Source organism: Gymnoscopelus braueri (genome assembly GCF_963280865.1).
Source record: "Gymnoscopelus braueri genome assembly, chromosome: 23".
NCBI classification, from domain to species: domain Eukaryota; kingdom Metazoa; phylum Chordata; class Actinopteri; order Myctophiformes; family Myctophidae; genus Gymnoscopelus; species Gymnoscopelus braueri.
Window position 1 is genome coordinate 505,956 of NC_137625.1, and position 70,420 is coordinate 576,375.

General features: G+C 40.9%; 3 protein-coding genes across 4 annotated transcripts in view; 1 reads left to right on the forward strand and 2 right to left on the reverse strand.

Moving 5' to 3' along the window:
- Positions 1-17,450, reverse strand: part of msrb3 (methionine sulfoxide reductase B3) — a 46,675-nt gene extending 29,225 nt beyond the window's left edge. The window contains exon 1 of one of the 2 annotated variants that reach the window (XM_080420709.1): positions 17,328-17,450. In XM_080420709.1, the coding sequence (XP_080276835.1) occupies positions 17,328-17,406 (79 nt within the window). In that variant the 5' untranslated portion in view covers positions 17,407-17,450. The remainder of the gene's footprint in view (positions 1-17,327) is intronic. The other variant, XM_080420708.1, reaches the window with a different exon arrangement.
- A 5,914-nt stretch (positions 17,451-23,364) lies between these two features.
- Positions 23,365-60,172, reverse strand: lemd3 (LEM domain containing 3). The gene is made up of 17 exons (XM_080420581.1): positions 59,611-60,172; positions 58,377-59,559; positions 55,006-55,290; positions 50,930-51,077; positions 48,130-48,170; positions 44,865-44,934; positions 44,498-44,574; positions 42,405-42,487; positions 42,055-42,082; positions 41,643-41,760; positions 40,935-41,036; positions 39,689-39,791; positions 33,977-34,158; positions 32,641-32,722; positions 31,983-32,088; positions 28,036-28,114; positions 23,365-25,701 (listed from the first exon to the last, which is right to left on the reverse strand). The coding sequence occupies exons 1-17, from the start codon at positions 59,808-59,810 to the stop codon at positions 25,493-25,495; spliced, it is 3,096 nt and encodes a 1,031-aa protein (XP_080276707.1). The 5' UTR covers positions 59,811-60,172; the 3' UTR covers positions 23,365-25,492.
- An 8,257-nt stretch (positions 60,173-68,429) lies between these two features.
- wif1 (wnt inhibitory factor 1) overlaps positions 68,430-70,420 on the forward strand; it is a 27,874-nt gene continuing 25,883 nt past the window's right edge. The window contains exon 1 of the mRNA XM_080420705.1: positions 68,430-68,709. Coding sequence (XP_080276831.1) covers positions 68,541-68,709 — 169 coding nt within the window. The 5' untranslated portion in view covers positions 68,430-68,540. The remainder of the gene's footprint in view (positions 68,710-70,420) is intronic.

Consider the following 70,420-nt stretch of genomic DNA (forward strand, 5'->3'; position numbering starts at 1 on the left):
TTGTTACAAAGCTAACATTGGGCAAGCTCCACGTGACACGTGTCAATTTGTTGACACCAATGCCTCTGATTGGCTAGAGGGACGCGTGACGAAATAAATTTCTATAAATAGGTGTGTCACTTCAAAAAGCACCTACTTTTTGAAGTGAGGTAAAACAGGATCAATCAGACTTGATTGGAACAGTACCTTCAGTAAGTCCAAGTCACCCGTCTGTGCGTGTGTGTTTCCCTCTGAGAACACCTAACATTGGTCAAGCAAAGGCGCAGAAGGCCAAAGCTAAGAAAGCATACTCATCTACAATTGTAACGTAGAAGAGGACTAGAGTTGAAATGATCCCACAACAAAGCCGAACTCTTAATACGTGTCAATATGTTGACATCAATGTCTCTGATTGGCTAGAGGGACGCATGACGAAATACAATCCTATAATAAAAAGGTGTGTCACTTCAAAAAGCCGTTTACGTTTTTGAAGCGAGGTAAGACAGGATCAATCAGTCTTGATTGGAACAGTATCTTCTAGTCCAAATCACCCGTCCGTGCGTGTGTGTGTCCCTTTGAGAACACCTGACATTGGTCAAGCAAAGGCGCAGAAGGCCAAAGCTAAGAAAGCATACTCATCTACAACAGTAACACAGAAGAGGACTAGAGTTGAATTGATCCCACAACAAGACCGAAATCTTAATACGTATTAATATGTTGACACCAATGCCTTTGATTGGCTAGAGGAATGCATGACGAAATACAATTCTATAAATAGGTGTGTCACTTCAAAAAAACGTTTACGTTTTTGAAGCGAGGTAAGACAGGATCAATCAGTCTTGATTGGAACAGTATCTTCTAGTCCAAATCACCCGTCCGTGCGTGTGTGTGTCCCTCTGAGAACACCTAACATTGGTCAAACAAAGGCGCAGAAGGCCAAAGCTGATCAAACACACCAATCACCTGCTGAAACTGTTCAAGACAATGAAGATGAAGAAGACAGACAAGTATTTGAACAAACCAGTCAATTATGACGACTCCCATATGATAGATTGCTTCAATGTAAACAGAGCATTGCTTCAATTCAATGTGAATGTAGCGATGAAAGCGGAACAATTCGAATTATAGCATTTGGCAAAGATGCAGAGGACTTCTCCTTAAAAGTGAAGGAACATAATGTATATCGTATTTCCAATGCAACGCTAAAGATTGCTAACTCGAAGTATCACACGATAAATGTTTATGAAATTATTTTGAATAAGAACAGCAGGGTTCTACCATGTGACGGAATTATAATTAATCCTAAAATCCCATTTGAATTCATACCCATAAATGAACTACAACACAGGAAGGAGAAGACCTTTACCGATGTAATTGGAGTTTGTCTGAATATTGAAGAAGGAACAGAAATGATAGTTAAATCAGGCAAAACGTACAAGCGGAATATCAGTCTAATAGACCAGAGTTGTAAACAGATCACAGTGACGTTATGGGGTAAACAAGCAATGAACTTTATTGGCAGTTATGAATCCATTGTAGCGGTGAAGTCAGCTTATATCTCGTATTTTAACGAGATATCTTTATCTGTATCGTCCAACTCTATCATTATCGTCGACCCAAATATAAAAGAGGCATACTTGTTGAAGACATGGTATGACACCAGAAGTAAAGTCCTGGACATAGAGAATTTAACTAAAGCATCGTCTGATATATTTTTCAAAACGCGAACATTGAAGGTAAAGGCCGATTGTTACAAAAGCCGATTGTTACAAAGCTAACATTGGGCAAGCTCCACGTGACACGTGTCAATTTGTTGACACCAATGCCTCTGATTGGCTAGAGGGACGCGTGACGAAATACATTTCTATAAATAGGTGTGTCACTTCAAAAAGCACCTACTTTTTGAAGTGAGGTAAAACAGGATCAATCAGACTTGATTGGAACAGTACCTTCAGTAAGTCCAAGTCACCCGTCTGTGCGTGTGTGTTTCCCTCTGAGAACACCTAACATTGGTCAAGCAAAGGCGCAGAAGGCCAAAGCTAAGAAAGCATACTCATCTACAATTGTAACGTAGAAGAGGACTAGAGTTGAAATGATCCCACAACAAAGCCGAACTCTTAATACGTGTCAATATGTTGACATCAATGTCTCTGATTGGCTAGAGGGACGCATGACGAAATACAATCCTATAATAAAAAGGTGTGTCACTTCAAAAAGCCGTTTACGTTTTTGAAGCGAGGTAAGACAGGATCAATCAGTCTTGATTGGAACAGTATCTTCTAGTCCAAATCACCCGTCCGTGCGTGTGTGTGTCCCTTTGAGAACACCTGACATTGGTCAAGCAAAGGCGCAGAAGGCCAAAGCTAAGAAAGCATACTCATCTACAACAGTAACACAGAAGAGGACTAGAGTTGAATTGATCCCACAACAAGACCGAAATCTTAATACGTATTAATATGTTGACACCAATGCCTTTGATTGGCTAGAGGAATGCATGACGAAATACAATTCTATAAATAGGTGTGTCACTTCAAAAAAACGTTTACGTTTTTGAAGCGAGGTAAGACAGGATCAATCAGTCTTGATTGGAACAGTATCTTCTAGTCCAAATCACCCGTCCGTGCGTGTGTGTGTCCCTCTGAGAACACCTAACATTGGTCAAACAAAGGCGCAGAAGGCCAAAGCTGATCAAACACACCAATCACCTGCTGAAACTGTTCAAGACAATGAAGATGAAGAAGACAGACAAGTATTTGAACAAACCAGTCAATTATGACGACTCCCATATGATAGATTGCTTCAATGTAAACAGAGCATTGCTTCAATTCAATGTGAATGTAGCGATGAAAGCGGAACAATTCGAATTATAGCATTTGGCAAAGATGCAGAGGACTTCTCCTTAAAAGTGAAGGAACATAATGTATATCGTATTTCCAATGCAACGCTAAAGATTGCTAACTCGAAGTATCACACGATAAATGTTTATGAAATTATTTTGAATAAGAACAGCAGGGTTCTACCATGTGACGGAATTATAATTAATCCTAAAATCCCATTTGAATTCATACCCATAAATGAACTACAACACAGGAAGGAGAAGACCTTTACCGATGTAATTGGAGTTTGTCTGAATATTGAAGAAGGAACAGAAATGATAGTTAAATCAGGCAAAACGTACAAGCGGAATATCAGTCTAATAGACCAGAGTTGTAAACAGATCACAGTGACGTTATGGGGTAAACAAGCAATGAACTTTATTGGCAGTTATGAATCCATTGTAGCGGTGAAGTCAGCTTATATCTCGTATTTTAACGAGATATCTTTATCTGTATCGTCCAACTCTATCATTATCGTCGACCCAAATATAAAAGAGGCATACTTGTTGAAGACATGGTATGACACCAGAAGTAAAGTCCTGGACATAGAGAATTTAACTAAAGCATCGTCTGATATATTTTTCAAAACGCGAACATTGAAAGAAATGAAATTTCCACAAGATGAAAATATAAAATGGAGTAATTATTACAGCGTGGTGAGTACAATTCTTGACATTCAATCAGATGGCTGTTTTTATAAATCGTGTCCGAATTGTAACACAAAAATAACTGAAACACAGGATTTTTATTGTAAGAAATGCAAAGAGGTTAAAAACTATATTTATCGATTTCTTCTGAAGGTCTTAATTACTGATTATACAGACAAGCAGTGGGTCATCTGTTTCAATGACACAGCTGAAAGATTATTAGGTTACGACACGGATTCTATGATACAAAGAAGAGACAAAGATCTGTCTGCATTCAAAGACATATTTCAGAAGTTAACGTCTACAACACACATTTTTTATAATAAAGTCGGACCGAACAATTACAATAATGAAACAACATTACAGACGACTGTTATTAAGATATTACCAGAAAACCATTCAGAAGATGCGTCATAGTATATATATATTTTTGTAATATAGTAATACATTTCTGACAATTAATATTATTGTCTATTCTATTTTAAGGAATACGTAAATATTACGTAAATAAAATAATCTTTTTTTAATCTCTTTTTTCATCTTATTTTATTTTTAACATTGGAAGACAAGTATTAGAACTTTTAACTAAAAGATATATAAAAGATATATATTTTACCCTACTGTATCTCATTAGTTATTGCTATTATAATATAATTGATATATATCAGATGCGTCATAGTATATACATTTTTGTAAGAAATACATAAATAAATATTTTTTTTGATCTCTTTTTTTCATCCTATCTTTTTTTAAACATTTTTTTAAACATTTTTTTAAACATTTTTTTAAACATTTTTTTAAACATTTTTTTAAACATTTTTTTAAACATTAGAAGACAAAATATGATTTTTAAATCATTTTTTTTAAATAAATATTTCTTTAACATACACCTTTTTACTTAACTACAGTATATATCTTTTACTCTACTGTATCTCATTAGTTATTGCTATGATAATATAATTGCTATAGTCTGCTGGCGGAGACTTGTGCTCCGAGGAGCACATTTTCTAGTTTTTTAATGTATTTGGCTATTCAAAAATAACAGATCTACAAGCTTGAAAAATTGTGAAAATGTCTGCAAATCTTTGAATATATATATATATTTTTTTGAAGCAAACATTGGTAACTCAAATCTTTGCTTCTGGGGGTCCCTGGAACAAAATATTTTGAGATGGGGGTCCGCGGGCTAAAAATGTTTTCTAAATGCTAATGGTATGTTGCTATATCAGTGGTGTTCCAACTTTTCCATGTCAAGGACCCCCATAATGATATGTATTTGGCCACGGACCCCCATCTCAGAATATGTTGTTCCTGGGACCCCCAGAAGCATGGATCGGAGTTAATTATTTTGCTTTAAAATTATACATATATATATATATATATATATATATATATATATATATATATATATATATATATATATATATATATATATATATATATATATATATGTTTTAAAGTTAGGCCTGACCTCGATTAGTCGAATAGTATATAGTATATATATAATATATAATAGTATATCCAAAAATAGGATATACATCATGATTTATTTATTTTTGTGTTGCATTAGTCGCCAATCAGATTGGACTATACAAACCCTTAGTCGGGGACAGGCCTAATATATATATATTCAAAGATTTGAAGTGGAGTTGAGGGAAAAGTGATTATTTTTTTTGTTAAAGCAAAAAAGTTGTCATTAAAAAGTTAAAGATCTACATTGTCTCTCCAGCTCTTTAATAAAACACAAAATACATTTCCAGGCAGGTTGCCAATTTCAGCCAATCAGGAGAGAGTACCCATTTAATCAGCTTCCAATGTTATAGTGTTCCTGTCTGTCTGTCTGTCTGCTCATTTCTATGTGTCATCACTTCTGATTGTTTAGTCTGTATCCTGACTGAGTTCTCTCTCCTGATTGGAGGAAATTGGCATCCTGACCTGACCACCCACACACACACACACACACACACACACACACACACACACACACACACACACACACACACACACACACACACACACACACACACACACACACACACACACACACACACACACACACACACACACACACACACACACACGAGTGAGATGGCTTCGAACGAGGACGGTCGCATCTTTTATCCGCTCCTGGATTCTACCCCGCGCTCTATTCTTCAAAGACGAAAACAACATCTTCGCCTCAAAAGAATCATCACTGCCAGCAACAATCTGGTGCTGTTCTACGCTGCTATATTGCAAGGATTAATCTTTATTGAATCCCACAATGTGCAGCTTCAACGGAGAGCGAGTGAAAACGGAGATTTACCGCAAGACGCGACGGCGTTACTTTTTAAAGTGTTCGGCGCGAGTAAATCGGTACAAACACGGAAAAGGACACCAATCCAGCTCGACGGCTTTACAGTAAGAAAGATTATTTGGTTGAGTTTATTGTTGTCGGGAAACGTACATACTAATCCCGGCCCACCGACCGTGAAGAGCACGGAGACTCACTATGATCAAAACTTCAATGGCTTAAGCAACTTCACAGCTGATTTCCAACGCGACGGAAGTGCCCGAAAAGGTCCGGTCCTCAACATGCAGACAAATAACTTTGTTTGGCAACGGCCCACCTCACCTGATAAGAACGAACCCCAGCAAAGAGCTGGAGAAACAAGGATGGATTATTTGTCCCGGTTAACGTGCGTGTTGGCTCCAGGACCTACATTCTCAAGCAGACCACCGTCTGAAAGAATGTGGCCGATGATGAGTCAAGGGCTTCCCCAACAGCAGCGTCATAATGAGGATTTCCTCATGCACCACACGGGCCCAAGACAACAGCAGGATATCTCCCAGAGAGAAGCTCAAGAAAACAGTGTTTTTTCCCCTGTTTCTACCGTCTCCTGGCACCACCGCTTGACGTCGACGCGGGACAACAGCTTCCCCCCTCCCCCACCACCACCACCAGACGATACCAGGACAACCGCATAGTATCCCACCGAGAGGAATGCTGGGAAACGGAGTTCCTTTCCCTGTTTTCCAAGCGGTCACTGGACACAGGGTTTTCCCCTGTGGGATCGTGGAAACAGAGAGTTTCCCTTTTTCCCAAACAGTCCTTTGCCTGGAGGAATTTTGGCCGAGGTCGACACAAGGGTTTCCCCACACCACCCCTCCCCCCCCCTCCCCCTCCCCCACCCCCCCCTCCCCCTCCCCCTCCCCCACTCCCACCCCCACGGCAGATCTAAGGAAGGATTTGCGGCCTCAAATCACCTCCACACCCCCCCCGCGGACATCACAAAGTCCCCCCCTCCCCCACCCACACCTCCGACCCCCCCCACCGACCCCCCAGAGCCTGTGAAGGACAATGGTTACTATTCAACTGAGGACATGGATGCGCTCTTTTCGACTAGAGGTACCCACATTGTTCACTTGAATGTTAACAGTCTTAAAAACTCTGAAAAAATGTCTGAGCTGAGATCCATGTTTGGAAGTGGCAGGGTAGACATTATTTCAATCTCAGAAACTAAGTTGGATAAATCCATCAAGGACTTTGAGATTGAAATAAAGGGCTACAATGTCATCAGGAAAGACAGAAATCTCTCTGGGGGTGGGGTTTGCATCTATGTGAGATCAGACATTATTTACGATGTGATCCCAGATATGGATAACAACCCCACTGAATCGGTCTGGGTCAAAATTTTATACCCACATGCAAAACCACTGATAATTGGCGCCATCTACAGACCCCCAGAGCAAAATGCTTTTTATGACTTGATTGAGGATCATGTGGCGAGTTTAGGAAACTCTGAGACGGTACTAATTGGTGACTTTAACACCTGTGTTCTGAAGAAAGACTCAGCCACCTTTAAGTCCCTCAGAAAGTTCTGTGACCTGCACAGCTTTACCCAGCTGATAAAGCATTTTACAAGGGTAGGCACTGCTTCTCAATCAATCATAGACCTAGTGTTGACAACGGACCAATCCAGAATTTCCAGGAGCGGGGTGATTGAGTGTAGCTTAAGTGACCACAATATCATTTTCTGCCCTCGGAAGATTCACAGACCTGGAGCTTATTGTCACAGGACAATCAGCTGCAGGTCTATGAAACACTACTCAAGTGATCTTCTAACAACAGCTCTTGGAAAAATGGACTGGTCCCATGTCCTAAATTGCACCTCTGTGGAGGAGTCCTGGTCCTGTTTCAAAAAAGCTTTTTTGTGTGTACTTGATAACATCGCACCCACAAAGGTGGTGAGGGTCAAAGCTAGCACAGAACCTTGGATGAAGGGTGACATTTTGAATGCCATCAAACTCAGGTACAAAAGCTACTCAGAGTTCAGGAAAAACAAAAGTAAGTCTCTTAAATGAGAACATAGAGGCAAACAAAAGCCACCCACAAAAACTGTGGGAGGCACTAAAACAATTAGGCTGCAACGGAAAAATTCAGACAAAATCTACAAACATTTGCATTATTTCAAGTGGCTCGCTCACTACCGACAAGCAATTGGTAGCGGACTGTTTTAACAGTTTCTTCACCACAGTTGCAACCCAGTTGGTAAGCAAACTCCCTCAGCATTCAGGTCTGTTTGGCCCCGACCACATTCAAGCTCACTATGAGAAACTAGGGGCTAAAAAAGATTCCTTCTCTTTCAAACCTGTATTGACTGTTGATGTGCAAAACAAACTCCTCGCCCTAAAGCCAAACAAGGCCACCGGCCTTGACAACATCCCCACCAGATTCCTCAGAGACGCAGCGGTCTCCATTGCTCCCATAGTAGCCCACATTACAAACTTATCCATCAGTCAGTGTCACGTCCCACAAGAATTCAAGTTGGCAAGAGTAATCCCTCTATTTAAAAAAGGAAGCAAACTAGATCCTGGCAACTATAGGCCTGTTTCCATCCTTTGTTCCATCTCAAAGGTTATAGAGCGATCAATCCAAGAACAAATCAACAGCTACCTCAGTGAGCGCAAACTGTTGTTTGAATTCCAATCGGGCTTCAGAACATCCCACTCCACTGACACATGCCTACTATATTTGACCGACTACATCAAACGTGAGGTAGACTCGGGCAAATACTGTGGCATGGTCAAGCTGGACCTCCAAAAGGCGTTTGACACTGTAAACCACGCAATTCTACTTGATAAGCTGAGGGCGATTGGTTTTGATTGCACATCACTAAATTGGATGAGATCTTACTTGGAGGGTAGAGAACAAGTGGTTGACATCAACGGAACCATGTCCTCATCCCTCCCGGTGAGCTGCGGGGTTCCTCAAGGCAGCATTCTAGGGCCGTTACTGTTCCTTCTATACATTAACGACATGAATGCTGCCTGTAACTGCAAACTGTTCCTGTTCGCTGATGACTCGGCACTCCTGATCTCGGGTGAGGACAAGTTGCAAGTTGAGGAAGCTCTCAGCTCTGAACTCTCAAAAATCCGTACCTGGCTTACCGATAACAAACTGTCACTACACCTTGGGAAAACTGAATCCATCCTATTTGGGACCAAACATTCCCTCAGTAAAATGAAGGTAGATGACTTCAAGGTCATAGTCGATGACACAATCATCACTAGCAAAGAAGAGATTACCTATTTGGGATGTATTCTTGACAAATACCTGTCAGGTGTGTAAGAGCCATTATTGGTATGACCTGAATTGTTATTGGTATGACCTGTATTGGGTCACACACAGCCTGTAAGTAGGCTCTTTGATTGCACTGAGTAATTAAGCCTCAGCCTATGGGTTGCTCCCTTGTTATTTGATTAGTCACTCACATAGTCTGCTGGGGTTTTCTGTTTGTTCATTAGAGTGAAGCAGTGTGGGGAGCAACACAGTTTTTTGACCACACTTTAGAGAAATAAGTTGTACTGTTTAATTTCAAGTAAAGCACCTTTGTTGATTTTTTACTGTTTCTGAGGACTTATTTTGTGCGTCAAGCTGATTGCTAAGAACTGTTACACAGAAGGGCAATCTAACAGGGAAGAGAGAAGATTGCCACTTCATAAAGTCAAAAAACTTTGCTCAAAGTCAAAAAACTTTGCTCAAGATGGAAGAAGGAGAGAATATGGATGGTTCTGACCAAAGGAGGGCATTGAAGCTCACTGAAAGAGCAATGGAATACAGACTCAGCAGGTTTATTGGAACAAGAGGTAAATTGTCTCAACTGTCTACCATGATGAGAAATATGGAAAACTTAAAACTTGATGGCTCAAATGTGAATGTAGTGGAGGAGATGCTTAGACATAACTTTTGCAAAGCGAAGAAAGAGTTTGAAGACATTAATGCTGAGGTGATAGCCTTGCTAGATGAAGATGAGAGACAAGCTGATCAACAAAACTGGTTTGAACCCAAATCGGCGCCCATAAATGACTTTGTGGAAAATACAGAGAACTGGTGTATTGCAATGTGGATTAAAATAAGAGAAGAGAATGCTAGCGCAAGTGAATGTCCAGCAGGCACACCTCATGAAGATGATGTAAGAGTAGAGGACAGCGTGTCTCAAGTTAAGACAGTACAGAAAAGCAGTACAAGTAAATCTGCCGGCCATAATTCATCTTCATCCTCAAAGTCTTCATGGTCCACAGCAACCAAAGTGTCCTCAGCACGTATTATGGAAGAAGCAGAGCGTGCTGCACTGATTGAACGTTCAACTGCATTAAAAGTAAAACAAGCACTTGAAATTGAGGAGGCACAATTAAAAGCTAAAAAGGAACAACTGGATGTTGATACTGCTATTGCTGCATCCAGCGCAAAGCTCAGGGTGCTTCAAGAATATGACAATGTCAGTGGCGCATCAAGTAAGCGTTCACAAAAAAGAAGTGATGTTAAGCCAACTTTGAGTATTGCTGCAGGAAGACAAGTTCCAAGCAGACCGGTGCAGTCTGCACATGATCAATCCCATGACAATGGTTACAGTCAGAGACATGCTACAAGCAGACCGGTGCAGTCTGCACAAAGCACACAGCATGATCAATCCCATGATAATGGTTACAGTCAGAGACATGCAACAAGCAGACCGGTGCAGTTTGCACAAAACACACAACCTGACCAAGCTCAGGATAATGGATACAGTCTGAGACATGCTCCAAGCAGACTGGTGCAGCATGCACATGATCAATTTCACGATAATAGTCATGTTCAATCAAGAAATAACGAAAGTGAGCTGTGTCAAGTCATGCAGAGGCAAAATGTGATTACTGAAATGCTTGTCAAACAGCAGGCTATGTCTAACCTCCCTTGCAAGGACATTCCAATATTTACAGGTGACCCTCTCACTTACAAATCCTTCATCAGGGCTTTTGAGCATGCTGTGGATAGCAAAACTGACAGTTTGAAGGACAAGCTTTACTACTTGGAGCAATATACAAGTGGGGAGCCACAGGAGCTCGTTCGAAGCTGCGAGCATATGTCAGCAGATAGAGCCTACATCGAGGCCACTAAGTTACTCCAAAGGCATTATGGAGATGAGCTTAATATAGCCAATGCATACCTGGATAAGGCATTGAAATGGCCTCAAATCAAATCGGAGGACGGCAAAGCATTGAGAACCTATGCCCTTTTCCTGATTGGCTGTAGGAACACCATGGATGACATAGAATTCATGGACGAAATGGATAATCCTACGAACATGCGAGTGGTCGTTTCAAAGCTACCTTATAAACTTAAGGAAAGGTGGAGAACAACTGCATTTGAGATCCATGAGAGAGGAAGAGGACGAGCAAGGTTTTCTAACCTAGTCGATTTTATTGACCGCCAGGCCAAAGTAGCCCTGGATCCTATTTTTGGAGATGTGGTAGAGAATTATCAAGCCACAAAAGGAAAGGAGAAAGTTGCGAAGGAGAGAACCAGCGAGAGGTTTGGTAGGAGGGAGAGCAGTTTTGCTGCTGGTGTTCATGACACAACCACAGAAGAAACAGGTGTACAAGACACAACAGAAACATTCAAGAAAAGCAGTCCAGTTAAGGATGTGGCTGTAGCTTTCCACAAACCCTGTTTATACTGTCAGAAGAATCATGCTCTTGCTGTCTGTAATAAGATTAAAGATCTGACAAACAAAGAACGGATAGACTTCCTCAAGTCTAAAGGCCTGTGCTTTGGATGCCTTACATTAGGGCACCTCAGTAAAGGTTGCGAAAAGAGAATAAAGTGCCAGACCTGTTCTCAATTGCATCCAGACATACTTCATGTCATGAAAGAAGATAACAGTGCACCCAGAGAGGTTGAAGAAAGCACCACTGAGAGTGATGTAGTTTCCAGTGCCTATGTGTCATTGGGTCATGAGGCTTATGGAAGCACTGGGGCTGGAGAATGTGTCCTAGCCGTGGTACCAGTAAAAGTGAAATCCCAAAAGAGTGAAAGATATGTGGAAACATATGCCTTCGTAGACCCAGGAAGTACTGCAACCTTTTGCACTGAGGGTCTACAGAGAGCACTAAACCTTAAAGGAAAGAGCATCCGGTATCATCTAGACACAATGAGTCAAGATAGTCACAAGTTGATGAAGAGTTGTGTTCTATCAGACCTGGAGGTGTGTGGAATAGAAGGAAATACTTACATTGAACTGCCGAAGGTGTTAACACACCCCCACATCCCTGTAAAGAAAGAAAACATCCCACAACAGGAAGATGTTTTACAATGGCCTTACCTGAAGGAGGTGCGTCTGCCACGCATTGAAGCAGAGGTTGGTTTACTCATAGGTGCCAACATCCCTAAAGCCATTGAGCCATGGCAGGTCATCAATAGCGAAGGCGAGGGGCCTTACGCCGTCAAAACTGCCCTGGGATGGGTGATAAATGGACCCCTTAGAAAAGGAGATGGCATCAAGTCTGCCAGTGATAAACGGCAGAGCTTCACCGTCAATCGCATCTCAGTTACAGACATAGAAGAACTGCTAGTTAAGCAGTATAACACAGATATCCCGGAGCGAAGCTGTGAAGAGAAGGACGGGATGTCTCAAGAGGATCGTCAACTCATGCACCTAACCACAAGGCCAGCGAAACTGGTTGATGGACATTATTGCACGAGTTTGCCTCTGAGAAATGAAAACATCGGAATGCCAAATAACCGCCGCATTGCCTTGCAACGTGATGATACTCTCAAGAGAAAATTCAAGAGAAATCAAGAATTCCATGAAGGTTACAAAACCTTCACGAAAAGTGTCATTGAAAAAGGCTATGCCGAAAAAATACCTGTTGAGCAACTCAGTCGCAATGATGGCAGAGTGTGGTGCATCCCTCACCACGGGGTGTATCACCCAAAGAAAAAGAAGACAAGAGTAGTGGTTGATTGCGCTGCTACATATCAGGGAACCTTGCTAAGTGAGCAGTTGCTTCAAGGACCAGACATCATCAACCAGGAGAACAAAAAACATTGTTCTTTCCTGCTGGGAAAATCTGGAGTGACACCTCTGAAGCATGTTACAATGCCACGACTGGAACTAACAGCAGCTGTTGTTGCTGTCAAAATGGACAGAATGATCAGACAGGACCTTCCTGTCAGGAGAATGAGGAGATATCATCTTGATAATGGATGACGCTGCCCCTCGAAATCTTGGATCCTGGGCAGAGTAATAAAAACATTACCAGACTCCAGTGGTACAGTGAGACGAGTTACTGTAGTGTGCAGACCAAAACTAACATATTAGACAGACCCATAACCAAACGCTGCCTGTTGAAGCAAGCAGTGTAATCATGTGAAGATGTCAGGAAATGTGGATTATAGAAATGAAGATTACTTAACTTTTTGTGATGCATGATGAATATGTTATGGCTCTTTGTGTTTATGTGTACATTTGTAATTGTTTGAGTTATGGTAAAACAATTAGGGGCTGGAAATGTAAGAGCCATTATTGGTATGACCTGAATTGTTATTGGTATGACCTGTATTGGGTCACACACAGCCTGTAAGTAGGCTCTTTGATTGCACTGAGTAATTAAGCCTCAGCCTATGGGTTGCTCCCTTGTTATTTGATTAGTCACTCACATAGTCTGCTGGGGTTTTCTGTTTGTTCATTAGAGTGAAGCAGTGTGGATTTGTTGATTTTTTACTGTTTCTGAGGACTTATTTTGTGCGTCAAGCTGATTGCTAAGAACTGTTACACAGAAGGGCAATCTAACAGGGAAGAGAGAAGATTGCCACTTCAAGGTGAAAGCATGGCAACAAAGGTGGTCAAAGGAGTAAACCAGAGAACCAGATTTATGGGCAGAGTTTCCTCTTTTGTCAACCCTCAGGCCCTCAGGACCCTCTCGGGGGCCCTGATTCAGCCCCTTTTTGACTATGCTAGCTCCTCTTGGTACTCTAACACCTCAGTGTCACTGCAGACTAAGCTTCAAACCTCCCAAAACAAACTGATCCGACTACTTCTCGGACTGGGGCCCATGACCCACCTCTCTCCCACTCACTTTGCCAGCCTAGGCTGGCTCAGGGTGGAAGACAGGGTTAAACAACTAAAAATGGGTCTGGTCTTCAAAATTGTAAATGCAGATTTGCCCGAAATGCCCCCTATACCCGCATATCTGTATAAATACCTCGAAAAAGTTAGTGACACCCACAGCCACGAAACTAGAGGGAGCGTAAACAACAATCTGGTACCACCCACCCATAAAACAAACATGGGCAAATTCTCCTTCTATAGCACAGCCACCAAGGAATGGAATAGTCTAACCCCATCCCTCAAAAAATGCAGTTCGCTGGGCTCATTCAAAACAGCCCTAAAAACTCATCTTTCTGGAGGCCGAAAGAGGAGATAGTACCAGTTTCCCTGTAGACAGACGACCCCCCCCCCCCCTCCTCTTTTTTGTACATATTTTGTATTTCCTCATGCATTTTTTGTATATAATCGTTATTTTTCCATGCTTCACCCCCCCCCACCCTTTTTTTGTACATTTATTTTTTATTTTAATTTTTTTCATGCTCCTTTTTTGGTACATAGTTGTATTTTTTCTGTATTATCTGTATTTTCATATTGATTTTTGAACTGTTTGGTTGCTACTATATATGTCTATGAAATTAATTCAAGGACCCCAACGGAAACAAGTCCGCAAGGACTTTTTTGGCCGGACCTTTTAGACAAAAGCATTATAAATGTAACTGTGTTGTTTTACATTCTTTTGCCTAATAAAAATTTCAATCAATCAATCAATCACACACACACACACACACACACACACACACACACACACACACACACACACACACACACACACACAGCCCTGAAACATGACTGTCATATCATGACAGTCATGGTGGAACTTCGACCTGTTTTTTTGTGGGTCTTTTTCTCCATTTACAACCCATACATCTACATAAACGTTCAGATTTCAAATATAAAGTGTTGACCTCATGGCCACAGATGTTATAATTATGTACGGGTCCTCAGAAGTACCCGGGTTCCTGCACCATTTTGAAAGTAAAATTTAAGACCCTTTTAAGACCTCAACAAATGTAATTTAAGACCCAAATAAATGTCGCAACAATGTCTTCCTGTATTGAAATTGGCCAATGGGAGTGCAGGCCAGCGGGTGGTAAAACCTCTATTAACCCATTAAGACCGGGAACGCATCTGTGTGTCATTTTAAGATTTTTGGCTATTCAAAAATAGCAGATCTACAAGCTCATAGCGCGGCACCGAGTGCCGCGCTATGAGCTTGTAGATCTGCTATTTTTGACTCTGTTTAACTCTGTTACAACTTCTGGGGGGTCCCTGGAACAAAATATTTTGAGATGGGGGTCCACGGCCAAATACATATACTTTTTGAGAACCACTGATGTCATAGCAACCTGGTCCTCACGCTGGTCCTCAAAAAACTGTTTAGAATACATACGTAGAATCCCCCAGAAGCAAAGATTTGAGTTACAAAGGGGAGGGAGGGGAGGGATGCATATGTTTTGTATGAATAGTTGGAAGTTATATAATGTGAGAGTAAGTCTTTACTTGAAAATTACCTTCAAAATGTAAGTTAACCATGGAAGTATTGAGTTTGATAAACCTCTAAACTAAAGGACCATCTTTGGTGATTGACTTCTATTTAACACTGTTACTGAACAAACACTCTAGAGTAATGATTACTATCACAATATAGAGCTATTTAACACTGTTACTGAACAAACACTCTATAGTAATGATTACTATCACAATATAGAGCTATTTAACACTGTTACTGAACAAACACTCTATAGTAATGATTACTATCACAATATAGAGCTATTTAACACTGTTACTGAACAAACACTCTATAGTAATGATTACTATCACAATATAGATCTATTTAACACTGTTACTGAACAAACACTCTATAGTAATGATTACTATCACAATATAAAGCTATTTAACACTTATTTGAAGGGTTTGAAACAACCTGATGACGTCACAGGTTTAATTATAACTTATAAAACATTAGTTACTATAGCCTTAGATCAAGACTATCGTAGATGCATTTAATCGATTTTGTCATTTTTTAAAATCTCTACGAGAGTCTTAGCTCCAACCCCCCAGTTTGCCCAGGAATGTCACCAGTAATGCCCAAACATGTATAAATGCTAAATATAAGAAGATTACCCGCTTGGCCCAAATGTTATCTGGGTTTCCGGAGTGTTTGTGTAATGCATTAGTCCATATTGTTCAATAAAGAAGTGTTTTAATCCCGTCTGTGGCCGAACCTCCTCGTTTACTTCATGTTTACATTGAGTGTAATTCCGGCTTTCACCTGATGCGCCCCGTCACTACCGCCCATTGGGAACTTCTTACAGAATCGGCCACAGACGGGATTAAAACACTTCTTTATTGAAAAATATGGACTAATACATTACACAAACACACCGTATACCTAGTTAACATTTGGGTCAAGCGGGTAAACACCTTATATTTTACATTTGTACATGTTTGGAGGAATACGGGCTTTACTGGTGACATTCCAGGGTAAACTGGGGGGGTGGAGCTAAGACTTGTAGAGACTAAAGTAAAAGTCAGACTAAAATACATCTAGGATAGTCTAGAATCTAAAGGCTAGGTCTGCAACAACCTGATGACGTCACAGGTTAGTGCAACATGAGGACGTTATAAAACGTAACAGTTGCACAGATATGTGTGACCTATCGAAATGGGTGACCTCGCATGTAACATGATATAACCTCTGAGTGACAGCCTGTTAGTGTTGACACAATGTATCAGATCAGATGACACACACACACACACACACACACACACACACACACACACACACACACACACACACACACACACACACACAAAACATGACTCATGGCGGAACTTCGACCTGTTTTTTGGGGCTTTTTCTCCATTTAACCCATACATCTACATAAATGTTCAGATTTCAAATATAAAGTGTTCACCTCATGGCCACGGATGTTATAATTATGTACGGGTCCTCAGAAGTACCCGTATTTGCCGTATTGTTCAATAAAAAGCATTTTAATTCGATCGGTGGCCATTTAAAACAAAATCTCTCCATGTTTTCAACTTCGTGACCCTATCGGCTGGGAGGTGTACTGCACTCTGATTGCATTAATAACTATGAGAACATGGCCACCGATCGGAATAAAAATGATTTTTATTGAACAGTACTGAAGATAAGGGTACTTCTGAGGGCCCGTATATAATTGCAACATCCGTGACCATGAGGTCAGCACTTTATATGTGAAATGTGAACCTTTATGTAGATGTACTGGAGAAATGTAAATGTAAATGGAGAAAGCGTAAACACCAGGTACAAGTTGCGTCATGACTGCTTGTTGTGACAGACCGCTTACACACACACACAACTGATACAAACTCACAACAAACACACACAACAAACACACACAACATACAAACACACACACACATACCTGTTAGAAGTATGAGTTGTAACAGCAGCACGCAGACACTCATGTGTGTGTATCTGCAGCAGGACGGTGTGTAGTTCATTTGGTTCAGACTGACTGACAACAACACAGTTGACGAGGCCCCGCCCCCCGGCCAGGGTTGCCAGATATTGTGAGAGAAAGAAGCAGAACCCCCTAGCCAGGTCTATGAAAACAAGCCCAAAGGAGCACACACACATTTTGTTTTATTGTATTATTTTGTTTCATTTTTTAAATGTATTCATTCATTCATTGTTATTTATTACAGGTCTGCCATTAACATTTTCTGCTATGTGTTTATTTTGTTTATTATTGTGAACTTTTAGATCTGCTATTTAAAAAAATCGAATCGAATTAGAACTTTTAGAAACAAGCAACTCAACCAATAAGTGACACAGAAAAAGAAGCCCAAAGGAACTTATAATGAGCAGACCTGGCATCCCTGCTTGTGAGGTAATGCCCCAGTGCATCATGGGAGATTCCACTGGCTCTCTTTTAGATCTCCAAATATGAGCAAGAGAGAGAGAGAGAGAGAGAGAGAGAGAGAGAGAGAGAGAGAGAGAGAGAGAGAGAGAGAGAGAGAGAGAGAGAGAGAGAGAGAGAGAGAGAGAGAGAGAGAGAGAGAGAGAGAGAGAGAGAGAGAGACAGAGAGAAAGAGAGAGAGAGAGAGAGAGACAGACAGACAGACAGACAGACAGACAGACAGACAGACAGACAGACAGACACACAGATCTTGAACCATCAGGTCAGAGAGCTGGTGTTTTGAGGAAGACGTCAGAACGCTGGTGACAGCCAGCTTTATAGTGGAGCCTATCAGCAGCCTGCTTCCACCTAAACGTCATCACTCAGTCACCAAGGAAGCATTTGAAAGTAATTCATCATGCAGTCCGTTCTCTAGATCAGTGCTTCTCTAACCTTTTCACGTCAAGGACCCCAAATTGATAAATATTTGGCCGCCGACCCCCATTTGAAAATATGTTGTGCCAGAGACCCCCAAAAGCAAGGATTTGGTTTAAAATGTTCACTAATGTTCAAGATTTTTGAAAAAATATCAGATCTACAAGGTCAGACAGACAGACAGACAGGCAGGCAGGCACTGCCTACCGGTCCACTGGTCATCACATTATTGTCTTAAGCATGAGTGATCCATAGGAAAGAAAAACATTTAGGGTGAACTATCCCTTTAACATGAATGAATCCAACATATCAGTGTATGTCAAACAAGTCTATGAAGATATCTATGAAAACTATGAAAAATATTAATCTGCAACACAATGTTATACAATATGTAGTGAGTGGTCCCTGCTTCATCTCTCTCTCAGCTAAGGGGTCCCTGCTTCATCTCTCTCTCTGCTAAGGGGTCCCTGCTTCATCTGTCTCTCAGCTAAGGGGTCCCTGCTTCATCTCTCTCAGCTAAGGGGTCCCTGCTTCATCTCTCTCTCTCAGCTAAGGGGTCCCTGCTTCATCTCTCTCTCAGCTAAGGGGTCCCTGCTTCATCTCTCTCAGCTAAGGGGTCCCTGCTTCATCTCTCTCTCAGCTAAGGGGTCCCTGCTTCATCTCTCTCTCAGCTAAGGGGTCCCTGCTTCATCTCTCTCAGCTAAGGGGTCCCTGCTTCATCTCTCTCTCAGCTAAGGGGTCCCTGCTTCATCTCTCTCAGCTAAGGGGTCCCTGCTTCATCTCTCTCTCAGCTAAGGGGTCCCTGCTTCATCTCTCAGCTAAGGGGTCCCTGCTTCATCTCTCTCTCAGCTAAGGGGTCCCTGCTTCATCTCTCAGCTAAGGGGTCCTTGACCTGAAAAAACTTGAAGACCCCCGTTTTAGATTAATTCAGTAGTTCTCAAGGTGGGGGTCCGTGGAACGGCTCTCAGCCTGTGTGAGGACACTGTAAGAGGGGCCTCCAAAAATAATTGACAAAACACTATGATTTTATTGATAAAACATGGTTAGAAAAAAAGGTCTAATAAATATCAAAATGGTTTCTTTTCTTTCTTTAAAAACGTTGTTAAAGTGACTTTTAATTTTGACAGAAAGAACTTAAGTTATTGATCCAAAGCTCCACAATGGATTGATTTGATCACTAAAATACAAGTGATGATCTGAAAATGCGCTGCGTTGAGCTTGTAGATCAGGCATAACTATTATCTCTAATCCCTAAACCTAATCTCTAAATGTCTAATCCTAATCTTTTTCTAATTGTAAACGTTATCGCTAATAAATATTTTTTACAGGAAACAATTGTCCTCCGTTTTCTCATAGTCTACTATAGTTGTAGGGACAGAGGGTCCTCACAATTATATAGTAACACACACACACACACACACACACACACACACACACACACACACACACAGTGAACTACATTATCAAATCAAAATCTGTTAATTGAATGCAGATCATAGGGAGGGGGGCGTGGCTCGTTAAAGGTATTTTTTTTTATTAGATGCAAATGTTTCTTTCTGCAAAGAAGAAGTTTATCTGTGTGGTTGAAAAGAAAAAAAACAGAGGTAAATAATAATTACAACTTATTAAAAAATAATAACAATACAGAACAATGGCATAATAATAATAATAATCTGGAATATAATCTTGACAGGAGAGAGCTGGATGATGGAACATCATTGTGGCGATATTTAGAACAATAATCAGAATAATCAGAATTTAACTGCTCAAAAAATTAAGTTCGGAAAACCTTATTTCAAGCAATTATTTGTCCCGTTCAGGAACGCCAATCGCTACCGTGTTTTATATATCATTGGAAAGCATGATTATAGTTATATCCACCTTTACAATGACTCATGTGTCCTTTATGATATTGGTTCTCAAAGTGGGGTCCCGGGACCCTCAGGGGTCCTTGGGGAGCGGTACCAGGGGGTCCCCAGCGAAAGTAGTCAATCCTTTTAACCACTTTATGCATTTATATTTTGGCTATTAAAAAAACAGCAGATCTACGTGCCGCACTATGAGCTTGTAGATCTGCTATTTTTAAAAACCCACTGCAGACAAATACATGTCATTATGGGGTCCTTGACATGAAGAAGAACCACTGGTTTGTGATATGGAGTAATATTACATTTGATAACGTCCGTGTTTTGGAGAAAATCGGTTTATTTTCTTACTCTTTGTAATACATGTGTGATTATTATTAATATGAAAGAGTAAAATGTGTTTATTTGTGGAACATACTTCTTATAGAATACAGGCTTTCCAATGATATAAAATACAATATACCCATTGATATTATTGAAAGGGACTTTTATAATGACCATTAACCCATTTAGAACAGGAACGCATCTGTGTAACTATTATTTTATACTTTGGCTATTCAAACATAGCAGATCTACAAGCTCATAGCGCGGCAATGAGCTTGTAGATCTGCGATTTGTTTTTGAAAGATCATGAAGATTTGTGCAAATCTTTGAATATATACATTTTTTAAAAGCCAAACATTTTTAACTCAAATCTTTGCTTCTGGGGGGGATTCTACAAATGTCTTCTAAATCCTGACAGTTTTTTTTTTTTTTTATATGTATTTGGCCACGGACCCCCATCTCAAAATATGTTGTTCCAGGGACCCCCCAGATGCAAAGAGTTTAGTTAAAAACGTGTGTGTGTGTGTGTGTGTGTGTGTGTGTGTGTATATATATATATATATTTATATATATATATTTCATATTTTTCAAAGATTTGCACATTTTCTAGATTTTTACAAAAATAGCCAAAGAACTCTTGACACAGATGATGCGTTCATCTGTACATTTTAACCACTTTAACCATTATTTTATACTTTGGCTATTCAAAAATAGCAGATCTACAAGCTCAAACGAACCTTTTTTGAAAAAGATTTGCTATTTTTGAAAGATCGTGACAATTTGTGCAAATCTTTGAATATATATATATTTTTAAAGCCAACATTTGTAACTCAAATCTTTGCTTCTGGGGTCCCTGGAACAACATATTTTCAGATGGGGGTCCGCAGCCAAATACATATCATTTTGGGGGTCCTTGACATGAAAAAGTTTAAGAACCACTGATATTATATAATAGCAACATACGTTTAAAAAAAAAACCTGTCAGGATTTAGAAGACATTTGTAGAATCCCCCAGAAGCCAAGATAAGAGTTACAAATGTTCACTTTAATAATATATATATATATATATATATATATATATATATATATATATATATATATATATATATATATATATATATTCAAAGATTTGCACACATTTTCACATTTTTCCGGGAAAAAAATAGCAGATATACAAGCTCATAGTGCGGCAACGAGCTTGTAGATCTGCTATTTTTTAATAACCCAAATAAACGTTAAAATGACACAGATCTTGATGGTTCATTATGATTGGTTGAAAAGCACAGCAGGAGGTGATTGGTCATCAGTCCCACATCGCTGCCTTTCTATTGGACGACACCGGGTTTCTCAACAGTCCCCCCCAAAAAAAAGGAAACCAAATGGACCCCCAGTTACAACCAGAGATAAACAGGCTGTGGTTCTCAAAGCGTGGTCCGGGGACCCCCAGGGGTCCTAGGGCGTCCCCCATGTTAGTTAGGAACCAAATGGACCCTTGTGTCTGTAACTCTGAGAGTGTACATGGAACCAAATGGACCCTTACAGTAACGGGTCCATTTTGGTTCCATTTGAACACTCTCACAGTTACATTAACACTCATGATACTACTACTAGATTGGGGGGGGGGGGTCCCCAAAGATCAAAATGGCATCAAATGGGGGTCCGTAGTCTTAATGCATAATGCAATGACCCCCCACCCCCCCAAAAAAAAGAGAGGGTCCATGAAATTAAAATGGTTCAGAATCACAGCTACAGCTGTAAAATATCTTCTCTTATGGGGGTCCCTGGTGTATCTGTTGAAGTGTGAGTACATTTTGGGGGTCCCTGGTGTATCTGTTGAAGTGTGAGTACATTTTGGGGGTCCCTGGTGTATCTGTTGAAGTGTGAGTACATTTTGGGGGTCCCTGGTGTATCTGTTGAAGTGTGTGTACATTTTGGGGGTCCCTGGTGTATCTGTTGAAGTGTGTGTACATTTTGGGGGTCCCTGGTGTATCTGTTGAAGTGTGTGTACATTTTGGGGGTCCCTCGACATGAGAAGCTTTGAGAAGCACCTTTTTTTTTAAAGGAGTAGTTCACCCCGAAATAATGACTTATTTTCTATCAATTACGCATGAAACACATGGAGGTTTTTTTCTTCTGGTTTTTGTCTCATTACTGAGACGATGATTCAATCAAATGATTGACAAAGAAAAACAATCTCCATGGCCTCCCTCACACAGTTAAAACAATGGTTTCATGGCTGCCTTATGCCTTTACGTGAGGCATAAGGTGTTTCAATTCATTTCCAATGGAAGTCACATGTTTTGATGAAGCCGACTTGCCTCGCCGCTCTCTGGCTTTACCCCCCCTTCCTCCCTCCCCTCCCCCCCAGGCAAGTCAGCTTCATCAGCTTTGTGTGTAATTGATAGAAAATAAGTTATTTTTTTGGTGAACTATCCCTTTAACTCATTAAGACAGGGAACGCATACCGTGTCATTTTAAGATTGTTTTTCTGGAACCATTATCTTATACTTTGAGCTATTCAAACATTGCAGATCTACAAGCTCACAGAGCTTATAGATCTGCATTTATTTATTTATTTTAATCTTGAAGATATTTTGTGCAAATCATTGAATATATATATTAGTTTTGAAACAACATTTATAACTCAAATCTTTGCTTTTGGGAGGTCCCTTTAGGGAGGTCCTTTTTGGGAGATCCTTTTGGGAGGTCCCTTTAGGAGGTCCTTTTTGTGTTTGCTTTAAAAACATATATATATTCAAAGATTTGCACACATTTTCATGATTAAAATAAAAAATAAATAGCAGATCTACAAGCTCACAGCCCAAATAAATCTTAAAATGACAGATTCTTCCCCTGTGAAACAGCAGCCAATCAAAACACACAAAAAAAAGAAAACAGCTTATTGGTTCCTGGAAAAAAAATATGAATATAAAAAATGAACATCATTGATTTTATTATAATAATAATAATAATAATAATAATAATTCCCACCAGCGTTGCTCGTTATCACCTGTATTTACAACAGCACCCCCTACAGTTGTGTAAGTGTTAGTGCATGCCGCCCCGCCCCCAAACTGCCGTCTCAAAGTAAATATAGAAAAAATAATAAACGTTGTTATGATCGTAACCACATTAAAGGCATAGTACGTAACGTTGGCTATGATCATAACCACATTAAAGGCTATGATCTTAACCACATTAAAGGCATAGTACGTAACGTTGGCCCGTGTTAACATAATATATATATACATATATATATTTTTTTAACCCTTAATTTTCCCTCTCCAGTGGTTCTCTAACATTTTAGCTCAAGAGCTCGTTTGCCAGACTTAGTGAAAATAGCAGATCTATAAGCTCGCAACGTTTCGCTCGGCGCCACGTCGTGAGCTTGCAGATCTGCTATTTTCACTACTTCTTCAACTTTAATAAATTAATAAATTGTATTCATTTATTTTGTATTTATTTTATTTTTATTTATTAAATACTTTTGAAAAATGTTGGAATATTTTTTAGTTGATAAAAACTTCCTTTGTTCAAACTTTTTAAAATCTTTTGAAATAATACAGACCTGTAAGGGTCCATTTGGTTCCATTTACACTCTCAGAGTTACAGACCTGTAAGGGTCCATTTGGTTCCATTTACACTCTCAGAGTTACAGACCTGTAAGGGTCCATTTGGTTCCATTTACACTCTCAGAGTTACAGACCTGTAAGGGTCCATTTGGTTCCATGTGTACACTCTCAGAGTTACAGACCTGTAAGGGTCCATCCGGGGACCCTCAGGGGTCCTGGGGGGGGGTTCCCCAGCAAAATGTGTTAAAATAGCATCACAATAATTTTAAACTTTTATACTCAGAGCTTGTAGATCTGCTATTTTTTTTTAAATCATGAAAATGTGTGCAATTCTTTGAATATATATATATTAAAGCAAACATTTGTAACTCAAATCTTTGCTTCTGGGGGGTCCCTGGAACAACATGTTTTGAGATGGGGGGGGGGGGGTCTGCGGCCAAAACATATAATTTTGGGGGTCCTTCACACTGCTGGTGTAGAGGGAAATGATGGTTAAAAACATATATATATATTTGTGGTTTTGTTATGTAAATACAGCGCTAAGTTGCGTACTGTGCCTTTAAACAGAACCGTACGTTAAAGCGTAACATGGTTATAATCATAACAAAGCCTTTTGATAATCATGAAAATAAAAAAAGAGAAAGGAGAAATAATAATCAAAGGAGGGATGAAGAACTGAAGTCTCTCTCTTGGTTTGTGTTTCATTTCGTTTTAAATATTTTCCGTCAGAAACTGGAAGCCTTTTTGTTTCCTTTGTTTTTTATAAGTTTATGATTTAATGTTTTTCTGTAAATACAAAAAAAAAAAAAAGCAACGACAACGAAAAAAAAAAATGAAGAAAAATATAAACGGCGTCCGTCCGTCCGTCCGTCCGTCCGTCTTCTGTCCGACTGTCCGGCCTTTCCTCATGCAAAGCTCCGCCCCTTGGCTCCGCCCCCTCCCGCCTCCGCGTGGTCCGATGAGTTCCGTTCGTTTTTTTTCTCTTTTTTTTATCAAAATACAGATTTACAAAAAAAAACAGACGGGAAAAGATCCGAAAAGTACAAACTAAGCCACGCCTCTCCGTTCAGTTCAGAATAGGGGGGGGGGGGGGGCGGGGCTGGTTAGTCCCCACCCACACACACATAGACCACACCCATCACCATCCAGTCTCTTTTTGCACGACTTTCTCTACAAAATAAAACCGTCTAAATGCCTGATTTAGACGGTTTGTTCAGTTGCATGATGGGCTGCTTTATCGTGCAAACCCCCCCCCCCCCCAAAAAAAGTAGATCTACAAGCTCTATAACAGTATAGAGCTTGTAGATCTACAATTTGTTGGGATGGGGGGGGGGGGGGTGATGAGCAGGAGGAGGACGGCGGTCTTTTTGTCGAGACGCGGCGAAAAAAACACGAAACCCCGCCCCCCCCCCCCCCCCCGAAAAAGGTTCAAATGTCTCCCATTGGTCGGTTCGTTGGCTGTGGCCCCTCCCCCCTTCCTCCTCCCGTCCTCTCAGGAGAAGGCCAGGGAGTTGGCCCCGCCCACCGTGGTGGAGTTGTTGTTGCTGTTCCCTCCAGCGTGAGGCGCTGTGGTGGCCAGGCGCTGCAGTGTGACCATGTGGGCCATGCTGGACGGCTTGAGAGGAGAACTGAGACCCTGAGCCTGAGGGAACCTCTGGTGGTACCGGTCCAACCTTAAGTACTTTACTGTGACGAGTTTACCTATGAGAGAGAGACATAGACACACACAGAGAGAGAGAGAGAGTTATATTAGACCTGTCCAACCTTAAGTACTTTACTGTGACTAGTTTACCTATAGTATGAGAGAGAGACATAGAGACACACAGAGAGAGAGAGAGAGAGTTATATTAGACCTGTCCAACCTCAGGTACTTTACTGTGACTAGTTTACCTATGAGAGAGAGACATAGAGACACAGAGAGAGAGAGAGAGAGAGAGTTATATTAGACCTGTCCAACCTTAAGTACTTTACTGTGACTAGTTTACCTATGAGAGAGAGACATAGAGACACAGAGAGAGAGAGAGAGAGAGAGTTATATGAGACCTGTCCAACCTCAGGTACTTTACTGTGACTAGTTTACCTATGAGAGAGAGACATAGAGACACAGAGAGAGAGAGAGAGTTATATTAGACCTGTCCAACCTCAGGTACTTTACTGTGACTAGTTTACCTATGAGAGAGAGACATAGAGACACACAGAGAGAGAGAGTTATATGAGACCTGTCCAACCTCAGGTACTTTACTGTGACTAGTTTACCTATAGTATGAGAGAGAGACATAGAGACACACAGAGAGAGAGTTATATTAGACCGGTCCAACCTCAGGTACTTTACTGTGACTAGTTTACCTATGAGAGAGAGACATAGAGACACAGAGAGAGAGAGAGAGTTATATTAGACCTGTCCAACCTCAGGTACTTTACTGTGACTAGTTTACCTATGAGAGAGAGACATAGAGACACACAGAGAGAGAGAGTTATATGAGACCTGTCCAACCTCAGGTACTTTACTGTGACTAGTTTACCTATAGTATGAGAGAGAGACATAGAGACACACAGAGAGAGAGAGTTATATTAGACCTGTCCAACCTCAGGTACTTTACTGTGACTAGTTTACCTATGAGAGAGAGACATAGAGACACACAGAGAGAGAGAGAGAGTTATATTAGACCTGTCCAACCTCAGGTACTTTACTGTGACTAGTTTACCTATAGTATGAGAGAGAGACATAGAGACACACAGAGAGAGAGACTTATATGAGACCCATTGCTATCGGCCTGATCGGACCACCTCTATTTATAACCAGTAACATTGACTCAATGACTATGTTCCACGTTTTTTTAGTGTTTTAGAATGGTATAACAATTAATTGTATCTATTTCATTATGGAATTGACTTGATTGACAGACAGAGTCTGTTAGAGCCTCCTCCCATCACTGGAATATTCTCCCTACAGAAGTAAGAGAGACCAACACCTATCTAACCTTCAAATTCAACCTTAAGAGATGGCTTAAAGCTAACCAAATTTGTAATCATGGGTAATTATCAGCTCAACTAATCACTGGTGCCTCATATTTTACTGTATTGTATTGTTTTGTCTTCTGTACTATGTCTACTTGTCTTGTATTGTATTGATGATGTCTGTTTTTGTATGGATAGCTATATCACAATTTTTTAACAGCCTGCTCAGGGACTACAGATGAAAATTAGCCAACTCTGGCTAACTCTGGCTCATTTACGTGGATGTGATAAACTGACATGTTGATTAACACATTGACCGCCGGGCCCGTAGTTCTACGGGCCGTTAAATCCAACGGTTAAGCGCCGATCCCGTAGCCTATGGGCTGTGGTGCTTTTTCCTTTTTTTCGATTTTTTTTTTTTTTCAATTTTCTAGGGGGACCATTTTCAGTGTAACACCACCCGATGTCGACCGGAAGTGCGATCCCGTTTTTTGTTTCCCGTCTGTCTCCATTCTAAGTCGTACACAAAAACCCCTGTAAAAGCCCCTGTAAACATGTAGTTTTTCATCCTCGCATTTCCCATGTTAACTTAAACGGTCAGAACTCAAACATGGCGGCTCCGTTTGACACGTGGTTTGGACTGGTACACGCAGGGAGATGTCGCCGATGTAAACAGACCGTGTACGGCTCAATCTTAAGGATTTTAACAAGATCTATGGCGACGTGAAAAAAACAAAAAACAACAATAAAACGTTGGCACTGGTGAGTACATTATGAGATTAACCTCTGGCGGTCAATGTGTTAATGTGCACTGTCCCTGGTAAATACAAATAAAAAAATAAATAGATTATTAAAACGTAATCTATTTTTGCTTGATAACTGGTCATTTCAGGTTGTTTGTCGCGGAATATTAACGATAAGCTGCGGAATCTAGACTTTTTCTCCGCACTTTCCTGGGGGGACTAACTAACCTCAGGTACTTTAATGTGACTCGTTTACCTATGAGACTCTGAGGATGATTTGGATGATAGTACCTGCCTGGCACTCAATGTGTTAATGATGTATTTATTGTCTTACCGTCGAACCAGGAGCCGTGCAGAGCCTTGAAGGCTTTCCCTGAGTGTTCTGCAGACACACACTTCACATACACACAGCCCTGAGGAGAGAGAACAGACACACACCATGGCATCAGAAACACAGATCTACAAGCTCACCCTGAGGACAGAACCCAGCGTCACAGTGGAATAAAGCTGAATAAAAGATCATGATGAAGGTTTGTGTTCTGATCAAACAGCATGAAAGGAACCTTTACAGGCCCTGACCCCCAAAACAATCATATTTGAACATTTAACACATCACCCGCCAAGGTATTAAACATCGTTTGTCATCCCCTTGCCAGCGTAATTTCGATGATATTTGAAACGCCGTGGAGGCGACATTGTGTACAAAAAAAAACAAAAAAAACAGTCCCTGTGGGTAGGTGGAGGGATCTGTGTATCCATAGGAACGACAACATTCCAACCGTGATCCGCCATTTTGGGGCTTTGGCCCGTTTTCAATGCAAAAAACAGCAACTGAATTACAGCTGTTTTTCTGAAAATCCCATAGTCAGGGTTAGGGTTAGGGTTAAATCCCATAGTCAGGGTTAGGGTTAGGGTTAAATCCCATAGTCAGGGTTAGGGTTAAATCCCATAGTCAGGGTTAGGGTTAAATCCCATAGTCAGGGTTAGGGTTAGGGTTAAATCCCATAGTCAGGGTTAGGGTTAAATCCCATAGCCAGGGCGGATGGATGTGACGTTTTTTGGAATTATCTCACAATCCACATACTTCTTCTCTGAGTGACGATGGATCATCACAGAGCTGTGTTACGGTGCCTCAAACTTAACAGCGTGCCTCATTTTTTTTATAGAACGACTTTATGGGTCTTGGCGGGCAAGTGGACTATTTTTAACACATCGCGTGCCAATCGCGTAGATCTACGCAAACCTAAATAATTGCGCAGCGTGCCGGTCGCGTAGATCTACGCGAAGTGGTCTTTTTATTTTTATTTTTCTCGCAGGTTCACATTTCATTGTAGGCCTCGTTCGCCACGACACATTTCATCGTAGCACCACCGGAAACGGAAATATCCGTATCCGGAGATTTTCGTTCCCATCCGCCTCCACTCTAAAGTGGAAACTAAATCGCCATTTTCTCGGTTGTTGTTTTTCTCCTCGCTGATCGCTGTTTAACAGAAACCGCTGTAGCTTCAAAATGGACGATCGCCGATCGAAACGGTCTTCTCTGGGCGTCTCACACAGCTACCCTGTGTGTCTACAAACAGTTGAACACATTGGGTGCCAGAGGTTTATTAAAATATTATACGTTGAGTGCCTGCATTTCTTCCATCCACTTGCGTTATACGTTTCGTGCTGTAGAAGCCCCGACGCGGAAGTGCATGTAAACAAAGCGTGCGAGACGGCGGAGGGTCCCGACTAACGCCTGGAACAATAATATTTCCAACGCGATCCTCCATTGCAGCGTGATCGCCGATCGAAAACGTCTCGTTTTCACCACGTTAAAAAGAAATGGAGATATTAAGCTTTTAGTCAAGGAGATAACATTGAAAACGCCGACGGGAAGGATTTTTGACATGGAGCCACATCCAGCCTCTTCTTCTCAGAAACTCCTTGGGTGATGTCAAAGTTTCGTTTTAGCGCCCCACGTGGGCCACTCGTATAAAAATAGAATTGGGTCAAAAACGGTCCGGACCGTTTTCGGCACTCGATGTGTTAATGCGCGATTTTAAGGTATTTAGCGAGGTCTGTGGCGACGTGAAAAAAACAATACAAAAATAAATCGCTGGCACTGGTGAGTACATTATGATATGAAACTCTGGCGTGGAATGTGTTAATATAATGACTTTATGCGTGTATGGCAGGAAATTAGTTAAAATGTGTTCCATCTCAGCTAACATACATTACATCATGTTTAATGAGTTAAATGAGTTAAAATGTGTTCTATCTCAGCTAACATACATTACATCATGTTTAATGAGTTAAATGAGTTAAAATGTGTTCCATCTCAGCTAACATACATTACATCATGTTTAATGAGTTAAATGAGTTAAAATGTGTTCCATCTCATTAACATACATTACATCATGTTTAATGAGTTAAATGAGTTAAAATGTGTTCTATCTCATTAACATACATTACATCATGTTTAATGAGTTAAATGAGTTAAAATGTGTTCCATCTCATTAACATACATTACATCATGTTTAATGAGTTAAATGAGTTAAAATGTGTTCCATCTCATTAACATACATTACATCATGTTTAATGAGTTAAATGAGTTAAAATGTGTTCTATCTCATTAACATACATTACATCATGTTTAATGAGTTAAATGAGTTAAAATGTGTTCCATCTCATTAACATACATTACATCATGTTTAATGAGTTAAATGAGTTAAAATGTGTTCTATCTCATTAACATACATTACATCATGTTTAATGAGTTAAATGAGTTAAAATGTGTTCTATCTCATTAACATACATTACATCATGTTTAATGAGTTAAATGAGTTAAAATGTGTTCTATCTCATTAACATACATTACATCATGTTTAATGAGTTAAATGAGTTAAAATGTGTTCCATCTCATTAACATACATTACATCATGTTTAATGAGTTAAATGAGTTAAAATGTGTTCCATCTCATTAACATACATTACATCATGTTTAATGAGTTAAATGAGTTAAAATGTGTTCCATCTCATTAACATACATTACATCATGTTTAATGAGTTAAATGAGTTAAAATGTGTTCCATCTCATTAACATACATTACATCATGTTTAATGAGTTAAATGAGTTAAAATGTGTTCTATCTCATTAACATACATTACATCATGTTTAATGAGTTAAATGAGTTAAAATGTGTTCTATCTCATTAACATACATTACATCATGTTTAATGAGTTAAATGAGTTAAAATGTGTTCTATCTCATTAACATACATTACATCATGTTTAATGAGTTAAATGAGTTAAAATGTGTTCTATCTCATTAACATACATTACATCATGTTTAATGAGTTAAATGAGTTAAAATGTGTTCTATCTCATTAACATACATTACATCATGTTTAATGAGTTAAATGAGTTAAAATGTGTTCCATCTCATTAACATACATTACATCATGTTTAATGAGTTAAATGAGTTAAAATGTGTTCCATCTCATTAACATACATTACATCATGTTTAATGAGTTAAATGAGTTAAAATGTGTTCCATCTCATTAACATACATTACATCATGTTTAATGAGTTAAATGAGTTAAAATGTGTTCTATCTCATTAACATACATTACATCATGTTTAATGAGTTAAATGAGTTAAAATGTGTTCTATCTCATTAACATACATTACATCATGTTTAATGAGTTAAATGAGTTAAAATGTGTTCTATCTCATTAACATACATTACATCATGTTTAATGAGTTAAATGAGTTAAAATGTGTTCTATCTCATTAACATACATTACATCATGTTTAATGAGTTAAATGAGTTAAAATGTGTTCTATCTCATTAACATACATTACATCATGTTTAATGAGTTAAATGAGTTAAAATGTGTTCTATCTCATTAACATACATTACATCATGTTTAATGAGTTAAATGAGTTAAAATGTGTTCTATCTCATTAACATACATTACATCATGTTTAATGAGTTAAATGAGTTAAAATGTGTTCTATCTCATTAACATACATTACATCATGTTTCATAAATCCTTGAGTAGTGAGGAGGGGGGGGGGTGGGGGGGTCGATCATCTGTCTCTTTCTGTACATAGTTTAATAGTCATGTTTCTGTGTGTTAATAAGCATTTAATCTGGTTTGACCGTAATGTCAACCTTCTTCTGATCAGTGTTTGGATCTATCGTGTGTGTGTGTGTGTGTGTGTGTGTGTGTGTGTGTGTGTGTGTGTGTGTGTGTGTGTGTGTGTGTGTGTGTGTGTGTGAGAGAGAGTGTGTACCTCTCTAGAGTTCTTGTCCACAGCGATGTGAACGATGCCATCGTTGTCGCTGCATTTCTCCAGGATGGCTTCATGGATGGCAAGGTGCCAGTTCTCCCCCACCTCCCTACACACACACACACACACACACACACACATTTAGCATGAGAATGTAGTCATTTTGTGAAAACACTGAATCAGACAGACGTACAGACAGACAGACAGACAGACAGACGTACAGACGTACAGACGTACAGACGTACAGACGTACAGACGTACAGACGTACAGACGTACAGACGTACAGACGTACAGACAGACGTACAGACAGACGTACAGACAGACGTACAGACGTACAGACGTACAGACGTACAGACGTACAGACGTACAGACGTACAGACGTACAGACGTACAGACAGACGTACAGACAGACGTACAGACGTACAGACGTACAGACGTACAGACGTACAGACGTACAGACGTACAGACGTACAGACGTACAGACGTACAGACGTACAGACGTACAGACGTACAGACGTACAGACAGAGCTCTTACATAACAGGGTCAAACATGTTGCGTATCTTCAGACAGACAGACAGACAGACAGACAGACAGACAGACAGACAGACAGACAGACAGACAGACAGACAGACAGACGTACAGACAGACAGAGCTCTTACATAACAGGGTCAAACATGTTGCGTATCTTCAGACAGGGCGTCAGGCTGTTAGGAGGAGAGTTCCGTCTGTCCAGAGGAAAGGCTGACAACACAACAAACCACAGGACAGTGTAGAGATGGTCAATGTAATCCATATGACAATAAATCACCATATTTTAGATTAGATTTATTTCAATACCTATCACTAGTAGAGTTGTCAACTCACTGACGTCACTGGTTTTATTGAAACCATGTTATTTGGACCCATCTGTGTGCTATGTGTACAAATGATGTATTATTTATTATATTATATAGTTTAGTTTCATTTTTGGGGTGAACTATCCCTTTAATGTAGCAACAGTGTTGATTTCGTCGACTAAAACTATGACAAAAAATGTTCGACTACCTTTTTTCGCTGACAAAAACTACATAAAAACTCAATAAAAACGACATAAAAACTAAGCTATGATGACTAAAACTATGACTAAATATATTTACAATTTCGTCAACAAATAAAGTCTAGACTAAAATGTTAGTGAGGATCTAGTGGAGAAGAGATCCAGTAGAACTAAAAGACAAGTCATTATGTTTGGTTTTGATTGGGTGTTGCGCTCTGAACATAGCAGTGAGCTCTACAAGCTGTGAGCGTTGTGAGCTTGTAGATCGGCTATTTTCAGCATGCACCCAAGTGTATAATCATCCATTATGACACCATCAAGGCACCGCCGGCGCCAACATACATTTTAGTCGACTAAATCAACTGTAGATTTAGTCGACTGTAATCTTATGATATTTAGTCGACTAAAACTAGACAAAAACTAAAACATTTCAGAGACTAAAATATAACTAAATCTAAATGAACACTGCGTAGCACCACAATCATTTTAACCACTTCAGACATTCTGTTTGGAAATAAAAGAAATAGCAGATATACAAGCTCACAGCGCGTGACTTTGGGCCACACTGTGAGCTTGTAGATCAGCTATTTATTTTTTATTTTTTTAATATAAAAAAAAAATGAAAAAATGTAGAATTCTGACATTTTTTTATCTGCTAAATGCCTTTACACTGTAATGAGTCTAAATATATAATACAATAATAAATCATATAATATAATAAATACAAAGGCTAAATGCCTTTACACTGTAAAGTGCAAATCGATATATATTCGTGCCAGCCATGTGCGAATGCCATTTTGTCAAAAAATAGCAGATCTACAAGCTCACAGCGTGACTTTGGGCCACGCTGTGAGCTTGTAGATCGGCTATGTTTTGAACAGCCCAGAGACAGCATATCTCAGTGCACGTGGTCAGCGTTGGCGTGCACGTGGTCAGCGTTGGCGTGCACGTGGCTTTACCTTTCCCCTGCCACACTTTGGACGGGATGACGGACAGCTTGTCGCTCAGGCTGAGTGACGGCTGGATCCAGCGCCACACCAGGAAGTCGGCCCCGCCCATCCTCTGCGTCTCCGTGCGGATACGAGACTCGTTGGCCGACAGGAAGCTGACCGCCCGGTCCCACACACGCTTCATCTTCCTCCTGGTGGTGAGAGGAGGAACGACAACAACACCGGGTCAAATAAATATGGTTTAACCAACAGGGGTTTCCAACACGAACAGCCTTTTCCTGAGGACTTTTTACCATGGGGGGTGGAGGGGGGGGGGGGGGGGAGAGAGCCTGGCGAGCACAGTCGACGCACAGAACTCAAGGCACGGCTGTGTTGTTGACAGACAACAGATTCACGTTTATGAGAAACAACAATAAAACCTGGTGAAACAGTTAGCGCATTAGCGCAAGATGAGGATAAAGGAAACATTCAGTCTAAATGTCCAGTTTGATCATTCACAACAACTACTAGGTACTACTTTTGTATTTGAAACTTCACATTTCTCTAAATATCATACTTTCAGGTACAAATATCATTTATGAAAAGACGGGGAACGTTAGCAGATCTACAAGCTCTCAACGCCTCGCGCCGCGAGCTTGTAGATCTGCTATTTTCGGCAAATAGTAGGGGGTACTAAGTGAAAAATCGTTACGCGGCGGATAAAAGCATGAAATTTGATACAGATGTCCCTTGGGTCATCCTAAAACATCCTAGAAGGGGTGCCCAAAAAAATCTTAAACAGGAAGTGAGTTATGGACAAAATCCAAAATGGCCACCTAAACTGTTGACCGTTGACTCAAAAGACACCAAAATAATCTCCAAAAAGCATAAAATGTGGCACACATGTCCCTTGGGTCATCCTAAGACATCCTAGAAGGGGTGCCCAAAAAATTCTGAAACAGGAAGTGAGTTATTGACCAAATTGAAAATGGCCGCCTAGCGTTGTCGATTGACTCAAAAGACAACTAAAGAATCTCCAAAAAGTATAAAATGTGTCACACATGTCCCTTGGGTCATCCTAAGACATCCTAGAAGGGGTGCCCAAAAAAGTCTTCAACAGGAAGTGAGTTATTGACTAAATTGAAAATGGCCGCCTACAGTGCTGGCGATTGACTCAAAAAGTCTATAGAATCTCCAAAAAGCATACAATTTGGCACATATGTCCCTTGGGTCATCCTAACACATCCTAGAAGGGGTGCCCAAAATAATCTGAAACAGGAAGTGAGTTATTGACTAAATTGAAAATGGCCGCCTACAGTGTTGAAAGATGATGCAAGATACCTAAAGAATCTCATAAAAGCATGAAATGTGGTACAAATGTCCCTTGGGTGATCTGAACGCATCCTACAAGGGGTGCCCAAAAAGGTTTTAAACAGGAAGTGACCGCCTAAAGCAGTTGACACAAAAGAAAACATAAAGGGACGTCATAAAAGTGTATAATTTGGTACGTACATTGAGTGCTTCTTAATATATCCTAGAAGAGGTTATTTATTTGCTTGTTTATTAAACTTTTTAGGAAGGGACCATGTTGAAGAAATTCTAAATGGCTGTTTAAACAGTTGACCATGGCAGTCTGCATATTATGCAGACTCAATACGACGGCAGGTTATGCAGTGCATAACCTGCCGTATTTTGTAGTCTACCTTCTGTTTTCATTTCTACATCACTTATTCATTTTACTTTCTGCATTCTTTTTTTATTGTACTCTTTGAATCTTCTTTATTTATCTAACTCTCTGCATATTCTTATTTATTTTACTCTGCATCTTATCTTACTCTGCATATTCTTATTTTACACTCTGCATCTTATTTATTTTGCACTCTACATACTTCTTGCTTGTTTTACGCTCTATCTTCTCATGTATTTTCTTCTTGATCATTACTGTTTTTTTGTGATTAGTGTTTAGTAACTAGTACATGTATTCATGTGTGCCATTTCGCAATTACCAGCACATTGGCATAATGCTCTGCAAGGTATCAGCATCCCGGCATCTACACTTTCTTGAACAGAAGGGCTCAGCTTTGCCGCCACACTTGAGTTCTCTACAAACTTAAGCAGCCTCTGGCAAGAGTGTCCATAAAAGTGTCCACGAATCAGCGACTTTAATCCATCCATATTTGTCAGGAGATGGTAGAGATTGCATAGCTTTCAGGCTTCTGGACCAAATGCCAGATTGGCTGCTCGATTTGAATATTGTAGCAGTGCAGCCCGTGTGGGAGGAGTGTTTTCCATTGAGAGACTATTAAAACTTTTTTTGGCACCCCTTAGGATGCATTCAGATCACCCAAGGGACATTTGTACCAAATTTCATGCTTTTATATGAGATTATTTTTTATGAGTGTCTTTTGCATCGTCTGTCAACACTGTACACGGCCATTTTCAATTTAGTCAATAACTCACTTCCTGTTTCAGATAATTTCAGGCACCCCTTCTAGGATGTCTTAGGATGACCCAAGGGACATGTATGCCAAATTGTATGCTTTTATGAGATTCTTTAGTTGTCTTTTGAGTCAATCGACAACACTGTAGACGGTCATTTTCAATTTTGTCAATGACTCACTTCCTGTTTAAGATTTTTCTGGGCATCCCTTCTGGGATGTCTTGGGATGACCCAAGGGACATGTATGCCAAATTGTATGCTTTTATGAGATTCTTTAGTTGTCTTTTGAGTCAATGGATAACACTGTAGGCGGCCATTTTCAATTTTGTCAATAACTCAGTTCCTGCTTAAGATTTTTTTGGGCACCCCTTCTAGGATGTCTTAGGATGACCAAAAGGACATGTGTGCCAAATTGTATGCTTTTATGAGATTCTTTAGTTGTCTTTTGAGTCAATCGACAACACTAGGCGGCCATTTTCAATTTAGTCCATAACTCACTTCCTGTTTCAGATTCCTTTGGGCACCCCTTCTAGGATGTCTTAGGATGACCCAAGGGACATATGTGCCAAATTGTATGCTTTTTGGAGATTCTTTTGGTGTCTTTTGAGTCAACGGTCAACAGTTTAGGTGGCCATTTTGAATTTTGTCCATAACTCACTTCCTGTTTGAGATTTTTTTGGGCACCCCTTCTAGGATGTTTTAGGATGACCCAAGGGACATCTGTATCAAATTTCATGCTTTTATCCGCCGCGTAACGATTTGGCCATTTTTTGTGCTTAGTACCCCCTACTAAAAGAGGTTTAGTCAGGGATGCATTGGTCTGGGGACACGGTGACACGCCGTGAAACAAGCTTTCTGAGCAGGAGAACCTCAACCTACTTCACAAAGGCTCCTCCTCACTCACACCAGCATGAATTAACCTATTTAGACCAGGAAAGAATCTGTGTCATTTTTACATTTCTTTGGCCATTCAAAAACAGCAGATCTACAAGCTCATAGCGCGGAAGCTTTGTGCAAAACTGTTTTAAGACGAACATTTTTAACTCCGATCTGTGCTTCTGGGGGGGGGGGGGGGGGGGTCCCTGGAACAACATGTTTTGGGATGGGGGGGTCCCTGGAACAACATGTTTTGGGATTGTGGGGTCCACGGCCCAATACATATCATGTTGGGTGGTCTTTGACATGGAAAGGACGTTTCTCAGAAAACTGATTTAGAACATTTGCAGAATCCCCCAGAAGCAAAGATTTGACTTACAAATGTTTGCTTTTTTTAGATTTGCACACATTTTTAAACAAGTTCTGCCAGACCCAAAATGAAGTCCTAGTATGTAACACACCTACAAACCACTTTATAACTGAAGTTCATGATGTCATGAATAGTTCGTGACGAAAGGGGACGTCACAAACTTTTCTTTGGCTGGGGCCGGAGGACAAATGAGGACGCCATGTATGGACGAAACAGATACAAAGCCTCATGTAAGCCTGACCCTTTGGGTCTGGCAAAAATAGCAGATCTACAAGCTCATAGCACTCATGCCACGCTATGAGCTTGTAGATCTGCTATTTTTCAATAGCCAGATAAATCTTAAAATGACACACAGTCTAAATGGGTTAACATAGTTATGAGCCTATAGATGCACATCGATGCTCCATTGTGTGGCCTGTAGTCTAGCTGTTAACACATTGGGTGCCAGAGGTTTATTAAAATATTATACGTTGAGTGCCAGCATTTCTTCCATCCACTTGCGTTATACATTTCGTGCTGTGAGAAGCCCTGACGCGGAAGTGCATGTAAACAAAGCGTGCGTGCGAGACGGCGGAGGGTCCCGACTAACGCCTGGAACAATAATATTTCCAACGCGATCCTCCATTGCAGCGTGATCGCCGATCGAAAACGGCTCGTTTCCACCACGTTAAAAAGAAATGGAGATATTAAGCTTTTAGTCAAGGAGATAACATTGAAAACGCCGACCGGAAGGATTTTTGACATGGAGCCAGATCCAGCCTCTTCTTCTCAGAAACTCCTTGGTCGTTTCGTTTTAGCGCCCCACGTGGCCCACATGTATAAAAATAGAATTGGGTCAAAAACGGTCCGGACCGTTTTCGGCACTTCTCGTTTGGACCCTCAAAAACGGTCCGGACCGTTTTTGGCATTCAATGTGTTAAAGGTTTCATGACGTTCAGTTTTATCACACATTAAAAGTCTTTGTCATGGTCCTTCACATTAAAAGTCTTTGTCATGGTCCTTCAAACGTGTATACAAAGTTTTAACTAAAAATTCCACTCCATTTATCCATGGCAGGTGTTTTTCTCTCACATTTCTAAAGCCTTTTCAACTGCAATGAAAAAATAAATCTTTGCCTGCGGGTGTCGCTGGTGAGGGATTTTGACTGTCAATCATCACCTCTGCTCCGCCCCCCCCAAAGGAAAGGATAGGGGAGGGGAGGGGCGAGGAGGAGAGTGGGCGGGATTAATGGGCTGTGACTTCACTGCCGAAGGGCCAATCTCAGATTACCTTTCAGCCTAATTATTCAGAAAACCCCAGACCACAGAAAATCCACTGAATGTTCAAAGTTCAGATTTTTGGGTGTAATTGAGGTCATAAAACCCCCCAAAAAACATAAAAAATTAAAAAAGTGAAAATGAATGTCATAGAACCTTTAAGCCACGTGCGCGTCACGTCTTTAAAATAGCGTCCCACCACTAACCAACAGAGATGTCCCAATACCAATACCTGGATCGGAAATGTGTCCAATACTCCTTCATTTGGTCGTATCGTTATGGGCCAGTACGCCGGTCTATGCACCGATCCCATACAGGAGGTTCAAAGTAACGTGGCAGGTAAATAAAACGTTTGTTTTGGGCACGTTTTGAGTGAGGAGTCTGAGGGGCTCCCCGAACACGTTGGGGTCGATCAGCAGGAGGATGAGCCTCACCTCGTCGCTATAAACACAACACCAGATATCTGTCTAAACACCAGAGCGCTCCGTCTCCCTGTCACACACACACACAAGCTCGTAGCGCGGTGAGCTTGTAGATCTGCTAAAAATCGTGAAAATGTGTGCAAATCTTTGAATATATATTATTTTAAAGCAAACATTAACTCCATTCTTTGCTTCTGGGGGTCCCTGGAACAAAACATTTTGAGATAGGGGTCATTTTGGGGGTCCTTGACATGAAAAAGTTTGAAAACCACTGATTATAGAAACATTTTTCCAGAAAAGCGTTGAAGACATTTTTAAACGGTCCTTTGGCCTGAAAAAAAAAACCCTGGTTTAGGGGTTCAGGGTGTAATGTGTTACCTGTCCTGCGGGGGCACCAGAGAGTCTCTGACGTGGGGGATGGGCAGGTAGGGCTGGAGGTCCTTGTTCTCCTGACACGCCTCACTGTGACTCCTCAACACGTCTACACACACACACACACACACACACACACACACACACACACAGGTTGTAATACGTTCAGCGCTCTGACGTCATTAATGTTGGGATGGATCCAACATTGAGGAAGTGTGATCAAGAGCCACGTTATGAGCTTGTAGATCTGCTATTTTTTTTAAAGAAAATCTTGACATTGTGTGAATATGTATCTTTATTTTTAAGTGAACATTTGTAACTCAAATCTTTGCTTCTGAGGGGATTCTACAAATGTCTCCTCAATCCTAACAGTTTTATGAAAAGCTTATGTTACTATAATCAGTGCTTCTCAAACTGTTTTATGTCAAGGACCCCCAAAATGATATGCATTTGGTCGCGGACCCCCATCTTACAATGTTTTGTTCCAGCCCCCCCCCCCCACCCCCCCAGAAGCAAATATGAGTTAAAAATATTTGCTTAAAATAATGTATATATATTTTCAAAGATTTGCACACATTTTCAAGATCTTTCAAAAATAGCAGATCTACAAGCTCGTAGCGCGGCACCGAGTGCCGCACTAACGGTGCGTTTTAACAGCGGGCGATTCAGGATAGTATTCTCCGGAAGTGCATTATATGTCTACGAGAGCCGGCAACTACTGGCGATGACAATAATGTGATGACCAGCAGACGTTCTGGTAGGAGACACAAAGAGTCTCCTTTGTGTCTCCTACCGGAACCGCTGCCTACCGGTCCACTGGTCGTCACATTATTGTCTTAGGAATGAGACACAAACTAAACATATTCATGAATTCAAGTCTCCATGGGGTGACTGATACATAGAGAAAAATATGTTTTTTTTGGGGTGAACTATCCCTTTAAGAGACAGTTTTTTGTGATTCAGTATTTAGATATTAGATATTCATTTTATCAGACCCCTTCCTATACAAACCCATTGTAACTTCAAACCTGATATATTCATCTAAAACATCGTCCTTGGTTCTGGTGACTCATATTGTCATTCTAACGCATGAGGAGACCGTGTTTTTACAATTACTTTTTTCATTTATTCATTCGATATAGAAAATGTAATAAAATAAATGAAAATGACATTAAAATGACCCTCAACATGTTGGAGAGTGAAATATCCTTTAAGCGTGTTCATGTCATGCGTGTTGTAAGCGTGTTCTTACCAATGATCCTCTCCACCATGTCATACATGTTCCTGGTCTCCTCTTCTTCTCTCCTCCAGCGGTACTTCATGTAGAACACTAGCGCCCACAGGAGGCCGATCACTGCATAGCACACACACACACACACACACACACACACACTTTAGTACTTTTTCCACCACTGGATATCATTATTAACACATTGCATGCCAGTGGCGTAGCCTACGTGAACGTGGTCTTTTTCACGCTGGGCAAGACCTGGGATGATGGTTGTCTAGGAAGTTGACAACCGTCAACTTGCATACTTAATGTTATTTAAAAAAAAACATGATTATAATTATAAGTATGCAGTATCATAACTACATCTTTGGTGTTTACAACACACCAAACTGTTTGAAAATCGGATGAAAATTGAGCACGCTATGGTTATTTCAAAGTATATGCACCATAGACATAATGTTATGAATGACTGTCTCAAGATGGCCGCGGTTGAGCTACGCTTGCGACGCCCCCTTGAGCCATCTAGCCTTTATATATATATATATATGGAAACGAGTGTTGTGATTGGTCAAAAAATATAGTTTCCGGGGGAAACAGAAATCCTGTCCACTAGACACTGGCTGCTTTAGGTCGTGACCTTTAGTGACCAGGCTCTTCTCTTACCAGATGAGTGAGGCTGGGACCGGGGCTAGGGGGGGGTTACTTTATCAGGGGTCAGGGGTCAGGTACCTGCGAGGATGAGGATGACTCGGTGGATGACGGTGAAGAAGGCTCTCCTCAGACGACACAGGAAGGACATGTTGGGATGAATGGACTCCAGCTGCACGATGTCCTGGACGTCTGCCACCTGCTGGCCTGGAGTCTGTCCTCTTAACCTGTATCATAATGTTACATTATAACCTCCTCTCTACTGCCACCTGCTGGTCTGGAGTCTGTCCTCTTAACCTGTATGAATGATCATAATGTTACATTATAACCTCCTCTCTACTGCCACCTGCTGGTCTGGAGTCTGTCCTCTTAACCTGTATGAATGATCATAATGTTACATTATAACCTCCTCTCTACTGCCACCTGCTGGTCTGGAGTCTGTCCTCTTAACCTGTATCATAATGTTACATTATAACCTCCTCTCTACTGCCACCTGCTGGTCTGGAGTCTGTCCTCTTAACCTGCATGTATGATCATAATGTTACATTATAACCTCCTCTCTACTGCCACCTGCTGGTCTGGAGTCTGTCCTCTTAACCTGTATGTATGATCATAATGTTACATTATAACCTCCTCTCTACTGCCACCTGCTGGTCTGGAGTCTGTCCTCTTAACCTGTATCAAAGATTGTTAATATAGGAAGATACACAATCTCCATTAAAGCCACTAGAGGTGAAATAGTACACATATCCTACAAATGTCTCCTAAGTAGGCGTGTTGCTTCTCCCCCGAACATCCCTCCCCCCCCCCTCCCCGTCTGACAACATAATTAAATCAACGTACCGGATCCCCACGATGTCCTCGCCAGCCTTGATGATCCACTCCAGAGACGTGAGGACGAACCCGTCAAAGCTCTCATTCTGACCCTGAGGGTGGAAATAAAGACCCTTATTTTATATCAGAAATAAAGACCCTTATTTTATATCAGAAATAAAGACCCTTATTTTATATCAGAAATAAAGACCCTTATTTTATAACAGAAATAAAGACCCTTATTTTATATCAGAAATAAAGACCCTTATTTTATAACAGAAATAAAGACCCTTATTTTATATCAGAAATAAAGACCCTTATTTTATATCAGAAATAAAGACCCTTATTTTATAACAGAAATAAAGACCCTTATTTTATAACAGAAATAAAGACCCTTATTTTATAACAGAAATAAAGAGACCCTTATTTTATATCAGAAATAAAGAGACCCTTATTTTATAGCAGAAATAAAGACCCTTATTTTATAACAGAAATAAAGACCCTTATTTTATATCAGAAATAAAGACCCTTATTTTATAACAGAAATAAAGAGACCCTTATTTTATATCAGAAATAAAGACCCTTATTTTATATCAGAAATAAAGACCCTTATTTTATAGCAGAAATAAAGACCCTTATTTTATAACAGAAATAAAGACCCTTATTTTATATCAGAAATAAAGACCCTTATTTTATAACAGAAATAAAGACCCTTATTTTATATCAGAAATAAAGACCCTTATTTTATAACAGAAATAAAGAGACCCTTATTTTATATCAGAAATAAAGACCCTTATTTTATAACAGAAATAAAGACCCTTATTTTATATCAGAAATAAAGACCCTTATTTTATAACAGAAATAAAGAGACCCTTATTTTATATCAGAAATAAAGACCCTTATTTTATATCAGAAATAAAGACCCTTATTTTATATCAGAAATAAAGACCCTTATTTTATAACAGGAATACATAAACAGGCATTACATCGGTTTAGGGTCAAGGCCACTTGAACTTTGACCTTTTGCCCTCAATTAACACATTGAGTGCCAAAAACGGTCCGGACCATTTTAGGCCCATTTATTTTGTTATATATTTTTCCCACGTGGGGGCGCTCTAACCAAACTTTGGGATCATCCAAGGAGTGGATGGGGCGGCCATAGCTGAGTGGTTAGTGAGCCCGCCTAGGGAGCCAGAGGCCCTGGTTGCCCCAGGTACGATTCTAGGCCAGGCCAGCATATGTGTCGATGAAATGAAATGTGTCCCTAATTGCTCACAGGCCCTCATTGGAAACAAGCCCGCAAGGACTTTCATGAACGGACCTGTTAAAGGAATTATCGATTATCGAGTCTCTAAGAAGGAGAGGCCGGATGTGGATCCATGTCAAAAATCCTTCCGGTCGGCCTCTCCAATGTTAACTCCTTGACTAAAAGCTTAATATCTCCATTTCTTTTTAACGTGGTGGAAACGAGACGTTTTTCACTCTGCAATGGAGGATCGCGTTAGAAATATTATTGTTCCAGGCGTTAGTCGGGACCCTCCGCTGTCTCACACGCACGCTTTGTTTACATGCACTTCCGCGTAGGGGCTTCCACAGCACGAAACGTATCAACGTAAGTGGATGGAAGAATAGCAGGCACTGAACGTACCCCTATTTTAATAAACCTCTGGCACACAATGTGTTTAAAAAAACACCAAAGGCTAAGGCAGTGAAGGCCATCAAATAAAACGATGATTTTAACTTCATGGAAATAATGATTATTGTTTTAATCCATAACTATCAGTGAAATAAATACAGAAATAACCCCAGGGGGGGGGGGGGTCCCCACATGACTTTGAGGGGGTCCCCAGATCACAGTAAAGTCAAATGAAACTGCATCACTGCATCAGAAGTAATGAACAAACTATAATATAAAAACTGGTGGAGCATTGGCCAAAATGTCAAATAATATAAGAGGCAAAAATTGTGAAAATAGCTGATCTACAAGCGTGCTTCTGTGCTTGTCAGGGTGTTCCTATTTTTAGGAACACTCGCAATAAACATATTCTGTCTATAACATATATATATAATATGTCATATCACAATAATTCTGTCATTAATAATGAGAACAAACACAGACGTACCAGCAGGTAAGTGGTGGCCTCTGTGATGGACAGAGTCCTGTTAGGATGCTTCTCCTCATCTCCACAGTCATGTTCACCTGAGGAGCACATAAACACACATAAACACACATAAACACACATAAACACATACAAATATAATATAAACATCTGAACATGACATGGATTAAACATTAGGATGGTTCTCCTCACGTTCATCTGAGGAGGAATGACATGGATTCATCTGTGTGACACACACAGGCGTGCGCACGTACGTACTCGCGCACGTGTTAAATCTTGAAAGTGTGAGAACTAGTGATTTAGAGGGTCTTTGTAGAATGGGCCTCAGGTCTTAATGGGTTAATATATAATAGGATAATTATTATATTACCAGCGATGCGAGCCAGGTGGTCGTGGAGGTTCAACAACAGCTTCAGGATGATGTCCTTCTCTGTCTTGTTCTACATTATGAAGGAGAAACAACACGTCAGATTAATAAAAGATCTAAACTTTCATAAAGACACCTTTAGAGGCTTCCAGAAGCCACACACGTTCTTATTATGTTATTATTACACGGCTTGGTTGAACGCTTCATTCTGATTGGTCGATCGACTGAATTCAGCGGTGGTGGGAAAAGTACTCGAATGATTTACTTAAGTAAAAGTATCGATACTGCATGAGTCATGGCAGAACATGATTCAACACGACGTTGTGTCCAGTTCAACTCCACCGCAGACGTTGACCCGTTAAAACGGGGCAAGCGTCCGTCGTTTTCACATTTTAGACATTGGCTATTCAAAAATAGCAGATCTGCAAGCTCGCAGCGCATTACTTCGTGCCGCGCTGCGAGCTTGCAGATCTGCTATTTTGGATGGATCTGATTCTGGAAAAATCTTGAAAAGTATTTTTTTTTATTACAAAACAGTTTGAGAGCTAGTGATTTAGAACAACCTTTCTGTTACCACAGACCTGCTGACAGTTCACAAAATGTTCACAGACCGGCATGGTTCGGTTTGGTTCGCTCACATAATGATTAATAGTAGGGGGTACTAAGTGAAAAATCGTTACGCGGCGGATAAAAGCATGAAATTTGATACAGATGTCCCTTGGGTCATCCTAAAACATCCTAGAAGGGGTGCCCAAAAAAATCTTAAACCGGAAGTGATTTATGGACAAAATCCAAAATGGCCACCTAAACTGTTGACCGTTGACTCAAAAGACACCAAAATAATCTCCAAAAAGCATAAAATGTGGCACACATGTCCCTTGGGTCATCCTAAGACATCCTAGAAGGGGTGCCCAAAAAAGTCTTCAACAGGAAGTGAGTTATTGACTAAATTGAAAATGGCCGCCTACAGTGCTGGCGATTGACTCAAAAAGCCTATAGAATCTCCAAAAAGCATACAATTTGGCACATATGTCCCTTGGGTCATCCTAATACATCCTAGAAGGGGTGCCCAAAATAATCTGAAACAGGAAGTGAGTTATTGACTAAATTGAAAATGGCCGCCTACAGTGTTGAAAGATGATGCAAGATACCTAAAGAATCTCATAAAAGCATGAAATGTGGTACAAATGTCCCTTGGGTGATCTGAACGCATCCTACAAGGGGTGCCCAAAAAGGTTTTAAACAGGAAGTGACCGCCTAAAGCAGTTGACACAAAAGAAAACATAAAGGGACGTCATAAAAGTGTATAATTTGGTACGTACATTGAGTGCTTCTTAATATATCCTAGAAGAGGTTATTTATTTGCTTGTTTATTAAACTTTTTAGGAAGGGACCATGTTGAAGAAATTCTAAATGGCTGTTTAAACAGTTGACCATGGCAGTCTGCATATTATGCAGACTCAATACGACAGGTTATGCAGTGCATAACCTGCCGTATTTTGTAGTCTACCTTCTGTTTTCATTTCTACATCACTTATTCATTTTACTTTCTGCATTATTATTTTATTGTACTCTTTGAATCTTCTTTATTTATCTAACTCTCTGCATATTCTTATTTATTTTACTCTGCATCTTATCTTACTCTGCATATTCTTATTTTACTCTCTGCATCTTATTTATTTTGCACTCTACATCTTCTTGCTTGTTTTACACTCTATCTTCTCATGTATTTTTGATCATTACTGTTTTTTTGTGATTAGTGTTTAGTAACTAGTACATGTATTCATGTGTGCCATTTCGCAATTACCAGCACATTGGCATAATGCTCTGCAAGGTAACCCAGCATCCCGGCATCTACACTTTCTCGGACAGAAGGGCTCAGCTTTGCAGCCACACTTGAGTTCTCTACAAACTTAAGCAGCCTCTGGCAAGAGTGTCCATAAAGGTGTCCACGAATCAGCGACTTTAATTCATCCATATTTGTCAGGAGATGGTAGAGATTGCATAGCTTTCAGGCTTCTGGACCAAATGCCAGATTGGCTGCTCGATTTAAATATTGTAGCAGTGCAGCCCGTGTGGGAGGAGTGTTTTCCATTGAGAGACTATTAAAACTTTTTTTGGCACCCCTTAGGATGCATTCAGATCACCCAAGGGACATTTGTACCAAATTTCATGCTTTTATATGAGATTATTTTTTATGAGTGTCTTTTGCATCGGCTGTCAACACTGTACACGGCCATTTTCAATTTAGTCAATAACTCACTTCCTGTTTCAGATAATTTCAGGCACCCCTTCTAGGATGTCTTAGGATGACCCAAGGGACATGTATGCCAAATTGTATGCTTTCATGAGATTCTTTAGTTGTCTTTTGAGTCAATCGACAACACTGTAGACGGTCATTTTCAATTTTGTCAATGACTCACTTCCTGTTTAAGATTTTTCTGGGCACCCCTTCTGGGATGTCTTGGGATGACCCAAGGGACATATGTGCCAAATTTTATGCTTTTTGGAGATTATTTTGGTGTCTTTTGAGTCAACGGTCAACAGTTTAGGTGGCCATTTTGAATTTTGTCCATAACTCACTTCCTGTTTGAGAATTTTTTGGGCACCCCTTCTAGGATGTTTTAGGATGACCCAAGGGACATCTGTATCAAATTTCATGCTTTTATCCACCGCGTAACGATTTGGCCATTTTTTGTGCTTAGTACCCCCTACTATAAAAACTCATGTCTGTATCAGAGATGACTTTGTACAGGTAGAAAACTTGAGTTAAACTTGCAGAGTGACGCATTAGTTCACCCGAGTCACATCTTCTGATAGTTGTACTTGAATGTTGACATGAAATAATAATCCTGTTTAGTGTTTCATAAGCGCAAAAAAAATCAAAATACAGCGTGGAGCGACGCTGATGGTAAACATTCACTGACACGTTGGTGGGCTAGGATCATAATACCAAGGATTCGACAGTGATGTCACTACTATGCGACACGGAAGTAGAACGGCATAAAGATACCAAGGATGTCACATCACTGACGAATCCTTGTACATGTAACCGACTCAGCTTTTCTCCGTTGTTGGTAAAATCCTGGTGACGTAAGCCAAGGTTATAGGCTCAACGTTGCCTGAGCGTATATTACAAATCCATAAACTTGGAATTAGCGGCCGCATTCTGGCAGACCGGTGGTACATTGGGAACCCCTGATTTAGAAGACATTCATAGAATGAGCCTCATGGGTCTTAATGGTTTAAACTATGATGATGTACTTACATAAGAGCTGTCAAAGTCTGTTCCAAATGGATGGTTGTTTCCTAGAAGACAGAGAAACACATTCAGTCACAAAGAGAGAATTATCAGCATAACAACATGTATGAACATCTTCACAAGACACCACACTGTTCTATAATGACTACACACATGAGGAGAGAGGGAGAAGACACCACACTGTTCTATAAGGACTACACACATGAGGAGAGAGGGGGGGGGCAGTGGCTCAGGGGTAGAGCGGCCGGATGGGAGGTTCCCGGTTCGATCCCGGGTTCCCCCAGAGTTAGTGTTGAAGTGTCCTTGAGCAAGACACTGAACCCCTAATTACTCCTGATGAGCAGGTTGGTGTCTTGCATGGTTTCCTCCTCCATCTGTGTGTGTGTGTGTGTGTGTGTGTGTGTGTGTGTGTGTGTGTGTGTGTGTGTATGAATGTGTGTGTGTATCTATGTAAAGCGCTTTGGATAAAAGCGCTGCTATATAAATGCTAGAGATGCCGCGATCCGATTAACAGATCGGATATCGGCCTGATATCAGCAAAAAAATGGAGAACGGATCGAATCGGATCGCAGCGAAAATGACCGATCAAACGCTCCGATCAAAACACTCCATTCCAGTACTCCACTCCAGCACCTCTAACCAGCACGCTGTGACTTCATTGACTATGATTCTGGAGAGGTTATGTCCTCTGTTTGAGTAATATCACTTGATCAATCCTTTTTTAACATTTAGTTTTAACATACAGTAACATCAGTAATAAAAAGTAAAGACAAAAAACGCGGAGCGTGGACCGCGGTCGTGGCCGCGCGCCACATGTTGAGCTTGTAGATCTGCTATTTTTGGAAAATGTCATATTTCAAAAATATTTTTTGAAAAATCGTGAAAATTTGTACAAATCTTTGAATATATATTCTACAAATGTCTTCTAAATCCTAAACATATATATATTTGTTTTAAGAGGATGTTGCTATAATCAGTGGTTCTCAAACTTTGTCATATGAACTTTGTCATAAATTGTAAGTATTTGGCCGCAGACCCCCATCTCCAAATATGTATGTACCATGGACCCCCTCAGAAGCAAAGACTTGAGTTACAAATGTACGCTTAAAAAGAATACATATATTCAAAGATTTGTACAACTTTTCACGATTTCACAAAAATAGCAGATCTACAAACTCATGTCTTTGAACAGGCAAAGGAATCTTAAAATGACACATGATGAGTCCCCGGTCTTAACTCTTTAACTGCCAGAGTAAATACATTGATAAACTCACCCACTGCCAGCGTTTTTGTGTTATTTAACCTTTACAACTGGTCACAGAAAATATAGATCCATAATAATTATCATAATGTCTGACCAGACTGTGTGTCGACACAGACAGGATCTGTAGCCGTCACTCAGAGGAAGACAAATCACCCGAAGAGGTAACTCTCCATGTGAAGGCACGCTGAAAACAGAACATACCGACAACAATGGGCGTCTTTCCCACCTCCCCACCTGACCACACAACATTTATATACATGCTAAATGGTGCATTTATATATATATATATTTATATATTTATTTATATAGCGCTTTTATCCAAAGCGATAGACACACACCGATGGAGGAGGAAACCATACAAGACACCAACCTGCTCATCAGGAGTAATTAGGGGTTCAGTGTCTTGCTCAAGGACACTTCTACACTAACTCTGGGGGAGAGGAGACCCCCAGCCCGGGATCCAACTGGGAACCTTGTGGTTTCCAGTTCACTCTACCCCTGAGACACTGCCACCTTTAGTCAGACCGTTGGTAAACACAAAGGGAGAAATCTACATGTTCTGTATAAAGTAGATTTTCTCCTGATTTGACCCTCTGAAAAAAAGCCATTTAGTCTGAAAACATTGGGAAGATGGTGTGGCTTTATGTGACCATCGACCAATATTTAGTTCAGTGACCATGAGGAGAATGGTTCAGAAACTGTGTTCATAGACTCATAATAATAATAACTAGAAAGTACTGTTCCTGAAGAAACAGTGTGGGATCGCTAAGGATGAATGTTGATAGTATCACACTAGAAAGTACTGTTCCTGATTCATTCTGTCTTACCTATTTGCCAGACCCAAGGGGTCGGGCTTACATGAGGCTTTGTATCTGTTTTCTCCATACATGGGCATGGTCACTTTGTCCCCCGGCCCCAGCCAAAAAAGTCTGTCCCCCTTCCGTCACGAACTATTCATGACATTATTATGTCACAAATATGTAATTAAGTAAAGCTCATCAACCACTGTACTCTCCATTCTGGAACCCCCATAGGTTCTCGAAACCTATCAAACTAAACCTAACCCGTTACATACTAGGACTTCATTCTGGGTCTGGCAGAATCAGGTCTCCTGGTCTTGTTATATTACATATTGTGATGAAGCTTGACCAATCCAAAAACGGGCGGAATAATAATAATAACTAGAAAGTACTGTTCCTGAAGAAACAGTGTGGGATCGCTAAGAATGTTGCTGGTATTGAGTATTGATAAGCGATCCCACAATAAATAGTGAAGATAACATTAGTGTGATCGCTGAAGCGATCCCACAATGATAAAGAATGGTTCAGAAGCTGCGTTCATGTCCACTCTTCCATTAGAATGAATAGACTCCAAAAGGCCAACCAACTACGTCACGGAAATGGCAGCCAGGTCTTTGTCTTTCTGTGTGTGTGTGTGTGTGTGTGTGTGTGTGTGTGTGTGTGTGTGTGTGTGTGTGTGTGTGTGTGTGTGTGTGTGTGTGTGTGTGTGTGTGTGTGTGTGTGTGTTAGTTCTACTACTCACTGATGACGTCAGCATCGGGGGCTCCGTGCCCCCCTCCTCCCCCCCTCATCCTCAGGTAGACCAGACCCAGCAGGAGGAAGAACAGGCAGGCTGTGGTCAGCAGGAACATGGACAGGTAGTGAGCGCTGACACGCCCCGACGAACACACCTTTAGAGAGAGAGAAATAACATGTTACTATAGAGTATGAGCGCTGACACGCCCTGAGAGACACCTTTAGAGAGAGAGAAATAACATGTCATTATTTAGGCCACACATGGGCATTATACGGACCCGGCCCTTTGACCAGAGGTCCAGACTAAAGGTCTCAGAGGTCATGTTCTACTTGCCCAAAGGTCATGCCCACTTGCCCGTGATTTTTTTTACTTTACTTCTACAAATTCTGGGGCTTAGCGATATGGATATACCTCAATATCTAAAAGACCCCCACCCCCCCAAATCTACATCCTAAAAGGCAGCATTATGTTGGTTTATGTCATGATGAGAGTATGTATATCCTCATCCTATAAGGATATACAATAGTTGACTGTATTGTAAAGCAGGAAAGTTCAATCGCCGAATGTTTTTATTAGGCCATTTCTTGGACGACACGTTAATTAAATGTAAAAGCGCAATACAAAGTGTGCGTGAAATGTTCATCAATTTTGGCCATTCTAATAATAATGATTGATGATGATGAAGAAGGCACGCTTGTGTTGCGCTTATTTCCAACGTCTAAGCAGCAAAACTCAGTCCTCTCCCCGGTAGGTAGGTAGGTAGGTAGGTAGGTAGGTAGGTAGGTAGGTAGGTACGCAGGTAGGTAGGTAGGTAGGTAGGTAGGTAGGTACGCAGGTAGGTAGGTAGATATATAGGTAGGTAGATAGGTAGGTAGGTAGATAGATAGATAGGTAGGTAGATAGATAGATAGGTAGGCAGGTAGGTAGGCAAGTAGGTAGGTACACAGGTAGGTAGGTAGGTAGGCTACTGAATGGAGCGGAGGAGAGCATTGCTTTCCTAGTTGTCTGTTTATCAGCATTAGTGCGCCGTTTATCGCTGTGCTTTGCAAGCCTTGATGAAGCAGTAACGCGTGGCAGTGAGAGAGTGAGACAGGTGCGTGGCAGTGAGAGAGTGAGACAGGTGCGTGGCAGTGAGAGAGTGAGACAGGTGCATGGCGTCTCATATGGGTTTGTTCATTGACAGCGTTCAGACCCAGTGTATACTTCGTCGGGGGGCGTGCATCGAAATTAGCAGATCTACGAGCTCACAATGCGTCGCATCCGCGACGCATTGTGAGCTTGTATGTGAGCTTGTATATACCGGTATTCTATTTTCGGCGCACGTCCCACCATACAGCTAAGTATAACTGGAGCTTAACTCATTCACTGCCACCGACGTAAAAAACGTATTTTTTTCCAATTACCAAATCTGCCACGGACGTAAAAAACGTAATTTTGCAAAATAATATTTTTTTAAAAAGATCTCACCGTCCTCCATCTCTCGAAGTGACACATTTCATCGTAGCACACCCGGATACGGAAATGATGTCAATCGAAGATTTTTGTTTCCGCCTGCTTCCTGTTTAGGTCCCCCTCTAAAACGGTCTTTTCTCGGCTTTGTCTTTCTCCACCGTGGAACGCTGTTTAGAAACGCTGTTTTGAAACTGCTACTACTGCAAAATGGAATGTCACCGATTGAAAATGTCTTCTCTGGGCCACTCACACAACTACGGGATTTAGCGAGGCCTGTGGCGAGGTGAAAAAGTAAGTGAGTTTTCCGTTCACATGGCGAAACATGGTGTTTTAACGCTGGGCTGGAGGAGAAGGACTCCGCCCCGATCGGAGTGTTTGTTGTCTGAGCGACGTGCACGACTCGCCTGTGTGTTTAGAAACGATAGGACTTGCGATCATAATGAGGAAAAAAAAGTGTGAATTTTTTAAAGTTATAAAAAAACACTAAATCGCTGGCAGTGGGCAAACACAGCCAGAAATTGTGTCTTTTCTTTCTTCTTTTACAATAACCACTTGAACCCCAGCACCACTATCCTGAGGGGAACATGAGCCGAAAATAGCCGATCTACAAGCTCACACGTTGTGAGCTTGTAGATCGGCTGTTTTCGGCAGAGGTTTGGTGTGAAGGAGGGGGAGAAAAATGAGTCAAACTAAGTACAATGTAGGCGTTTATCAGACGCTCTTAATCCAGAGTGATTTACAGTAAAAACACCAGGTAATGCATCACATGTTTAGAAATAGTCATCTATAGGATGATAGGTAAACCAGGAACCTATCATCAGTCTAAACCAGGGGTCCGGGACCCCTAGGGGGTTCTCAGAGATATTACAGGGGGTCCGCCAAATCTTTGTGTGATATGGGGAACATTAGCCAAAAAAAATAGCCGATCTACAAGCTCGCGGCGCGAGGCGTTGTGAGCTTGTAGATCGGCTATTTTTTTGGGAGATTTTTGGAGAGTCGGTGTAGAGGGGGAAAAGAGCAGACCACGTACAGAGGAGCAAACAGTCAAGTTAACTAAATATTGAGAGTTTAAAATGTGAACTCAAACATGAATCTATGAAATCTATGAAAAACTGCAACACAGTTTTATACAATATGTAGTGGTGGTCCCTGCTTCATCTCTCTCTCATCTAAGGGGTCCCTGCTTCATCTCTCTCTCATCTAAGGGGTCCCTGCTTCTTCTCTCTCTCATCTAAGGGGTCCCTGCTTCATCTCTCTCTCATCTAAGGGGTCCCTGCTTCATCTCTCTCTCATCTAAGGGGTCCCTGCTTCTTCTCTCTCTCATCTAAGGGGTCCCTGCTTCTTCTCTCTCTCATCTAAGGGGTCCCTGCTTCATCTTTCTCTCAGCTAAGGGGTCCCTGCTTCATCTCTCTCTCAGCTAAGGGGTCCCTGCTTCATCTCTCTCTCATTTAAGGGGTCCCTGCTTCATCTCTCTCTCAGCTAAGGGGTCCCTGCTTCATCTGTCTCTCAGCTAAGGGGTCCCTGCTTCATCTCTCTCTCAGCTAAGGGGTCCCTGCTTCATCTGTCTCTCAGCTAAGGGGTCCCTGCTTCATCTCTCTCTCAGCTAAGGGGTCCCTGCTTCATCTGTCTCTCAGCTAAGGGGTCCCTGCTTCATCTGTCTCTCAGCTAAGGGGTCCCTGCTTCATCTCTCTCTCAGCTAAGGGGTCCCTGCTTCATCTGTCTCTCAGCTAAGGGGTCCCTGCTTCATCTCTCTCTCAGCTAAGGGGTCCCTGCTTCATCTCTCTCTCAGCTAAGGGGTCCCTGCTTCATCTCTCTCTCAGCTAAGGGGTCCCTGCTTCATCTCTCTCAGCTAAGGGGTCCCTGCTTCATCTCTCTCAGCTAAGGGGTCCCTGCTTCATCTCTCTCAGCTAAGGGGTCCCTGCTTCATCTCTCTCAGCTAAGAGGTCCCTGCTTCATCTCTCTCTCTCAGCTAAGGGGTCCCTGCTTCATCTCTCTCTCTCTCAGCTAAGGGGTCCCTGCTTCATCTCTCTCTCTCAGCTAAGGGGTCCCTGCTTCATCTCTCTCTCAGCTAAGGGGTCCCTGCTTCATCTCTCTCTCTCAGCTAAGGGGTCCCTGCTTCATCTCTCTCTCAGCTAAGGGGTCCCTGCTTCATCTCTCTCTCAGCTAAGGGGTCCCTGCTTCATCTGTCTCTCAGCTAAGGGGTCCCTGCTTCATCTCTCTCTCAGCTAAGGGGTCCCTGCTTCATCTGTCTCTCAGCTGAAATGTTGCCCACCCGCGTTTAGTTCAGTAGCGTCCGTCCCTGTGAACTTATAAAAGTATATTTTTCACCCAACGACTAATAGGTTAACACTGGAGTCGGTCTCAGACAGTCGGTCGTGAGAGGCAGAGAAATGCAGACGATGCATTGCAGACAGAGTAAGGTGTGAACAAGACAAGGATTTAACTTCATTTAAATCAGCACAGTGTAAGTTAACGCCAGTCAGTCAGAGCCATCTTTTTTTTATTTTTTCCTCTGTTTCTTCTCTTCTGCGTTTGCGCGCGTGTGTGTGTGTGTGTGTGTGTGTGCGTGTGTGTGTGTGTGTGTGCGTGTGTGTGTGCGCGTGTGCGTGCGATCGCGACGACCGTCTCACCTCGTCTCGTTTGAACTGCTGCAGCAGCTCGTCCTCTGGAGCAGACATCGTGCGGTGCTTGAGCGCCGCCTGCAGGCCGTAGGAGGAGGACGCTGCGTGGTTGCTTCCTGTGGGGGCGTGGTTGGCGGTGGAGTGGTGGTGGTGGTGGTGGTGGTGGTTGGGCGGGGCGGGGGGGCGGGGGTAGCTGTGGGACAGGGTGCTGTAGTTGGAGAAACGAGGCCTCAGGCCGATGCTGAAACGACCGTGAGCCACACTGCTGCTGTCTCCTTCTCCATCTATGTGGTTCTGTATGAGAGACAGACAGGTAGAGAGACAGACACCTTCATTATACCATCTATGTGGTTCTGTATGAGAGACAGACAGGTAGAGAGACAGACAGCTTCATTATACCATCACCATCTATGTGGTTCTGTATGAGAGACAGACAGGTAGACAGACAGACACCTTTATTATACCATCACCATCTATGTGGTTCTGTATGAGAGACAGACAGGTAGAGAGACAGACAGCTTTATTATACCATCACCATCTATGTGGTTCTGTATGAGAGACAGACAGGTAGAGAGACAGACAGCTTCATTATACCATCACCATCTATGTGGTTCTGTATGAGAGACAGACAGGTAGACAGACAGACAGACAGACAGACAGACACCTTTATTATACCACAGGTAACTTAAAGGGATATTTCACTTTCAAAAAAACTTTTGATCATTTTATCGTCTACTCAGGCCTTTGTGAGCCCCCCAGACAGTTTTTAAGTTGCTTGATTCAGTATTTAGATATTTGATATTAATTTTATCAGACACGCCCCCTTCCTATACAAACCCATTGTAACTTCAAACTCCATTTTAACCATGTTAGATTCATCAAAAACACCCGTCCTCAGTTCTGGTGACTCACCCTGCCCTCCTAATGCGTGAGGGGGCCGTGTTTTTCTGATTAATTTTTTCATTCATTTTATTTTATTTTTTTATTGTATTTAATTTTTTTCGTTTTCAAAAAAATATATAAAAAATACATGAAAAAAAAAACCTTAAAGTGAAATATCCCTTTAAGGTTACAGAGTTACAGGTATAGAGTAAGGAATAGGGACGGAAAATAATCGTTATTATGGTTTATAGCTGGGTCAGGGGTCTTCAACGTCTTCAGGCCAAGGACCCCCTAGCTGAGAGAGAGATGAAGCAGGGACCCCCTACTCGATATTGTATAAAATTGTGTTTCAGACTACACTTTTTTTGTTCTCTTGGTCTGCTCTTTTTTCCCTCTACACCTCTTTGCCAAAAATAGCCGATCTACAAGCTCACAACGCCTCGCAGCATGAGGCGTTGTGAGCTTGTAGATCGGCTATTTTTGGCTCAAGTTCTCAGAAAAGGGATAATAGGGTTCAAATGGTTAAGGTAAAAAACTAAAAAAATCATCACACAAAGATTTGGCGGACCCCCTGTAGTAACTCTGAGGACCCCCTAGGGGTCCCGGACCCCCTGTTGAAGACCCCTGGTTTATAGTGATAAAAACACTCACAATAAATGGTATAGCGGAGGTTTTAAGTTAAGGTTTAACTGTCCTCCAGTACACTAGGATTAATTAGCTTTTGTTGAGCTACTAATTCAGCACCACTTCCGAAAATAGCAGATCTACAAGCTCACAACACATTGTGAGCTTGTAGATCGGCTATTTTTGGCGAACGTTCCCCCCAGAATAGTGATGCTGAGGGTTCAAGTGGTTTAGGATTTGAGGCATATTTAATATTGTGAAAATAGCCGATCTAAGAGCTCACAACGCCTCACACTGCAACGTTCACCTCTTTCTTATGTAATATTTGACAATTTGGCCAATTTGTCCAAAAAGCTCTTAAAAAGCCTTCAATTCATTTACTTTAGAAATGATAGAAACTTTTCTTAGTTTTTTTTACATTAACCACTTGAACCCTAGCATCCCTTTACTGAGGAACATTAGCTGGAAATAGCAGATCTACAAGCTCACACAACACCTCGCAGAGCTTGTAGATCGGCTGTTTTCGGCACAGGGGTTTGGTGTAGAGGTTAAAAAAGAGCAGACCAAGTACAAGTTTACTAAGTATTGAGGGTTTAAGAGGTTAAATGTCTGTAAATACACATTTAACATTAATCTAACATGATAGAGTCTGTTAAACAAGTCTATGAAAACTATGAAAACTATTAATCTGCAACACAATGTTATACAATTTGTAGTGAGGGGTCCCTGCTTCATCTCTCTCTCAGATAAGGGGTCCCTGCTTCATCTCTCTCTCAGCTAAGGGGTCCCTGCTTCATCTCTGTCTCAGCTAAGGGGTCCCTGCTTCATCTCTCTCTCAGCTAAGGGGTCCCTGCTTCATCTCTGTCTCAGCTAAGGGGTCCCTGCTTCATCTCTGTCTCAGCTAAGGGGTCCCTGCTTCATCTGTCTCTCAGCTAAGGGGTCCCTGCTTCATCTGTCTCTCAGCTAAGGAGTCCCTGCTTCATCTGTCTCTCAGCTAAGGGGTCCCTGCTTCATCTCTCTCTCTCAGCTAAGGGGTCCCTGCTTCATCTCTGTCTCAGCTAAGGGGTCCCTGCTTCATCTCTCTCAGCTAAGGGGTCCCTGCTTCATCTCTCTCTCAGCTAAGGGGTCCCTGCTTCATCTCTGTCTCAGCTAAGGGGTCCCTGCTTCATCTCTCTCAGCTAAGGGGTCCCTGCTTCATCTCTCTCTCAGCTAAGGGGTCCCTTCATCTCTCAGTGGTTCTCAAACTGTGGGTCATTTTCAGGACCCCAAGGTCGGTCCCCAGATGATTATCTTAATGTACAACATAGTTTTCTCTCTCAACAGTAAACAAACCAACATACAGTATAACTGTAGAGTGTATACAGGATATCTGCACATTCATAAAGTTACAAATTAAGGAAAGTTTAAATAAGACCATTAATGTGTCAAAAGGCAACAACTGTATTACAATAAATAATAAAATATTGGCCAAATAGTCAAATATTACCTAAGAAAGAGATATTTTCACTATATTATCTGTGGAACAGAGCCTCAACTCATACATTCCTAGTGCATGTCAGGGTGAGGGGTCCCAGTTCAAACATGATTATCTTGAGGGGTCCCAGTTCAAATATGATTATCTTGAGGGGTCCCCAGTTAAAACATGATTATTTCCAGTTAGAATATGATGATTATTTATATTTTAGGGGGGGCATCTTAACATCATAATAATCACAATAACAATAATAATCATGTATAAAGCAGCATCTTATCATAATAATAATAATAATAATAATAATAATAATAATCATAATCATGTATAAAGCAGCATCTTAATAGAATAATAACAACAATAATTATTATAATAATAAAACATCATGGATAAATCATCTTACGTGGTTCTTGCTGTAGGAGGCTGAGGAGGAGGAGGACCCATCACCTCCTCCTGCCAGGGACACGAAGATGGAACTCCTGGGGAAGCTCCTTCTCACTCCTCCACCTCCTCTCTCCTCCGCTCCTCCCCGGTGCTCTACACTCTCCTGGGGAGCAGGAGCAGCAGGAGAAGGAGGAGGAGAAGGCGGAGGGTGGTGGTGGTGACTCCTCCTGGAGGAGGAAGGAGTCAGACGGCGGTGTCTCTCCAGCGGGGACAGGAGATCTCCTCCTCCCGCTCCCTCCTCCTCCTCCTCAGAGTCGGAGTAATCCGCGGCCAGCTTGACTCCGCTGGAGTCCCAGCAGGAGGAGGAGGAGGAGGCTCTGCTGCCGTTCACTGACCGGCTGCTCCTCCGAGGAGGAGAACAAGTCTGCCCGTCGTCCTCCTCCTCCTCCTCCTCATCCTCTGGCTCCTCGTAACCTCCTCTCCCCGTCTCCTCCTCCTCCTGGGCTCTGGCTGCTCCTCCTCCTCTCCTCCTGCCCCCCCACCCAGACTCAGAGCTCCTTTTCCCGTCTAGACCGAGGAGGAGAGAGGAGGAGGAGGAGGTGCTGTTGTCCCCACCTCCGGCTCCGTGACTCCTCCGGTGGTGAGCGGAGGAGGAGGAGGCCGTGGTCCCCCCCGCTCCTCCAGGAGGAGAAGCAGGAGGCCTCTGTTGTTGTTGTTGTTGTTGTTGTTGACACCCGGAGGAGGAGCGGTCTCCTCCTCTCCGGTGGTTCAGGCCTCCTCCTCCTCCTCCTCCTTTCTTTTGGGGAGCCTCCACGTCCGACTCGTCTGAGCTGAAGCCCAGGAGGACTCCTCCTCGCCCTCCTCCTCCTCCTCCGGAAGGAGTGTGTTTCTGGTTCAAAGCCGCCGCAGAAGGAGGAGGAGGAGAAGCGGGGTTGTTCCTCCTCCGGTGGAGAAGGCCTCCGGATGAAGCCTCGGTGTCGCAGTGAGTCGCGGAGCCGCTCCGGGTCTTCGGCGAGGCGGCGGCGCTCTGGCGGCCTCCCGCCGAAGCCGAGGCCCGAAACGAAGCCTCGGCCTGGGAGTTAGTCGAGGCCGCCGCCGAGGAGGCGGAGGCCCGGGGAGGAGGAGAAGAAGCCTCGGTGTGGGAGTTAGCGGCGAAGCCCGAGGAGCTGCGCGTCTTACCGCCTCCTCCTCCGCCTCCTCCGCCTCCTCCTCCTCCTCCTCCTCCTCCCGGCCCCGCGGATCCTCCGCGGGGCCGGGAGGAGGAGGAGGAGGAGGAGGAGGAGGAAGGAGCAGACGCGGGGTGGTTCTCCTCGCGGAGCTTCTTGAGCTTCTTGAGGTAGACGGGCCGGGTGCTCTCTGTGAGCGGGCCCGGGGAGAGGCCGTGCCTCCTCAGGGCGGAGAACAGCTCCTCATCAGAGAGAGAGGACAGAGACATGGAGGACACGGCCGCCATGTTGGACTGACTACACACTGTGTGTCTGCTGCTACACACTGAGACACACTACACTACACACTGAGATACACTACACTACACACACACACATACACATAGACACGGGCGCACGATACACACCGCTGTTGCCAGGTTGTGGGAGAGGAATAAGCATGAGCTACTGGAACACACACACGCTGCACACTGGTGTTGCCAGGTTGTGAGAGACGAATAAGCAACCTGTATGAACTACCGGAACACACCGCTCCGCACACACGCTACACACTAGTGTTGCCAGGTTGTGTTGAGAGAACAAGCCCAAAGGAAGCAACAAACTGTATCCATCCATTGAAAACAGCAGATCTACAAGCTCACACAACGCGTCGCGAGCTTGTAGTTGCTAATTTGTAGACCAAATTAGCAACTATTATTATTATAGTTATTATTATTATTATTATTATTATTACTACACTTCAGAAATAAGCCCAAAAACCCACAACCACCAATATTTACAAACAATTAAGCCTATAATAAGCAGACATGGCAACGCTGGCACACACACACACACACACACACACACGCTCACACGCACGCACGCACGCACGCACGCACGCACACACACACACACACGCACTACAGTCTGTCTGTCTGGGAAGGATGTGACGTGGTGGTTCCCAAACGATGGGTCGCGGGCCCATTTTTATGGGTCGTTAGTTACTATTAAAATCTCCCCCTTTATTTGTATGTATTATTTATTATACTTGTTATTATTTGCATTTCCTACATAGTTTTTCTTTTTCTTTATTTTTACAAAAACATTAAACATTTTCCTAAATAATTAAATAAGTAAATAAATCCAGATATTTCCATACAAGTTTAATTATTAATATTATTATAATAATAATAATTATTTTTATTATTATTATTATTATTATTATTATTATTATTACCCTTATTATTATTATTATTATTATTTTCACATAAAGATCATTCAACTAGTCAGGGGATATTTAAAAAATCTTGGAATAAATTCAGCACTTTATATTTAAAATGTGAACGTTATTGTAGAAGTAGTACGAGTTGTATGGAGAAATGTCATTTTTTATTTTTCCCTGGCTGCTGTGGCTGTTAATCCGTCCTGTGACATATGAACGCTGTTTAGTCAGGGGATATTAGCAGAAAAATGTCCAAACTTGGAATAAATTCCTTACCAAAAAAAATCTTCACCAATGTGTTTGTAAAAGTGTCTAGTAACACACCTCACAAAGACTGAAATGCAGTTTCCCTAGGGGAATTTGTGAAAAAAAAATCACAATAACGTTCACATTTTAAATATAAAGTGCTGACCCCACGACCATGGATGTAAAAAGTTGAAACGCCCTGGTCTAAGTACCCGTATCTTCAGTATTGTTCAATAAAAAGCATTTTAATCCAATCGGTGGCCATTTTCTCAAAATTTCATTCATCTGCTTTCAACTACGCGAACCTATCGGTTGGGAGGTGTACTGCACGCCGATACATTATAACTCTATGATAAAATGGCCACCAATCGGATAAAAATACTTTTTATTGAACAATACGGAAGATACGGGTAATTAGACTTAAGCGTTTCAACTTGGTACATCCATGGCCGTAAACAAAAAAAAAACAGGAACAAGTTGCGCCGTGGAAAAAGTACTCAAATTCTTTACTTAAGTAAAAGTACCAATACTGCAATATAAAAATACTCTGTTACAAGTAAAAGTCCAGAATTCAAAATGTACTTGAGTAAAAGTACAAAAGTATTGGCATCAAAATGTACTTAAAGTACCAAAAGTAAAAGTACTAAATATTTGAAAATAGCAGATCTACAAGCTCACAACGCGTCGCGATGCGACACGTTGTGAGCTTGTAGATCTGCTATTTTCAAATAGCCTAGGTATAAAATAGGGCTAAAGTGGTTAATGTAAGTTTCATTATATCATAGTTTATATCTGAAAAGTAACTAGTAACTAAAGTTTTCAAATAATTGTAGTGAAATAAAAGTACAATATTTGCCTCTGAGATGTAGTGGAGTAGAAGTAAAAGTACAGAAAATTGGAAATACTCCAGTAAAGTAAAAATAACTAAAAATTGTACTTAAGTACAGTACTTGAGTAAATGTACTTAGTTACTTTACACTACTTGTTTCAGGGCTAAGGTGAACTATAGCATCAGTCTAAACAGTATCATATCATAATAATAATCTGTACATTGAAACTATAGCACCAGGTAAACAATGAACCTAGCATCTGTCTAAATCCCTGGTTCTCAAAGTGTGGTCCGGGGAACCCCAGGGCCCGGGGTCCTTGAGGGAGTTCCAGCGGGTCCCCAGCTAAATGATAGAAACATTGACTAGGAACTAGGAGAGTGTACAAATGGAACCAAATCCATTTGGTCCAGTTATTATGGGGTCTAAATGTGCATACCAAACTGGAGATCCTTTTTAATTAAAACGTTTGAGAAGCACTCTATACTATAATGTCAAAATGGAGAATCTGCCCCCACAGTTTTTATCCATGTTAGGAGTGCTTCATAGGCATGTGTTTCATCAAGTTTCTCTCCATATCTAAGAGAGACCTTGAGCTCCTATTCAATGAAAGAGCTTGTTTGTCTCAGTTCAAAAGGGATATATGTATGTCTGTCTCTGGGTGTTTTTACCTTTTTAATTAACTAAACTTCCTCATTCAAGGATGTGGCCTTCACAAAACGATGACCCCAAGTATTTCCATCTGCACCTGTGACATTTTGATCACACACACAGTTCTATCAGTATGCCGTTATAATAACACAAACCTTTCCTTAGTCACTTTGAAGCAATAGCAATTCATACATTGATTAGAGAGGGAGACAGGCCTGGCACCAAACAACTCATGCAAAATAACATAATATTCAATACAAAAACATGCAGTGTCAGGGATTAACATACACACCAATAAAACCAAAGGTCCCACAGTGAAGTCCCAAGAGAGAAAGGAAACCGTGTGTAACATGGCAGACCCGGCCTTGAACACAGTTACACTGTGTGATGTGAGAGTTTGGTATAGCCAACACCAATTCAGAACTCCTGAATTGCTAACTCTCCTATCCAACATCAGGGTCTTGAGCTTTTACACCTGTAATCGTGTGATGTGACAATAAAGTTGATTGTGATCACGACATGTCACGTAGACACTGTGGAGGCAGACCGGAGAGGAGAGTTGCTGTTGATGAGGACAGACGACCTGGGGAAGACCTTCACCACCGTCGATGAGAACATCTTCTCATTCGGATACATTGGAGGCTCCCGAGATCCCTTATGGGTCCATTTGGTTCCATGTGTACACTCTCAGAGATAAATTAACATTGATTTTACAATATAAATTGGGGTCCCACAGATAGAAATGCCATTAAATGGGGGCCCGTAGCCTAATAAATGCATGTAAAACTGGGGGTTCTTGAAATTAAAATCACTGCTAGAGCCGTAAAAAATCTTCTCTTATGGGGGTCCCTGGCATATCTTTTCAAATGGGGGTCCGCGAGCCAATAAGTGTAAATTTTGGGGGTCCTTGACACGAAAAAGTTTGAGAACCACTGGTCTAAAGAATATACTATAGAATAGATATAATAATACCATAATTATGACAATGACTTATTGATGTCTTTTCAACAGTTGATAGAGAGGTGTAATGATACAGAGAGTGACTGCATCGATGCATCCATTTTCATTTCAACAATTGAAGTATCATTATGTAAACAGCAACATGTCGTATCGTTTGATGTTGTATTGTATCGTTTTGCAATGCAAATAATCTATTGTATCGATACTAAGTACTTGTGCGTTGTATTTAGCAATTTTAAGAAGAAAAAAGAGAAAGAGGGGTTTAATTACTTTTCCATTCCATATCTCTACACTTGGTTTAGAGATAAATGTGTGTAATCTGTGTGTTCATGTCAAGGTGTGGGTTTGTCCATAATGTGTTTAAATACAATGTTCATGTATTTACCAGAGAATCATGTGTTTACTTATTTATATCCATAATGATACATGTTTCCCTTTAAAAACTGCTATCCATACGTTTCACACAGATGTAACGCTAGATAGTTACTGTATGGATTTTAAATCATTGAATCGTATCGTATCGCCATGAATGAACCCATATCGTCCATGTGTCGTATCGTCAACCATGTATCGTGATGCGTATCGTATATATTGTCACGGCCTGGACGGTAGCGTGACGGTCCAGGCACCCTAAGCTGCAATGCCAGCCTAACAGCGTGTCGCGGGTTCGACTCCCGACCCCGACGTCCTTTGCTGTGTGTCGCCCCTCCGTCTCTCCCATTTCCTGTCAGCCTACTTTTCCCTCTCCAAATAAAGACATAAAAAGACCCAAAAAAATATATATATAAAAACAAAACAAAAAAAGTATTGTTAGTCAAGTCAAATGTATTTATAAAGCACATTTAAAAACAACAGCAGCTCACCCAGACAAATAGCAAGAACAAATATACCTTAGTCTATTTACAAAGTAAAGGCATATAAAAAGCAGTAGCAATAATAACAGAACAAAAACAAAACAAAACAAAGCAGTGACAAACAATCAACAGACAATGACAGATACTGATATATTATCAGTATTCAGCTGTTACAATTATAACATGAGCCGCTTTAATTACTTCAGTCTATATTAGTAGCTTAATGACTAGTATTACAATTCTATTGTCTTTTGTATGTCCAATGTAATTGTATTTAAGTTCATAAAGTTAACATAAGTATAACTAAATGCATTTGAAATTAAATAAAAATCTTACTTACAGAATTCCAACAAAATTTCAGGATTCCAATTCAAAAGTAGCAAAAATAGCAGATCTACAAGCTCAAAACGCGTAGATCGGCTATTTTTGCTACTTTTGTGTGACATAGAATGGCGAAGTACAGGATTAATTTAAGAAAAAAGTTAAAATACGGAGATAAGAGGTGTCTGCCCGACAATAAGATGTGTCCCTCTGGAGTGAGTGTGTAAATATAGTGGTCCTCTACATCATTAAACAGACAGTATATGTAATGTGTTCCTCTGTAGTGAGTGTGTAAATATAGTGGTCCTCTACATCATTAAACAGACAGTATATATAATGTGTTCCTCTGTAGTGAGTGTGTAAATATAGTGGTCCTCTACATCATTAAACAGACAGTATATATAATGTGTTCCTCTGTAGTGAGTGTGTTAATATAGTGGTCCTCTACATCATTAAACAGACAGTATATATAATGTGTCTCTGTAGTGAGTGTGTTAATATAGTGGTCCTCTACATCATTAAACAGACAGTATATATAATGTGTCTCTGTAGTGAGTGTGTAAATATAGTGGTCCTCTACATCATTAAACAGACAGTATATATAATGTGTCTCTGTAGTGAGTGTGTAAATATAGTGGTCCTCTACATCATTAAACAGACAGTATATATAATGTGTTCCTCTGTAGTGAGTGTGTAAATATAGTGGTCCTCTACATCATTAAACAGACAGTATATGTAATGTGTTCCTCTGTAGTGAGTGTGTAAATATAGTGGTCCTCTACATCATTAAACAGACAGTATATGTAATGTGTTCCTCTGTAGTGAGTGTGTAAATATAGTGGTCCTCTACATCATTAAACAGACAGTATATATAATGTGTTCCTCTGTAGTGAGTGTGTAAATATAGTGGTCCTCTACATCATTAAACAGACAGTATATGTAATGTGTTCCTCTGGAGTGAGTGTGTAAATATAGTGGTCCTCTACATCATTAAACAGACAGTATATGTAATGTGTTCCTCTGTAGTGAGTGTGTAAATATAGTGGTCCTCTACATCATTAAACAGACAGTATATATAATGTGTTCCTCTGTAGTGAGTGTGTAAATATAGTGGTCCTCTACATCATTAAACAGACAGTATATATAATGTGTTCCTCTGTAGTGAGTGTGTTAATATAGTGGTCCTCTACATCATTAAACAGACAGTATATATAATGTGTCTCTGTAGTGAGTGTGTTAATATAGTGGTCCTCTACATCATTAAACAGACAGTATATATAATGTGTCTCTGTAGTGAGTGTGTAAATATAGTGGTCCTCTACATCATTAAACAGACAGTATATATAATGTGTCTCTGTAGTGAGTGTGTAAATATAGTGGTCCTCTACATCATTAAACAGACAGTATATATAATGTGTTCCTCTGTAGTGAGTGTGTAAATATAGTGGTCCTCTACATCATTAAACAGACAGTATATGTAATGTGTTCCTCTGTAGTGAGTGTGTAAATATAGTGGTCCTCTACATCATTAAACAGACAGTATATATAATGTGTTCCTCTGTAGTGAGTGTGTAAATATAGTGGTCCTCTACATCATTAAACAGACAGTATATATAATGTGTTCCTCTGTAGTGAGTGTGTAAATATAGTGGTCCTCTACATCATTAAACAGACAGTATATATAATGTGTTCCTCTGTAGTGAGTGTGTAAATATAGTGGTCCTCTACATCATTAAACAGACAGTATATATAATGTGTCCCTCTGTAGTGAGTGTGTAAATATAGTGGTCCTCTACATCATTAAACAGACAGTATATATAATGTGTCCCTCTGGAGTGAGTGTGTAAATATAGAGGTCCTCTACATCATTAAACAGACAGTATATGTAATGTGTCCCTCTGGAGTGAGTGTGTAAATATAGTGGTCCTCTACATCATTAAACAGACAGTATATATAATGTGTTCCTCTGTAGTGAGTGTGTAAATATAGTGGTCCTCTACATCATTAAACAGACAGTATATATAATGTGTTCCTCTGTAGTGAGTGTGTAAATATAGTGGTCCTCTACATCATTAAACAGACAGTATATATAATGTGTCCCTCTGGAGTGAGTGTGTAAATATAGTGGTCCTCTACATCATTAAACAGACAGTATATATAATGTGTCCCTCTGGAGTGAGTGTGTAAGTATAGTGGTCCTCTACATCATTAAAGTTGCAGCACTGGTCAAGCAGCTGAGTTTTGAACCATCTGTAACCGGTGGTGGACTGGAGTAACCCCAGATATAGGGAATTAACCCTAAAACCCCGAAAAGATACCTATCACCATCCAAACTCACACTTTGATAGATACTTACAAATCATGCATTTTATTAGCTCTACTCAGGGAGGCTCCATAGACAAACCCTCACTATCATGCTTAGAGTCATTGTCAACACAAGGAATACAAACTAAACATATAGATCTAAAATGCACAACCTTTCATTGGCTCACTCAAAGGTTAATACAAGGCTAGACTGCCCCAACGCTCCTGATTTCGTGTATAGAGGGGCGGGTGTAAAGAGCCGGCGAGAGACTGCGGCTGATCCCATTGGTTCACAGATCTGTCCGTCAACCCCCGCCCCGTTAACACAACATTACGAGCGACGCCCACTGCACTCTGGTTGGTTGGGAAGTGAAACACTTCCTTATACCGAGTACACCGACGCGCTGGGCCAGGCTTTTATTTTTTAGCAACACTAAACAATAAAAGTCTGGAGATCGAGGCTAATACAAGGCTGACTAAAGACAAGGACTGAAGACAAGGTCTGAAGACAAGGTCTGACTAAAGACGAGGACTGAAGACAAGGTCTGACTAAAGACAAGGACTGAAGACAAGGTCTGACTAAAGACAAGGTCTGAAGACAAGGTCTGACTAAAGACAAGTCTAAAGACAAGTAGGAAAGAGATGTGTGAATTCAGATGAATGATAACCACTAGCAAACAGCTTTTGGGAGACGCCCAGAAAGATTGATTGATTGATTGAATACTTTATTTAGAAGTTTGCATAGAAAAAGCACATGAAGTACAGTTTAAATAAAAGGTCGACTAAATAGAATTGAAAAAGCCCAGAAAAGCAGCAATATGGCTTGTTTCAAATGGGGTCCTTGTACTCAATTCACGGAGACATTAAATGACAGACAGATAAACACTACTATGCAGAACATCATATAAAGATAAATGTAGTGATGATCATCATGATACTTAAAGGTAAGAAAAACTAAACATATACAGTAAACAGCTCGAGGGGGGGGGGTCTCTGGCTAATAAGCCTTATATGCCTTAATACATTATAATTACCATCTATAACTAAACTAAAAACACTTAAATAATATGTCTGTCTGTCTGTCTGTCTGTCTGTCTGTCTGTCTGCTCATAGACCATCCAGCTATTAGCCTACTATTTGAGGATGATTTTAGATTTAGAGAGACTCTGCCACCTTGTGGCCGTGCATGCTTCCTACAACCGTCCCCCAGTGGTGCGCGCAAACACACACACACACACACACACACACACACACACACACACACACACACACACACACACACACACACACACACACACACACACACACACACACACACACACACAAGCACGCACGCGCACGCACGCACGCACGCACACACACACACCCACACACACACACACACACACACACACACACACCCACCCACCCACACACACACACACACACACACACACACACACAAACACACACTACAGAGGAGGTTCTTCGCTCTAGATCGTGAACCAATGAACGGAGGAGAGAGAGAGAGAGAGAGAGAGAGAGAGAGAGAGAGAAAAGTTGATCCTAAAGAAAGAGCAGAATAAAGAATCAGATCATAGAGTCATATATACATATTTATTATATTCTATTGTAGAGGAAACATCTAGTTGTTCCATTAGAACCAGGACCTCCATGAAGATGAGGATGTCTCCCCGGTCCTCTCTGCTCCTCCACGCCGGCTTCCTGCTGCTTTTCTCGGCCGTTTCTCTGAGTCTCTCCGCTGAGTCTGAGGATCATCAGCCTGAGGCTCTGAGCTCTCTGTTCATGTGGATAGACTCTAACCAGGCGAGGATACTCATAGGTAAATATTATTATTATTATTATTAATATATATATATATACATATATATATATATATATCTGTTCATGTGGATAGACTCTAACCAGGCGAGGATACTCATAGGTAAATATTATTATTATTATTATTAATATATATATACATATATATATATATATCTGTTCATGTGGATAGACTCTAACCAGGCGAGGATACTCATAGGTAAATATTATTATTATTATTATTATTATTAATATATATATATATATATATATACATATATATATATATATATCTGTTCATGTGGATAGACTCTAACCAGGCCAGGATACTCATAGGTAAATATTATTATTATTATTATTAATAATAATATATATATATATATATATATATATTTACTTGAGTAAAAGTACAAAAGTATTGGCAAGTAAAAAGTATGCAGAATGTCCTATTTCACAAGTGTTCTAAATGTATAAAAATCTTTTGAAAATAGCAGATCTATAGCTGTACGAGCTTGTAGATCTGCTATTTTCAAATGGCCAAAGTAAAGTGGTTAATGCATGTTTTATCTGACTGTATATGACTAAATAAAGTACATCAATCAATCAATCAATGACATAATATTTATACTTACATATTACTCTATTCAAAGTGGAAGTTGCTCTGTGCTGAACCCCCAGGGGAGTCCCCAAATGTTTATTATTAATATTATTATCATAATTATTGTCATGATTATTATTATTATTATTATTATTATTATTATTATTATTATTATTATTATTATTATTATTATTATTATTATTATTATTATAATGTTTCTTTCCCAGTTGATGATTATCTTAATGTACAACATAGTTTTCTCACTCAACAGTAAACAAACCAACATACAGTATAAGTGTATACAGTGATGTAAAGTAACTAAGTACATTTACTCACAGGGTATCTGCACATTTATAAAGCTGCTATTTAAGGACTTTTAAGACCTTTTTAATAGCTCTAAAATAAATAACTACAAGCTCACAATGCCTCACAACAATATGTATCTGTGGAACCCAGTCAAACTGAATGGAATGACTCAACTCAAGTGCTTGTCAGGGGGGGGGGGGGTCCCCAGTGCAAATATAATTATTTTGGGGGGGTCCCCAGTTCTAATTTTGACATAAAAACAATTCTAGAAATTGCTAAATATTCCATAATTCTGGCAGCTGTAACAAGTCCACAACTTTTACATTCAGGTAAATGTGTTGTCAGTTTATACTTAAGAGTTAAGCACTTAAGAGTTAGTTATAGTTAGTTCTACCCGGGACCCCCGGCCTGTCAAATAAGACAGTGGTTCTCAAACTCTTTCGGGTAAAGGACCCCCAAAATGATATGTATTTGGCCGCGGACCCCCATCTCAAAATGTTTTTCGGCAGGGACCCCCAATGTGTGTGTGTCTATTCACGTATTGGTGTGTATGCAGGCTTTGAGGAGGACATACCGTGTTGTCTATGTGTGTATTAATATGTGTGTATATTAATGTATGGGTGTCTGCAGGCTTTGAGGAGGACATACCGTGTTGTTTATGTGTGTGTGTATATATGTGTTGTTTATGTTGTTTATAATAATAATAATAATAATACATTTTATTTGTAATGCACTTTTCATTCACAAGGAATCTCAGAGTGCCACATGGTAAAACATCATCAATCATATAAAGTTAAAAAGCAGGATTTAAAAACAGATGTGACTAAAC

What these genes read in the sequence shown, in the direction of transcription:
- lemd3 (XM_080420581.1), bottom strand. Translation starts at nt 59,810, where the DNA reads ATGGCGGCCGTGTCCTCCATGTCTCTGTCCTCTCTCTCTGATGAGGAG. An exon ending in AGGCCACCACTTACCTGCTG is followed by an intron (nt 42,488 to 44,497) that starts GTACGTCTGTGT and finishes TTCCACCCTCAG; the next exon opens with GGTCAGAATGAGAGCTTTGA. An exon ending in CTGGTGCCCCCGCAGGACAG is followed by an intron (nt 34,159 to 39,688) that starts GTAACACATTAC and finishes TCTCACCACCAG; the next exon opens with GAGGAAGATGAAGCGTGTGT.